The sequence below is a fragment of the Scomber scombrus genome, chromosome 6, assembly GCF_963691925.1.
Source record: "Scomber scombrus chromosome 6, fScoSco1.1, whole genome shotgun sequence".
In the NCBI taxonomy this organism is placed as follows: domain Eukaryota; kingdom Metazoa; phylum Chordata; class Actinopteri; order Scombriformes; family Scombridae; genus Scomber; species Scomber scombrus.
The window spans coordinates 28,767,942-28,840,030 of NC_084975.1; the positions used below are offsets into that span (position 1 = coordinate 28,767,942).

Genomic DNA, 72,089 nt, shown 5'->3' on the forward strand with positions numbered 1-72,089 from the left:
CCTCTGCTGTATCCAGTTGTGATGGTGGAAGTCTGAAACCCTCCCATCCCCCTCTGTTTTCCTGCTCATCTCTTTCCTCTTAACTTGTATCTTATTTTCCCTTTTTTTTGCCCTCTATTCACCTTCTACCTCTTCTTCCACTCCTCCTCCTTTCTATCTTTTCTTTCCTTCATTTTATCATATCGATGACAACTAGATTACCGACCGCCAAGCAATCTCCTCCACTTCCTGTAATAACAGAAATATTCTGATAGCTGTAAATCATCTCTTGGTCTGAAAGTATGTACATGTGTGTATATAGTGTGTATTATGCGTGTACAATCATCTGTGTGGCTCAAACGAAGGAAAGGTGCATTTGACTACTGTTTTAGGTTGTCTGCTGTCATTGGGCTTCTTTAAATTTCAAATTGCTGATAGGAAATGAAATCACCTTTCCTAAAACAGTCCCTCAATTAATATTGGGCCACATCATCTTCAACATTTGATACAACTGAGCACCACAGCTGTAGTCTAGTTCTTTTACAAAGTCTGGTGCATTGTAAAAAGATACATAACATGAATGTATCAAATATGAAGTACAGCCAAACTATAGCACACTGCATCTAGATGATCTACGTTAAGAAAAAGTAAAGATGTTGGTTTATTTCAGATTATATAACTAATACTCTAGAAATGGAGTTGGTTTGATGTTCAGTGTTGGAGTTATGCGGTGCTTCAAACTGGGTTTAAGGAGCTTGTTTGTTATGGATTCAAAATGTTTGTGTTTGTGTGTGTGTGTGTGTGTGTGTGTGTGTGTGTGTGTGTGTGTGTGTGTGTGTGTGTGTGTGTGTGTGTGTGTGTGTGTGTGTGTGTGTGTGTGTGTGTGTGCGTGTGTGTACGTGTTTGTTACCTCTTGAGGACTGTTAACATCAACCTTGTCTGGACCAGTTGTCGTCATGGGGACCATCCTAATGAGGCAAAGCATTGTGAGGTCACCCGTTAAGGTTAGGGGTTATGTGTGAATTGAAGTTAGGTTAAGGTTAGGGTTAGGCTGTCCACAATGAATGGAAGTCAATACAATATCCTAACAAAGATAGCTACGCAAACTTACACGCTAAACACACACATACGTACTTTCAGCCCAAGATTAGGATGTCCCACTGTACTTCACGTACAGCTATCAGAATATTTCTGCTATTACAGGAAGTGGAGGAGATTGCTTGGCGGTCATTAATCTAGTTGTCATCGATATGACACAATGAAAGAAAGAAAAAGGAGAAAGGAAGAAAGATATTATAAGATAAAAGATGAGAGGAAAGAGATGAGCAGGAAAACAGGAGGATGGAGGCAGAGGGGGATGGGACTGTTTCAGACTTCCACCATTACAACTGGATACAGCAGAGGCACAGTGGCGTGTGTGTGTGTGTGTGTGTGTGTGTGTGTATGAGTGTGTGTATTTCCATTTCAGCGTTCCCATGACAAACACACATTGACATGAGCATTGTTAACATATCTTGTATTTCATTATTGCACAAGGTCTAATTGATGTATTTTTTATATCCCTTGAAATGCTGCCTGGCCTTGCCGTGAGTGTGCAGCACATTTGTGCGGCGTACGTAATAGAGACACCTCGCCGTCATTAAGCACAGGGACATGAACATAATTAAAACACATCATTGACCCATAGTGTGAATCATTTCTACTAGAATGTGTTTGACCAAATAATAGTTGTTTATGACTCTCTGGGTATTTCTCTATGACCTCAACTCCGTAGTTTACATTGAATGTGCTGTTGTGTTTCATTATTATTACATTTGAAAGTTACATACAATCTGTCATCACATAATACATTATGGATCTGTAATGACTGTGCTATGAGGGTTTTACCCACACAGTTCCTTTAGAAGGTACTCACTGCTCAGAGGTTTTAGACATTGCGCAAATTGCACAGAAGATTATTTTATCATGATCATTATGCCCGTAATGAACTCATAAGCTCCTTTTAATGTCTAATGGCTCGTAGTTAAAAGAGAAAGGCACAAGCATTTACCAAAATACAGGATGACGTATTGTGCTCGTCTGTAAGATCCCCGAAGATGTGACAGGAAGAAACTCAACTGCTTCTTAAAATTAACCTGCGATTTGAAGGTGTGTATAGGTGTGTCAGTGTTTTATTCATCTCCGTGACAACGCTTCACCCAACTGTGCCCCTGACCCTTCCTTTATTTTGGACAGTGGCTCCTCTCAGAAGATTCCTTTGTGGCCTTTTCAAATCCCTGACCACAAATCCTCCACTCCCTCAATAATGTAGATGGGAATATGGCTACAAAGCCACACCACCCGAAACAGGGCTTACCCTGGTTTTACAGCCTTCCTGTACTAAAGCATTTTTCTTATGCCTCATCTAATACGTCTCCCCAATGGCAAGGAGAGCCACACATAATAAACAGTCCTCTGAGTATTGCGCCGGCACACTACAGTAGGTCAAATGTTAAACTGGTGCTGACCGTCTCTGCTGGGAATACACTGGCCTCAATCTACCAGCATTTCCCCCAATCCCTGGTTTACCATAACTGTCCGAACATGTGCACGCACATTAATAAACCTCATTCAACATTCAAAGCCAACACTTCCGTGTTCGCTCTTTTAAGGGCAGAAAAATTCATTTTTGTTTATGTGTTGTCATATGCTGCTGTCATAGGCTGCACACCTCTATCAGCAAAGATTCACTTTTCGTCCTCACAAGACAATTTTATGCATTGCTTGCTGTTGCTGAACATGGATCACGTGGGAATTCAGCTGCTGCTAGTTTGCTCTAGTAAGTAACTGTCCTCATCAGAAAACTGTTGTTTGTTATAACACTTGACTGACTATCAAAATGACTCTTTTGATATTGGATACTGGACTTCTGCTTGGCCAGACAGTCATTTTTACACTTGGATGTAACTTGTAATTACAGATTAGATTACATATTACTAGTTACGCTATTAAAATGTAATAATCAATGTAACTATTTCAATTACTTAATCAAAGTAATGTAACTTATTACATTTGATTACTTTTTGATTACTTTTCTAATTGTCTAACCAATGTTTTTCTATTGAATTAAGTAACGCCGTCACCTAACCCTAACCCTAACTAGTTACTACCCAACACTGCCTCTTGTGGTCACATGAATAATGACTCTCTTAACTTAACCAATACCTAAACCAGAAAACACGTATATGAATAGTTATTGTGAAAGCCACCAGTCGTGTTGCTTTGTGTTATGCACTCATGTCCACGCCAAGATCTGCACCAACCACTTGTCTCATAGTGTCTCGTTGTGTTATTACAGATTATGCTGAACCGCTTCTTCAAAGTAATGAGATCATGCATCCATACTGTCATATTTCCACTCCGGTGGCGTCAACTCCAATCAAAAGTTCAGCAACGTTTGAAAGTCTCCGTTCAGCGAGACAGAGGTAACTGCAAGACTGCCGCAAAGAGAAACTGAGAGCCGTATCCAAACAAATGAGATAATCATTCTCTAATCTAACACTGACCTCTCTTTGCACTCGGTGTTTTCTGTACAATCTGCTTCTCTCCCAATTTACATATTTTCTGATAAGTTGATGCTCCTGGGTAGAGGAAGTTATTCAACCTCATAGGTTCACATAACTCTTTTATCATCAGTTGGATAATAATAATAATAATGTCAAAAATGCATCACCACCTCTCTTACAGGTGCAACTGTTTTTTAATGAATAATGGATCAAAGGGGATTAGATTTGTATGTCTTACAAAACAGACTTTAAACAGGTTTTAATAAGTCATATATCATATATCATATTTATGTTTGAACACATGAAATAATTTTGACTTAAAAAGTTCCAACATTTTTTCCTTTGAGGGCTTTAAGACTCTATTCTTTATTTTGAATGTCCAGAAATACAAATAGTAACCTCTCAAGGGGGTTGGTATCCCAGTCAGGCACACCATGAAGATTCAATTGGCTGGACCAATAATTGAAGAAATAAATCTCTTCCAGTGACTCACATTTGTTTTTACCTGCAGTGGACCTCCGTGAAATGGGCAACATTACACATTAAAACAGTAATGGAGGAAATGGAGTAGATGTGGTCCTTCTCCACTTGTGTGTCTGTTGTTTCTGAGTCTGGTCTGCTCTATTTATCTCTGTCTGCCTGTGGATCCCTCTGTGCCTGCTTTTCTACTCTGCTGTCTCCTAAACTGGAGGCTAATGAATTAACATCTACCCAAACCGCACTGCCGAAGGAGTTCTTAAGTACTTCATCACCGGAGTAGTTCCTTAGTCTCTAAAGTTTAACTTTAGTGACTTTATTAGTTTTTTTACTTAAAGGTATGGTTTTTCTCAGCTCTGCATGGTAGCATTGGACAGTAGTTGGTCTAAAGTTGGTTGCGTCTGTTGTTTTTTTACCTTTGCCAGTCTGTCATTCATTCCATCTTAAAATGATCAGCATAGAACTCCAGTACACAACGGCTTTAATAGACTACATTACTCAAGTACAATTTTGAAATACTTGTACTTTAATTTTTCTGTATCTTTAGTCAAAATAGTATTAGTATTTTTTATCTATGATCTATTTTTTATTTATATCCTCAATTTTTGACCCAGGATGTCCCTCCAAAGCATGCCCCTCCCTCTCGCCTCTATATTTCTTAATTATCATAATTTTCCGTATTTTACTTTTTCAGTTAACAATTAAATGTTACATACATTTTATTTCCCGATATGAAGGTATAAATGCCACCTCCACACGGCCAAGAATGCAGTTCTGGTGGAGAAACGCTGAGACCTTTTTAGGGCCTGGGTATCAAATCTCAATCAATTCTGAGTACTTGCGGAAATGCGTCTGTAACAAGGATCATTGAAAGTCGGAAAATATTGTACGTTGGTATCGAGTGGCTCTTCAGATTCTATCAGGAAAATTTCTCTAATTTTAGACTTTATTTTATTTATGCAAAGCTTTGAACACTGATGCATTCAGTAGTTAGATTTACTGTATTTTGTTAACTGAAAACAAACATATAGCAAATAACATATCATACAGAAACCGATATCAATACCCAGCCCTTTATTAATCAATGTTTGATGATCATAAAATCAATGTTAAATAAAATGATTGCTTGTAGTGACGAAGCCAGAGATAATTATCATTGTGCGGTTCCACCTCAGCTCTCTGAGGCGTTCTGGCATCTTTTAGCTCATTATTTTGGTTCAACACCAGCAGCATTCACAGTTTTGGTTTCTAACCGCTCTCAGCAGCATCATTTTCAGACACGGTGTCCAGCTGCCCATAGTAGGCTACTTGCCCATGCACCAAACAGCTGACAAAGTGACTCTTTAGCGAAAGCTGTGAAGCATTTAGCTGCTAGATATATTTAGAGTCAGTTTTCCACAGATGTTCGTAGAGAGGAAAACAGAGCTGTTAGGCTTATATTTATCAGGTGGACAGAAACACAGTCTCTAAATATGTCTGCTGGATGTGTTGATGGGCAACCTTTCAATTTTCTGAGGTGATATCGTGTCAGTGTTGTGTTTACAACTCATTTCCTCTAAAAAATATAGAAAATGACCAGCCTTACACACTGAAAATGGCATATAAAATCACATCATACAGAAGATATGAAGTCAGTATGTGCTGGTCTCCATGTATTAGAACATAAGACTCCTCTCAGGCTTCTTTGTCTTTCAGCATTGACTTTCTTACCATGTATCTGTGGTGCTGCTGGTAGTTTGATGACAATATTTACAAGCACAACCTAGCAGATGTGATGCAGTTGGTAGCCCCTTTAATTAGCACCAACCTTCATTCATTATTTCATTATTTCATTATTCATTACATTACGCGGTGGGCAGAGTTAGGCTCTGACCTTAGGGTGAACTTACAACTTTTTAAGGACACCGGGGGACATTGGGCTCAATCTGTTAGAAAACGAGGGGGAAACATCCCAACCCCGCCCCTCGGAGATTTTGAGAACCTTCCAGAACAACTGCAATTAACAGGTTTTGTCGCAGCATGAGCAGCGACTTATGGGCCATCAGCTGGACTATAAAAGTTATTACCGCAGGTGTTTCAGACCTGCACGGTTCAACAGGGACCAAATGAAAATTCTACTGTCTCTGTGGCACCTGCTATGCCCGATGCAGCACCTTCTGACAAGAATAGAAAAATCACTGTAATGTTTTCGTAATATTCCCCGGTAAACTAAAAGCCTGCCTGAGGTGGTCAATAATATTATACTACTGTATTTTATGATATTTTTATCTCCTGCAGTGTCAGTGTAGTAATCATATAATATTCCTTCAGGGAATGATGTGCCTGCAGTAATCAATAGTAAGCTTACTATGACCTGATTGTACTGACGGCATGCAGTAGTGGTCTCTCTGTCTTCTGTCTCTTTTGCTTTGTTTCTACCCACTGACTCTCCAAGGGAGTCCCCAGCTAGAGTGGGAGGGGAGGCGGTGAGGTGGAAGGGGGGCCGGGGGGCCGGGGGTAGGGGCAAAGAAATAGCAATATCCCCCTGCAAGCATCATATCTGACACAGGATGTCATTTTCCAGTTTTTCCTTTTGTCCCATTGCACTGGAGTGCCTGTAAACACGCATGCACGCACGCACGCACACACACACACACACACACACACACACACACACACACACACACACACACACACACAAAGTTGTCAACTCACTGTAAACTCACACTAGCTTACTCATCCTCTGCAGCCTTTTCCAACACACACAGAAACAAATGGCGCACACACACTTTAAAAATCTCTCTCTCTCTCTCTCTCTCTCTCTCTCTCTCTCTCTCTCTCTCTCTCTCTCGCTCTCTCTCTCTCTCTCTCTCTCACACACACACACACACACACACGCAGATGAAGGGGGAAGCATCATGGGGATATTAATGGAGCCGGAGACACAGACGGAGTCAATTGAGCTTTTAATAGAGCAGCTCCTCTTCCTCTGTATGGATAAATAATACAGAAGTCAGCAAATCTAGATTTAATAGATGATATTGACCTTTGGGGGTGGGAGAGGGGAGGAAGAGAGTGAGCGACGGGCCAACAAAAGCAGAAAATGCAGAGAGAGAGGGAGAGAGATGGCGAGAGAGAGAGAGAGAGAGAGAGAGAGGGAGGGAGACAGCGAGGACCGGAGGGGTAAAAAGTGAGAGCTGAGAGAGGGGTTGCGTGTGCATTGCGACGCAGAGGAATACACACAAGTGTCAATAGAAGCTGAGCGCTCAGACAAAGCATCTTAATCAGAGTGCGACAAAGCGGTGATCAATCACGACGATGACGATGTAGCAGTGAGATGAAGAGCTGCAAAGGCCCTGACCTCAGCCGTACCGCAGATGGAGCAGAGAGGCTGCGCCGGGGCCCTCGGACACTCTCTCTCTTCTTTTCTCTTTGCTTTTATCCTCTCTGTTTATCTTCTCTCCTCCTCCTCTCTTCGCGGCGTCCTCCCTTTCTCTTTCCATCACTCTGTATATCCCTCTTTCCATTTTCATTACTCTCCGCCGTTTCATCATCCATCCCTCCCTTCCTCCCTTCCTTCCTTTCTCACTATATTTCTGTCTGGTAACCACCATCTGTCATCCGTTGTCTTCCTCCGTCACCCCCCACACCCCCCCCCCACATCCCCTTCTCCCACTCATTTTCACTCCCTCAATCCAATTCAAAGAGCTTTATTGGCATGGTAAGATAAATTTCAGTGTCCCTCTGTCTCTCTTTCCGGAACATTTGTCTTCCTCTTACTAATTCCCCACTTTTAATGCTGCCGCACAAAACTCCACGCCGTGTCCTGCACAGGATGTACAAGTCATGGTCAGTCCAAATTGACTCCAATACACATTAATATTGAAGTCAATGCCATGTATTCCTTATTGCCTTGTCTATGCTCCTGAACAAGCAGGGTGAAAATGAATGCCACTAATACAAGGTTGTTTTACAAGTGCAGTGGAGGTTTGAGTTTTGGGATGTAAAGTAACAGCAAGACTAATAAAATGACTAAAATGTTGCCTTAAAGTTTGAGATGGCTTTGGAAGTGACTTTTATGTGTATAGTGACACCATGTGGAAATACCCTGTAACAGACTGAAAGTATTGAGACTATGAGTTACCTATACTCAGTGTTGGGGAGTAACTTGTTACATGTAATGGTGTCATTTAATTACAAAATAAAAATAACTGTAATCTGTTACAGTTACTGTGAATAAATGTGTCATTAAATTACAGTTACTAATGAAAATGTTGATGATTACAAAGGAGGTTACATCTGAAGACAGATTTTCCTCAGGAGGGTTTTTTCCTAATTTTTTAAATATTTAACATGTTACTGAATACATATATTGCTGTTTTTAATTCTTTGAACATAATATATTTTTATTTATTTTGTATATAAATCATGACGTGGGCTTATCTGGAGCACACGTGGGCATAAATGGTGTCACAGTACCAATTAAGCCCATGAAAACATTGGTTAGAAAATTAGAGAAGCAATGAAAAAGTAATCAAATGTAATAAGTTATATGACTTTGATGAAGTAATTTAAATAGTTACATTACATATTACATTTTCAATAGAGTAACTACTGTAGTAATATGTAGCCTACTCGATTTCCAAAGTAACCTTCACAACCCTGACCATACTGCACTGAAATTCTCTCTCTCTCTCTTTTTAATCTATCCTCCTCTGCAAATAAATATCTTTAGATCCACAGTATAGATTTTGACCACTTGAAATATATTCAAACATGTGCATAACGCAGATAATTTCATCCACTGTGAAACACATGTCTAAACATACAGTATGGAGTAATCCTCTGATGTTTTTAGTCTGGGTGTGTGATGGAGTGTTTCGGTGGGGAATTGAATCTGGCTTTACTGCACATATGAATTACAGACTTCTACTGATACGTCTGCATGTCTGCACTGAATTAAGGGGCTTAGTTGATCCTGAAAAGAAACCCAAGGGCCAGCAGGGGTCCATAAGAAGTGCTCCAGTGGGACCCCATCACATAAAAGAAAAATAAATTGAGTAATTCATTCCATATCATCCACATTTTGCTCAGATGGCCACAGAAAGCTTGCAGATCTGAGCTGTAACATCACATATTCTGTCAGATGTTGTTTCTGGAGGCATGGTCTTATCAAATGCGGGTCAGATAAGAGTCAGCCTCTCTGAAACTACTCCAAAGTGAGCTTGTAAGTGAACTGGAAATTTGCCTCCCAGACTTTTTCTAGTACTTTTCCGAGAGAGAAGTCAGCACTTTGGCAGGGGGGACTTCTCTCTGTATCCAGGAAGTGACGGTGTGGACTTAACGGGGTCGAAACAAGCCGAGGGAGGTCGTCCCGTCTCTACAAAAGAAGTTGGGAGGAAGAGGAGCTCCGTAAGTCCCGCAGCAGACAGCGAAATTTCACCGGAAGTTATTGGATTTCGATTTCAAAATAAAACCGCACAACGTGGGTAGTTTAAAACCTGTTTGTGACATGTAGGCTACACAGAAATCCTGCATTACAAGTAATATACCTTGCAACATGTATAACATAAACATACAGTGCATTTCTAGTGACTCCAGTGCTATGTGAGTGCTGCCCTGGAGTTCTAGGACACTGGAACAGTTTCCTATTGTTCCAGCTGGTAATTGAGCCTTGCTGCTTTAACAGACTCAGTGTAGATCAAATGCATGTATGGAAACTGATAGGAGTTTTAATAAGTGGTGAGAATTAACTAAGTACATTACTCAAGTATTGGACTTAAGTACAACTTAAAATACTTGTACTTTATTGAGTATTTCCCTTTTATACTACTTTAACTCCACTACATTTACACTTCCACCCTTTTGTCTTCTGACGTCTTACAAAAAACAGTGTGTAGTCAGGCTCACATTTCAGATGTCTATGAGTTGTTAACAGCTCCACCAAATAGTGATTTTTCCCCTCTAAACTTCTCACATGGTTTCATTTCAATAAATGTTCAAATGATCCAATATTTCAGCAAAAATCTAAGATTAGAGAAAAAGGGTTTTTTTCTTTCCTCTCCCATTAATCATATTACAACCTCTCAAATTTATCTGCTGACCCTTTGGAGGGGCCCCACCCCTAGGTTGGGAACCACTGGACTAAACTAGCTAACTGTACATAAAGTAGTGTAAATTAGCTCCACCTCCAGCAGCTCCAACAGTAACATGCTGCTCTAACACTGATGCTTCACTATTAATAATCTAATGATGTCATATATAATAATATATCAGTCAGAGGACCAAACCACTACTTTTACTGTAATAGTAAGACTTGTCAGAGAGGACTGTGTGTCTTCGGCCCCCATTATCTGTAAATAGCAGGAAAATATGTCAAATTCAGTTAGAAATCTGACATTTCCACATCATCTTTTTCAGTGACACATCTCAAAGTCCCCTCATCACTTTGCTGATAGTCTGCAGATATACAGGAAATGTGTATGCATTATTAAAAAAACTGAAAACAATAGAAAAGAAAACAGCTTCCATAGGCTTATGTGTACATAGTTCCTGTATGTTTTTTCAGGTCTGCTACTGATTTCTCCAAACACAAATGTTTTGTCGCAGCTTGAAAACGCTTCAGACATTTTCAACACGCCTTTTATTTTGACAGAGCGAAGCGGAACAGCCGTGTTGCGTTTAGGGTACCTTCATCTCTTGTGTGTGTGACTGTGGGAAGGTGGTCCTGGTCGAAAAAAACACCGTCCAGGAAAGCAACCGACGGGGTAAACTTTGCATTTTTTTTTGTTTAGTCCCTTCACACTTTACAGCATCTACAAAACCAAACCATGAAACTCCGGAATTGACTCAAAACGTTACTGTGGAAAGAAGAGATGGAATTGACTTGTTTCTCCTCGGGAATAAAGTTGGAAAGTACGAGGTGAAAATGGAGAGCCCAGCTGAGTGAGAGTGGGGTGAGGAGGCTGGATTTGGCCAAGTTGGGAGTCCTGCCCTGCTGCTAGCAGGCTAGTTAGCATGCTGAGACACTTCGCTATCTCGGATAAGTAATGAGGTGAGACCGAAAGTCACTTTTACACTTGTAATGCCGGTTTGTGTTAAAGTATGTAGAGACTTTCCTAATGTTAAACAGTGTTGCCGAAAAAACAGAGAAATGTGTTTTTGGCTAAGGAAAAAAACAGATATGAGCAGGGCCTGGCCCCCTTCTTTAAAAAAAAAAAACCTAAACTTTTACATCAAGTGTCATATAGATTTTACTTAAGTATGTTGATGCTTTCATCATGTACAAAACCATTTCCCTTATATTTCTCTACCCATGGTTGACAAAGTAAAATAAGTTGATTTCTTTAAACTTTTTACATAAATCAGACTTCCAACATTTGACACTCAGATAAGAGAGACCATCTATCACAATGCTTCATTTTTTATTTTTTTATTTTACAATGTCAAAGCAATGCCTTGTATTCTTGGCAAAGTTAAAACATGTCTGGATGGCTATAATATAGAGTTGCAACAATTAATCGATGATTTGCTGAGCTATTAAATATTTGTCAACTATTTTGATAATTGATTAATCGTTTTGAGTCCAAATTCTCTGATTCCAGTTTTTTTATTTCTGGTTTCTTTAGTCTTTTATGACAGTAAAGTGAATATTTTTAGGTTGTGGACAAAACAAGACATTCAAATACATTATATTGGGCTTTGGGAAACAGTGATCAATCTTTCTTCACAAATTGAATAGACAACAATTAAACTATTCATCAATAAGGCAAATATTTTGGATTAAGATTTCACAAGATTTCACAATACAGCCTCATCACACAGCTTCAAAACCAGATGTGAAGTGTAACTTGACAGTTAAAACTAGTTATATCACTACATTAGTCAATTTCAGTGATTTTGGCTAAATGTTAAAAAAAAGCTGCTCCTGTCATGTCAGCATTCAGCACACACTCAGACATATTGTTCATGTGTTTGGGGAGTCTAACCGTAATCACTCACGGTTCATATTTCATTGTGTGTTCTGCATTTCAGAGCTTCCCTCCGCTGTTCTCCAGCATGTGATTCTCCAGGGGAGCTGTCTCATCTCATCTGTGGCAAGACCGCTGCTGACATTGCAGCTTTTTCCCAATGGATCAAACCATGGTTGATGAAGTTGTTTTTTGTGGAAGCTCCGCATGACGGATAACTTTGTGTTTCTCCTAAAGGCAACCCCACTTAAACTTGGTTTAGGGAGGCTGGATGCTCCGGGCACCCTTCTCCACCCCCCATCAGCCATTTTTGTGCCCTGAGCATCCATACTGACTCTACTCATGTGATTTTCTCTCCTGGTAGGTTTTTGAAAGGCCTTTAGGTACCCAAAGCCTGCAGACAGGGCATCGTAATAAAAAGACAACCGCTCGCCAAAATGCATTCGTGAACTCATCGACTTTCCAAACTGGACTTAAGTGGATGTATCGGGTGCATTCATGAACTGTGAGTGCTGATGCCAGCTTATTGGGACTGGAGTGGGTGTAATCAGCTTTATTCATGAACCCCCTGTCTGAGTCTGGTTACACCCTGGTTGTTGGATGCCCTGAGTGTGTTGAATCAGCTGTTGCGGTGATGAGGCAGGGCTCCTGGTGGCCTGTGTGGCTGGCTGGGCAGAGGCCCAAAGTGATGTGATGGGGTGCAGGAACAGTAAGGTCCTCCCTGAGCCTCCAGGGGATGTTCATTTGAACCTGGTCAAAAAGGTCAGTAAAGGACAATATTTGAACTACTATTAATAGTAACTAGGGTTTGGCAATATATCAATATTATCGATATCATGATATGAAACTAGGTATAGTCTTAAATTTTGAATATGGCATTAATGTAAGTAAGTTAAATTCCTGGCTTTAAAGGCTGTATTAGAGTAAAATGATATGTTATGAACTTTTCTAACTTTATCAGACTTTTTTAGCTGTTCAATTATTTGCCTTTACTCACTTAATCACTATTTCCACATTTTCTGATGATTATTTATCGTTGTGTAAATATTTTGTTAAAGCACCAATAGCCATCCTGCAATATTGTCACAGTATCGATATCGAGAAAAAACATTGCAATATTTGATATTGTTCGTATCACCTAGCCATAATAGTTAAAATATTGTTACTGATACTGTTATTAGGAACAGCATTAGTACTGTCACTGCTTCACTACATACATTATTACCAGTATTTTTAATGATTAGATTCATTTAGGGAAGCAACTAACGATCAATAAACAAATCAATACATTTTTCTATTTATCAGCAATTGTTCTGTCTCTAAAATGTCAGAAAATAGTGATGCCATCAAAGTGCTCGTTTTGTCAGACTGACAGTCTAAAAGCCAAAGGATATTATATCTAAAAATACATAAACAGTGGAAAAACTGAAATCAGAGTTTGGCATATTTAAAAAAAAATGTGTTGTTGAAAAGGAGACAGTCTTGGTGGAATTTGGTGTTACTTCCATTATTCGTCCATTTCCAAACCATCAGCCAGAATGAAAAATGTTAAAATTGAAACTCAAAAGATGACCTGGTCAAGACAACAGTCATCTTCAAAAGCATTGGAAATGTAGTAATTAATCTAAAATGATAGTATAAGAGTGGATGTCTTAACAATGTTATATATTTCAGTCAGTTTGATTGTCTTGTTGCATTTGGGATCAGCTGTGTTCATTTGTTTTTTAGGTTGATCCTCCCCAACCTCCTCAGACAGATATCTATAAGCACTTCATACGAGGGGATGGCACTGGAAGCAAGATGGGTGGTGCTGGTGGAGGGGGAGTTGACAAGGCAGACTCTACCTCTCCGTACCAGGCCCAGGCGCAAGCTGCCACCCCCACTGTTTCCACTCAGCCACCCAAGGACCCTTCCGAACTGTCGGACCCTCAGCGGAAGAAGGTGGCGAAATACCGAGCCAAGTTTGACCCGCGTGTCACAGCCAAGTACGACATCAAAGCTCTGATAGGTCGTGGGAGTTTTAGCCGGGTCGTCCGAGTGGAGCACAAGAGCACGCGGCAGCCGTACGCCATCAAAATGATCGAGACCCGGTACCGGGAGGGGAGGGAGGTGTGCGAGTCGGAGCTGTGCGTTCTACGACGCGTTCGTCACACCAATATAATCCAGCTGATGGAGGTCTTCGAGACGGCGGAACGTGTCTACATGGTGATGGAGCTGGCCACTGGAGGAGAGCTCTTTGACCGGATCATCGCTCGTGGCTCCTTCACCGAGCGGGACGCCACAAGGGTCCTCCAGATGGTGTTGGATGGCGTCAAGTATCTCCACACTTTGGGGATCACTCATCGAGACCTGAAGCCAGAGAACCTGCTCTACTACCACCCTGGAGCCGACTCCAAGATCATCATCACTGACTTTGGTTTGGCCAGTAGCAGGAAGAAGGGAGATGAGTGTCTGATGAAGACCACCTGTGGTACGCCGGAGTACATCGCCCCTGAGATCCTGGTCAGGAAACCCTATACAAACGCAGTAGACATGTGGGCGCTGGGGGTGATATCGTACATCCTGCTGAGTGGAACCATGCCCTTCGAGGACGACAACCGCATGAGGCTCTACCGGCAGATCCTCAAGGGGAAGTACAGCTTCTCTGGAGAGGTGAGGAGTTAGTTAGATGTTCTCACACACACTTACCCCCCACCAGACTTCACCCATATTGGAAATAAACCCCTCACACTGCAGGAGGCTCTGTCAGAAGTTTTCTAAGAAGTTCAGCTTTTCTTGTGAGGTAACACAGCGCTGACATGCGAGTCTTAACACAGACACACTTCTTTCATAACTCCTCAAGTCTTGGTTTGGGTCCATTTCTATAACATGTACCCAGCCCTCACCTCACCATGCTGGCTTGCATTTATTTATCCTCTCTAAGTCAATATTCCCCCCTTCTTAGTGTGTGTATGTGTGTGAGCACAATCATTTATGCTCTATCTGTGTATCTAGTTGCAAGAATGCTGAGTAGTCTGTTCCTTTGTTTCATAGCGTGGGTTGTTTATGTTGCCAGTGAGCTTTACAAAGGGGCCCTTGGTTAATGTTTGCCCCACATGCAGCCACTCATAGCTGAGTAGTTTTGTAATATTTAATGCAGAGCAGCTGAATGATCTCAGTGTTCTGGGATGCATCCAGATGTAATGTTCTTAAGTGTCTGACAGTTAATATAAGGTAAAATTGGACACATTTAATAATTAAAATCACATCACAGGGAGCTAGCATTTTAGCTGAGGCCTGTAAATAGTGAAGCAAAGCTGCTGAATAAATACTAGGTATGTCTAGAAAGCCGTCTCTACGATTGGTAAAGAGAGCTTTTCACTTGAATGTACTATGATGCATTTCTGAAATCATGCAGTGTGTATGCAGTAGAGTTTGTGGGGTTATTTGTCACATAAATTACTGTTTAGTTTTCATGAGTCTTGCCAGAGCAGCCTTTATTCCTAGTCAACACAAATACAGGCAATGACTTAAATGTAGTTATTTCTTTGAGGATTATTCTGACATCTGTTTGAAAACCAAGAGAGAGAAGGTAAAGTGATGGCTCGATGTAGAGGGGACATGCTTGTTATGATTTTCTGTCATTTATATAGTATTATAATGCTAAATATCTATGTTAAACATGGCCAAAGTTCCCAACCTGAGGTGGATGGAGGTAAAAAGTCAGGGCTTCTACCTGATTTGAATGCTGTGTTTATAATGAACACGAGAGAGATGCAGCTTCCTGAAGCTGGCCAATCAGAACAGAGACTAATCAGGAGGAGGATTTTAAAGAGACAGGAGCAAAAACAGCCTATTTCAGACAAAAGCTGAACTGAGGGGTTGCAAAAAGGACTGGTGAAAGATAAATAGTTTATGTGGCTGTTAATCATGCAAAGATATTCCAGTAGAGCTGGAAATGTGCATGATCCATATCTTAGTGTTAAGCACACAAAATCTAAGTTCAAGCAATAGCCAACTCACTGTGACGTCTCAATTCCTCTTAAAGGTATCTCGTGAAATTTTATTATAAGTTCTCACCAAAATACATTGTGTGTTTGCCTTCAAAAACAACAACAAAAAAAACCTTGCTCCACAGCGTTACTAATGGTCAAAAACAACACAGGGTACCTTTAACTGCTCAGCACTGTACAAGAAAATAAAAACCTTGTGAAATATAGTTGTGCTTAAACAATTGGTCAGTTCATCGATAACTTGATTGAAAGAAAATTAATCAACAATCACGAATAAAGAACTATAATAATACATGTAAACTAGTAATTATGACTGAATTATGAATTTTGTTTTATGTCACACAATTATCAGTCTGATCAAGAACTCTTACTATGTCAGGATGCATGGCTGAGAGGCCCGTGACCCTTTTTGGAGTCCTGACCGTTGATTAAAGAACATCCTGCTCTCTGGTAAATGAACAGAGAAGCTGAGGTGAAGATCCTCCCTCAGGGACACGTGTCTTTACAGCTGTGATAAATAATGTTCATGTTTACAGCTGCAGTCCAAGATCTAATCACAGCCTGAGCGTTGTCGTAGGTGGAGCAGAAATGTATGTGTGAGGCTTATATATATGTGTCATGTATCTTTAGCCAGCACTGGTGATTTACCTGCTGTGTGAAGACAGGGGGGATAGTTGTCTACTGGGAGACTGAAAACACAGCTGGTTGCCAAGCAGGACATCAAGTGCAGTGTGTGTGTGTGTGTGTGTGTGTGTGTGTGTGTGTGTGTGTGTGTGTGTGTGTGTGTGTGTGTGTGTGTGTGTGTGTGTGTGTGTGTGTGTGTGTGTGTGTGTGTGTGTGTGTGTGTGTGTGTGTGTGTGTGTGTGAGGAAAGGCACGCAGCGTTGAGATTCCCAATTCCTGTCTAAGTAGGGGGTAGAGTTTGACTCACAGTGTATTTCTCAGAAAAGTCGACAGCATCTGCCAAGAACATTTGTTTTAAGCAAACATTTTATTTTATGTACTTTTTTTTTACTATTTTTTTTTAGAGATATGAAATTGTGTTCAAGCAAAACATATTCAAACTTCTCATAAGTGAAGTGACAGACAGAATCCAGCAGAGGTACATAACATTCACGGCCCCATCGATTAGTCTGATAATCCTTAAAAGACCAAAAGCCTTCATTACCAGTGAACCAACTACATAACATGGTCAAATGGTCAAATGCTGACTGGTCTTTTATGAGACATTCTCAGTTTTAATGTCACTCTGCTGCCATCTTGTGTCCATTGTTTAGAACTGCACCGATAACAAACTATACTTTTCTATAGAAGCTGAACTTACTGAAATCCATAGGATCCATATGAATTTTCCTATATTCCGAAAAATGCATTCATTATTTTCATGTTTTCATCAGACAGATACATTCATGGTCTCACAGCTAACAGTTCATTTTTACTGTAAGCCTTTTATTATTTTCTTCCCACCTCCTTAACTTCAAACTATGTGTGTGGGCTCTTTTTATATTCCTCATGTTCTGTCAGGTAAGATCAATGGTTTCCAAGTTTTCTCAAGGCCATTCCCCTGTTGGGAGGCTGCAGGGGAAAAAACAAAAATCTGATTCATAACAGGCATTTTGACATTTCAGAGGAAAAGCACAGGTGGAACTAATAACATTAACGACAGCTCTGTTCCAGCAAATGTTACAAAGCAGTGCAGTGATTAGTAATTTAATAAGTTGCACCTGTGTCTGACGCACCAAAATGTCTGCTGTGAAAAAAGGTTTGAGACTCCAATGTAATGTTTCACTCCACTCTGCCCTTTTCTCAGCAGATATTTTAACTTATAATATTTTTGATATTTAAATCTGTGCTCTTCCTCAAAACATCTTAAAAGGCATATTGAGGAAAAAAAATACTTACATCTGTCTCCCTTCTCTAGCCGTGGCCCAGCGTCTCCAACCTGGCCAAAGACTTTGTGGAGCGGATTCTAACAGTGGATCCCAGTGAGCGGCTGACGGCCGGCCAGTCCCTGAAGCACCCTTGGATCGTCAGTATGGCCGCCTCTTCCTCCATGAAGAACCTACAACGCTGTATATCTCAGAACCTCCTTAAGAGGGCGTCCTCTCGCTGCCACAGTACAAAGTCTGCCCAGTCGACGCGCTCCAGCCGCTCGACCAAATCCAACAAAGCCCGGCGGGTGCGGGAGAAGGAGCTGCGCGAGCTGAACCGTCGCTATCAGCAGCAATACAATGGCTGAAATGGGGGCGAACAGCGACTGCAGCATACCTTATACTTTAGGGGAAACAGCACTACAATGACTTAGCTTTTGCAGTGACTACCACCATTTGAAGTCGCTGCCAGTGTTAGAAGCCTGTAAGGGCTTCACCCGAAAAAAAAGGAATTAAGAGGACCATAACTTATGGCTACCAAAAGTAGAATTAAGTTTGAGAAATGAACTGCTGCCATATGAGACTATAAAACAAGTCCATGAGGACAGTGTAATCTATGAATTCCAGTGTGTCTTCTGATGTGCACAGAAACGGACACACCAGTCAATTGTTGTACTGCAACGGTTCCATCATCTCTCCATCCATTCCTTCACATTTTCTTTGGCAGGATGGGGCCTTTCACTCCTTTCCTTTTTGTTCTTTCGATCCCTGTGTCTCTACATATTTATTTATTATTGTTGACATGATTATTAGTCTCCATTCAAATGGTCACTGGATAATGACCTTCCACGAGGATCTGTTGAACAGAGTTCTGGGTACTGAAGTTTCTAAGAACAAAGGGATACTTAAGAGGAGGGGGAAAACAAGTTCCTCTCACTCATTCCTGATTGAAAATTGCTGTGAATTTATTATTGTACTAATTGTACAGATCGTAACATGTGGGCGATGGAAACACACTGCAACATAACCACACCCTTGAAGGCCAAAATGAAGGCATGTTGTTTATTAGTCAAGTCTAAGCTTATCATATCTTGCCATTATTGCTCTGTTAATATCATTGTTCTAAGCTGTCAAAAGATTGTGAAGCTGTTTTGTGTCAGTGTTTAATCTTAAAATTTATTGTACTAGACAATAAGCCACACAGCCCTGCTCCCAATGATTTTCAGATAGATTCACTTATGAAGTAGCAGCTGTGAGCCCTTCCTGTTGCATAGCAGTATTATTAAGTTTTCATAAGGTTATGTGGCTTCGTAGGGTGTTGTATGGTCTCTTTTGTTGGTCACAGTGAGAATGGTACATGTTGTTAGAGCAGCAATGATGGCAAACATGTGTTACATAGAGAGAGCTACTGGCTGCACCACTCTTAATAAGTTCATACTTACACCTGGGCCACGCTGCCTACCTCTACCATAGCCTCTACTGCTAGCCCTGCCAGCCCTATCTTTCATAGAGTTTTACTTTGATAAATGCCATCAATGATAGAATGTCTTTATAAATTTAATATGTGAGGTGAAAACAGCTTTCTTTATGACAGCATGGTGGAATCTGGTTTTTCAAACTGGGACTCCTGCCTGTTATTTTACCTGCTTCCAGATGGAAATGTGCACATTTGGAGAACTTGATGCTCTTCTTTTGGTTGATAGCAGGGGTTTAACTTGGAGAATACAATAAGTCCTGTGTAAGGAGTGTATGTGGCTGACACAGAAGTGGCCCCAACCAGACCTCTCCATGCCCATCAGAAAGAAAGCTGCTTTCAACCTAACATGTAATTATTCAGCCAACGCTGCTTAACCTTATGTCAACATGAAAACATTAAATTAACAATGAAGCTATATGAAACATTCTATTATTAATGGCCAAGGCGTGCAAGCAGTTCAGTGACAGACACGCACAGCTGAGGTAGTGTGTGTCCTAGGTGTTAGTTGTACCAGGAGTTCTTAGCGAATATTTCAGCATCACTACATTTAAAATGGTTGCACCACACAAAGTAGCTCTTGGAGAGAGATAAGTAGAGGTTGAGATAAGTTGTTACTAAATATAAAACTACACCCTAACCAGGTGAAACTGTTCAGCACGTAACCCAACTAACTGACAAAAACGTTAGCTTGCTCAAATATGAACCGTTTAAAGTGAAGACAAAAAGAGATAATATGGAATATGTTTGACATATCTGACGTGACCCTTGAAAAAATGTTGTTTAATAATAACTGGGAAATTTTAGATTTGCAAAGATAATATTGGAGTAAATTACCAAATAACGTTAGCTAGGTTAGCATAATCAGATCTTTCCTGCTCATTCTACACTACATGAATACAACTAACACATATTCTCCATAGATATAAATTACACTAAATGCTACTTTGCTGTTAATTTGAAAAAGTTTGTAATTAAAAAAAAAGAAGTTACGTTAGCACTTATGATATTACAGTGACTTTCCGAGCAACTGATACATTACTAAAATCGGCTACCCAAAGACAAGTCTTAAGTTTAAATGGTGCAACCTGACTTTGTAAACCTGTTTGAACCTATATGCTAGTTACTATGATCTTAGAAAGGACTTCAGTCACTCCTGATGGATTTATGAATAGCTGGTGCAACCCAATGCATCATGCCGCCTTTCCTAGCTAGCTCTGTTCCACTAATATCTGTAACCCAGCAGCTTTTCCATTGCTTGTGTTAGCATACCACCATAACATATCCCATCAGTCTTATCCATTGGCTCACTGCCAAAATAACTTAAACAATAATAATAAGAAAAAAGAAATTGGTCAAATGACACGTTTTACCTGCCAGTTTAAGGGAAAGTAGGTAGAGTTGAGCTATGACAAAGATGAGAAAGGTACAATCACATTTTTCTTTTTTTTCTTTTTTCTTTTCTTCTTCTTTCCCCCAGGTCATGTGTGCCAAACTAATCTTCTTTGTTAATCACAGTCATGTCATGAAAGACTGACCCATTTTAGAGTAGAAGTTAGTGGAACAGAAGCTGTTTAAGAAGAAAGGTTGGATGCTGGTATTTAGTAGCTCCTAGGCAGGTTGCATTTGAACAACCCGACTGAAGACTAAAATGAAGGAAACTACAAAAAGATAAAGGAATATATAGAACCGAATTAAATGACCATTAGTCTATATGATTTTAAAATATTAGACTACAAAACGTAGCACATGCATCTATGCAGTCACTTGTGTGAGGCTTTTTTAGTTTGAAAAGGTTATTTGATCCCTTAAAAAGCACTTAAATTAAAAAAATTCCTTAGTTAAAGGAAAACTCGAGATTATCAAATCCACATTGTCATAATCAACAAACAGTTTGGACCTCTCTCTTGATCTGCACTCTCTTAATTCTGCCTTTTTCAGTCTGAATCATATTCAGTCCAATAACCATCATGTGAAGATAGTCAGCACCCTTACATCATAAGGTATTGTGACTACTGATCAACTCTGGAGCTGGATGATACGTTGATAATAACAATATTCTGAAATGGAATATTATGTTATGGATTTAGTTTTTTTGTAATGTTGTGGTACAATTTAAAAGGCTGCATTACAGTAAGTTTCTGAACTTCTTAAACAGTTCAAGCAGAGTGAAATGATTGAGTACAAATGACTTGTGTTGCCCAACATAAGCACAACTCAAAGATTCAGGAAAAGTGAGGAGTTGTTTTCCTTTTTTGTTTTTTCCTGTAGTCTGACAAAGCACTTCATGTATAAAGTTGAATTGAATTTTGTTAAGTTTTATAATTACAGTCTTCCTGTTAATTGGACCTGTTCACTGCGTCTTTTTTTAAAAATGTTTTTTGGCCCTTCAGAACACTCCCAGAGTAAATCAGTTGCTACAGCGGGGTCTTTTCCTCTTTTAAATGAGCATTTTTCCTGTGATCTACCCCAGACTTCTAAAGTATGCTGTTGTTGTGAACTTTTTAACACATACTGGAAACCTAACCGAGCCATGTCAGCTGACCTCAGTTTTTCCTTTTTCTTTTTCTTTTTTGTCCTCTGCTTGTTCCAGGATGCTCTGTCATCTTTCTGATGCTACTCTTTCCACTTCCTTGATGAAAGTCAGATTTTGGTATATTTTGAAATTTCTCTGTACCTTCGTTCCACTGCTGTTATCTGTCTGGATGACTCACCTCTTGGTGGGAGTAAATGTTTTATGTATAAAAGACCATAAATGAGGCTAACATTGGAACTGGTATTGGTACACTCAAATCTACACTCTGTTTACTTCTTGGTTCCCTATTAAGTATTGTGTACTGCCTGTCATTGGACAGATACTCCACCCACAATGTGTCTTTTTATTATCAAAAGCACCATGTAGGCCTGAAAAGGTTCATTTTTTCGAAATGTTGCCGCCTGTTGAGCCTGCAGTGTTTGATTTGATGGTGAAAAGATAGATATTGTGTGAAGTATCATTTAAAGGTGTCACACTTTCTGCACCATACAGTTGAATGAGTTGGGCGTAGTACTTGTAGCGTGTTGATTGATGTCTTCTAAAGTATATCATCTTTGTGAAACATAAAACTATAACCTCTTTAAATCTCAGATTGAGGAATCACAGTCTCAAATGAATCATTTGGACTCAAAAGAATTGCAGTGTTCAAATTAGTCGGCAGCATCGTTGAGTGTCTATTGCGTATCATGTTCGATGAGTAATCAAATCAGTTCCTTAGCAGTTTTGCAGAATGTCAGCACATTTGTAAAAGTGTTTTCTTTCATGTTTTTATATATCTGTGTGATTTTTATATCAATGCTGTCGCCCTAAATGAAGTAGCCAACTCAACACTGTTACCTGAAAACAGTTGTTCATCTTTTGTAATTGTGTGTCAAAATGAATGATAACACTTTGATTCTTCTACCATTAACTTTTTTTTATTTTTTCTAAACAGTGAGTTGTATGTGCCAATAAAACACTCGAACGTGACTTTCTGTTTCATTGCATTTGGAGGTTTCACACTACTGTCTTAGAGAAGTAACAGTTTTACTGTGACCCGTCCAACAGAATCATGTGTTCATGTGTGCATTAGTCCACATCAAGACATCATTTAGCTGTTCAACCATGTTTGCTTGAGCACAAGTTTACTGGTTTAGTATTTTTTCTTGTTCAAAATAAATAATAATGTTGCTCTGTCAGTTGGATGAGGTGTGCCTGTCAAAATTGTATTAAAATCTTTTACTTCTTAAGACATGGGCTGGCAGCCAAAGGCAACTAACTTTGGCTGGTAGGTAAATCCACTGAGCTGACTAGCAGTCTATTCAACATTTACATTACTTTAATCACTGATACAAATAAGATAGGGTGGTAATTAAAACAACCAAATTACACCCTGATTACAACTGTATTTTTTAAAGATACTATAAACAACATCAATTTACCTTTATACCATTTACTTTTTACGAGCTGCAGAGTTATTATATTTATATATGAAGGTAAATTAATTAATCCAGAACACACTTTAGTGGTAATAAAGCCATTCAATTGGGTATGTGTGATATAATTATAGTAGGTGAAATAAACATGTTAAATCTTATCATATTATATCATAACCCCAGTTGTGAGGCCATGTATTGTCTTACTGGCAGTAGTACAGCGCCCACTGCTGGCAAACACGCAGAATGACCTGGAAGATTGCGCTGAAGTAGAAGCTAAAGGCCCACTGTGTTGCCAGGTTTGATACAAAGCTTCACACCGTGGTCAAACAGGCAATTAAAAGGCGAGTAAAAGGTAATGGTGACAACATTTAGAGTAGGTGAGTAACGTATTTGGTGTCTACGAAAACAATAGAGGGGGAACAGTTGTCTAATTTAGTCTTTTTGTCTTTTTTTCCTGAAATATATAACTAGGTAAATCGTGCTAGGGGTTTAGGAGGATAGACTAGCTAAACCTGGCAACCCTCCATCATAACCAGCCGTCAGAGGTCTGCGGCTGTATCGCTGTGAGTTTGCTGCTAGCTTTTGTTCGATGGACATTAAACTTAGCTATCAGCTCATCACTACGCGGACGATAAATGACAGAGCCTAGCAAATAACTGCGAAGAGTTAGCCGTGGTTCAGCTCGGTGAGTAAAAAAAAAGAAAAGCCTCTCAAACCTCCAGCAGCGACTGTACAACACTACAAAGCGAGCTAGCTAAACGCTGTACATGTGATAGACTGCTAATAGTTACGTCTGGAAATCTATCCCCAGCTCTTCTTGTTTACAAAAAGCATTCTCAAACGGTGAAGTGTCATTATCTTTTGACATTAACTCGCGCTTTAATGTTTTTCCAAATAACGTCATTAACTCGATAAAATACGCGAGCTCAGAGATATCTAGCTTCCAGCATGTCTGTTGATGCTTGCAATGTTTATACTGATGAAGCCGATATTTCTGTGTGGTTAAAATGCTTTATGCTGTTAGCTGACGTGTTTATAGTTTTTTTTTTTTTTTTTAAAGCAGTTATTTTAATACGGGTTGTGTCATCTTGGAAAGCAGCGACCTCTTATTTAATCTCCTGTTCCTTCACGTATTGAAATCCTGGTAGCGTGTTATAACTTACACCCTTTAATGGAAACCACACACTGTAAAACGTGAGCGAGTGTTTACTTTGTGTTGGGTTTGCTCAAGGAGTGAACTATCTAACTCACTAACTCACATATGAATATTTTTAGAAAGAATAAAAATGAAGTCAGTTGGTGTTGGGTACCTGGATGTTGAGCTGTTGCACCTCTGTGTGTTTTGTCAGCCACTGTATACAGATGTGCACATGTACAAAACAGCTGCAGTTCACTTGTGGTAGTTTATTATATCTGCATTTTTACCCCCCCAAAATTGTAAAACTATTGAGTTTGGATTGCTCTTAACAAAATTGGAAAATGATGTAATCCTTGAGTAAAGTCATTTTCTCTCTTTGTCTGTACACTGATAATAACACTGTGGTGGATCTCCCCCTCCATCTCTTTCTTCCCTTTGATTGAGCCGGGGGTCGTTTTCTAGCTACTAATCTATACTTGCCTTGAGGTTTTGATGCCATTTTTGTGGTTTGGTGTTATGTTTATTCAAGTGGTCCCACACTGACTTTTACAGCCGTGCCCTTAACCAGTAGGACTATTTTTACAGCCTTGCTTCTAAACCAGTAGTCGTTAGTTGCTTGTATTGTTGTCTCACACAAGCAGGCAATCCTGCCCTAGGCCGGAACTAGTGATTGAGCCCCCTCTCTCTTTCCCTCTCTCCTGTCAGACTAGAGCAGCCAGGGGCTTTTAATTACAACATCTACACCCCTATCACTCACTTGTGTGTGGGCCCATATCTGCAGTTTTTTTTTTATCTACTGTATCATTACAGCTTAGCAGGAGTTGGCATGTGACCACACACAAGCACACAGAATGGATTAAGGATAGGGATTTTGTGTAATGATTATGTGTTTGATCGTGTTCCAGTACAGTGTGCATCCACAGGAACTTTTTTTTAAATATGTATATATATATATATAATTCCAGTAATATCCTACTGGGTTTGTAAACAGATCACCATGTTCTTAAAAGAGCCACATTAACATTAATTAAGTTCCCTCCTCTGCATTTGGGCACTTTCCAGCTTCATGCATTCTGTGAGCAATAACTGAACATGCTGCATAAAAACCTCAGAGATCCAGAGAGCTGTACAACCTCATATTTTCCTGCGGTTTTACCACCAAAACTTCAAGTCACACAGTAAACATCCGACATGTGAATCATACGTTTGAAAGGTCTGCGAGGATGTGTGTCTGTGTGAGTGTGTATATAGTAGAGTCTGCTTGTGCCATCGACATCAGCACTAGAAGGTTTCATTTCTACTCGAGTGATTTGATAGGTAAAGGCAGGTTTAGACAACATCGCAGTGTTGGAACAGAATCTGGACTTGTTTACACACTGCTGAGCCATGTAAATTTAGTTAGTTTGTTTGGGTTTTTTTTGCTCCTGTGTTCATAGTAATCAAACCAACTTGTATGGGCCAGGTAGCACACACGCACTCACACACGCTGTAATTTTAGGGGTGTTTAGTTTCTTTTCATCCTTCTGATTGCGTTTGATTTTTAATGACAGCCTGACAATAGTGTCACAAGCACCGGGATGAAATATACACACACACGCGCTCAGCTCTGGAACATGTTGCACACGTGCTCCGAGCAGCCAATAAAGCTTAACAGTCAGAGAGCAGCTGGTCCACAGCACACTTAACAGTCATCGAGTGGGTTGTGTTGAAGGCTAATTGATGAAAGCAGTTCCCCCATAAACTGGGAATAGGTGGCTAATAAAGTGTAACAAATAGATGAATTCTATAAATAAACAAAACATTTTCATTAAACTAGAAAAAAACCCAAACAAAACTGGGCTTAATTTGAAAAAAGAGCATCGTCTGTGTCCATCTGTTGTATTGTAGGAGGCAGTTAAATGCTCTGCAGGAAGGGAAGGGACGTCTTATGTAATGTAACCGGGGCTGGACCCTCAGTCAGTGCCGAGCTGCTTCTCATGAACTCTTGTGTTGAGTTTGTGTGTGTGTGTGTGTGTGTGTGTGTGTGTGTGTGTGTGTTTGTGGTTTTTTGTGTCGTAGGTGTCTGTGTGTAGCTGTGAGTCTGTTGTGTATTTTATTACCGGAGGGAAACGATCTTGTACCTGCCCAGAATTTCCCTTTTTGATGTAGCCCAGGAGGATACAGGTCTGTTTTTGTGTGTGTGTGTTAGTGTGTGTGTGTGTGTGTGTGTGTGTGTGTGTGTGTGTGTGTGTGTGTGTGTGTGTGTGTGTTGGGGAGGAGTCGTATATCACACAGAGTTTTGGGTCAGTTGAGGCAGCCTGGCTGATACTCTTTGTGTCAGTGTTGGGGTTTACTTTTAATCTGTTTGTGGTTTTTTAGGCTTCAATGTAGCTTAAAGCCTTTTTTGTTTAATTAAGATTTTTACACACATCTTTTTGCCAAAGTAGAGCTTTTCCTTCACTGTCATCTGACATCATGAACAACATTTATTAATGGTTTAAAAGCAGCTTATAGGAAGTTAGCCACAGTAAATCCTGAGCTGCTTCTCTGGCTCTCTTATGTACAGCTCATAAGTCGGCGTTCCAGGTAAGATCAACTTTTTTTATCTCTGTGTACTCGCTCTATCTAGCACACTCTTTTCACGGCTGGTTAATGAAGGAAGGAGGAAGGAGTGGCCAATACCTCATCAGTCTGTACAACACCTCCCTTCCTTCCCCTAGGCATGGCAGAGGAAATACTCCTTTTTCTCTAAACATGGCATGATGGCATAAATGGAAACAAAGGCTACGTCATTTTGTCTTGGTGTTGTTGAGCGTTTGGAGGGGGGCGAAAAAAGTTACTGATGTGAGCAGATGTTATATTTTTAATGCAGCATGTCTCAAAAACATATGCAGGCAATGTTTATGAAATGCATACAGACAGATAGACCCGAGGTCAAGGAACAACTGATTAGATGTTGGTGATATGCAGAACGCTTGGCAGAGCGCTGATATTGGCCTAGTATATTTTGGCAGATTTGTGCCAAAATAATTTCCTGCAATAAATGTTTATAGGCTCTTTTTTATCTATGTGACCTTAATTGTTCTCTGTTCGATAGTTTCGGTATGTAACACTTTTGCCGTAATTAAGTAGTGCGATTTAAATGACAGTAAGACTTGTTCTCACTATCAGGGTTCCCACGTGTCCTGGAAAACCTGGAAAATGATTGACCAATTTTCCAGTCATGAAAAGAGTTGGAACCCTGACTATGTTGTTTTGCTTCTTTTTTTTCTCTGCAGAGATAAAAACAGAAAGGACCGCAGAGGAAAAGTCTAGATCGACAGCTACTTTCCCTCCATCGCTGCCCGCGCCATCCTCCCATCCGTCCGCCGCTCCAACTGACCGCTTCCTCCAGTTCTCAACATGGCGGCTATGTTCCTCTGGCAGCGTCACTGACCCTCCACCCTGGACTACCACCATGGAGAGGAAACGCAGAAAGAAATTAATCTAGCTGCTCAGGCCTTTTGCAGTATGGACTCATTTTTAGAGCTCTGGACATGAAACGCTGATTCACTGACACCGATTCAGCTCGTTTTTTCACCCGAAAACAGCGAAACCCTGCCACTCCTAGTTTCAAAGGGCCCGCGGTGAAACTGATAGTCCTGAACGGTTTCATTACTCAAAATGCTCCTGCTTCCTTTGTGGGTGTCCATGCTTTTAAGGCTGCTCGCAGGCTTTCTGCCTGTGGTGGGGATGGAGCCGGTGGGAGGAGGCAAATCTGACTCTGATCACACCCCCAATTCAGAGGCCTTCCACTCTTCGTCTGGCTCCAACTGCTCCGAGCTCACCGTCAAACTGGAGTTCTCCACCAAGGTGGTGGAACATGGTAAGAAATCAGTGGGAGGTACAGTATGTCTAGTGGTGTTTTTGTAAGCTGTGGAAACCCCCCCCCCAACTCTTGTAGTTCAAATTGAGCCTGATGGTTTATTCTCTACATAACTCGAAGTCAACGTTTTCTGCTTCTTCTCAGTATCTTCATCAGTTGTCATGGAGATACAGTAGCTCAGCTGTCACTTGTCAACAGCTGTAAATAAGTCAGTAAGTGGTCTGCGGTGACTGTCTTATTCCAGATCACGAAATTTGAACTGATATTGCTGAAGGTAATAAATACACACCTTCATCTATTTTCAGAGGATGATGGAGCCCTGTCCTCGTTACCCCCTCTACCTCCCTCCTCCCACCTGTCAGCATAGTGGCAGTATGAGCACAGCCAGGGGAGACATGAGCTTTTGCTAAAGAGGCGAGTTTGTCGTTTATTGCAGACCTGTCACAGCTGTTGCTCAGAACTGATCCCTGATTGAGTTTGTGAGCTTCCCGTCTCTTCTGTAAAAAAGCACAAGAAGACGAATCACAGACGGGGGGCAAAGGGAGGACCGTGAGGAATTAGGTCTTTATTGTTATCTGACTTCATACAGGACTAGAAGGATTTATTGCTCGTATGAACGTATACAGTAAGAGCCTTTAAGACACACCTTAGTGTCATCAAATTATAATAACAGCAGTGTAGTTATTGTGCTGAACTGAGGATTATAGCACACCCTACCTGGCTAGTTTGCACAACTTGTAATTCAAGCTCCGTCCTTATTATTGTGACACTGAATAGATAAATATTACAACATGTGTTTATGTAGTTCAATAAAATGTTGATCACTAGATTACATAGAAACACTATGTAATCTAGTGAGCAACATTTTATTAAGCATATCTCTCCTCTCTCTCTCTCTCTCTCTCTCTCTCTCTCTCTCTCTCTCTCTCTCTCTCTCTCTCTCTCTCTCTCTCTCTCTCTCTCTCTCTCTCTCTCTCTCTCTCTCTCTCTCTCTCTCTCTCTCTCTCTCTCCAGAGTACATCGTCACATTCACGGGATATTTCTCGGCCAAAGCTCGCAGCCTGTACATCAGCAGCGCCCTGCGGAACGCCGGCGGGGACGGAGCGCCGGAGTGGCACATCGTTCCCAGGAAAAAACCCGGCATCCGACTACCCCAGCGACTTCGAGCTGGTCCGCATCCACCAAGCTCTGCGCGGCAGCCTGCTGACCTTAGAGGACCACCCATACATCAAGAGGGTGACGCCGCAACGCAAAGTGTTCCGCACGCTCAAATACACTCCCTGTAAGTCTGAAGACGATGCTTTCTTAGGGTGGCACGCCTACCTAAGAGAGGCAAAAAAAGTCCCGCTGAAGAAATCTAACACTCTGCAAAGATACAGAAAGTTGTTTGTGTGCTTACAGTTCACAGAATGTCTCTTTGTTTGGATCAGAGGATGAATTCCCCCCCCCCCCTCTCTCTCTCTCTCTCTCTCCACTGTGTCTGTGGTTTAGAGGAGGATTGTGTATCTTGATGTGAATTGCGGGCCATGTTGGGCTGTTGATGTCTAACTCTGTGTATGTGTGTGTGATGTGGGGGAGGGTGGGGTGGGAATGAGGACAGAGTACCGTCTGTGTTTGCTCACCGTGGGAGGGACTAGGTGAGTCAGTGTTGTGGGGCTTGCCTGGACAGAGGGGGTGGGGCACACCCTGCGCATGGCACTGGATGAAAGGCTTCAGTGTGCCCCCCATCCTGCATCCACATGCAATATCAGTATGGAGGCCATGTGTTGTTCATGTGCAACCTTTTTAAATCCGGTGTTTCTTGAAGAGGAGCATTTGAATGTGTTAACAGTCTAGAAAACTCCATCTAAAGTCACATATCGAGATAAAATGAAATGTATCTCCTTCTTAGAAATATCCAAATGTTAGTATTTTAATAGTACATGCTACGATGTAGAAGCGTTTTTTTAATATGCAGACGCTACTCTTAAGTCATGTTAAGCCCTGCACAGAATCAAACTGCACATGCTTTATCATTCTGGAGACGCTGATGGAAATAATGCAGAGCAAGCCTCACCAAAAGGGTTACTTTATCAGCTCGAGCTCATTTATTCGAAATGCATGAGAGAGCACGAGTGCGCGTCTGTAATGAGCACCAGCTTTACGTTACGTGCACCGAATTGATTTAATAGCAGCTGTTTCTTAATGATTTTAAGGGCTGTAAGTGAGAAGACTCGCGAGCGTTGTAATTGGCGAGAGGGAGAGATTTCGGATTGAAATAAAGCCCCCAAACAGGCACTGCAAAGGTGTCCAAAGTTTGGAAAGTTGCTGCCATGTCTGTCCTTACTTAACCTCCCCAGGGAAAGTAGATCAGTGTAGATAAACAATGAGGCCACGTTCACCAGATCGGCATCCACGGTGTAATTCATTAGAAAAGGATAGATAAAAGAGATGACCCCTACCCTCGTATTTCACTCCTACTTTTTAAAGGCATAAAATGTCCTGCACGGCTCTGCTTTCGTTTGCTAATGACCTCGTTAAAATTTGTTCCGTCCAAGTGACTCAAATAGTGATTCAGATGAGGCGGGTGTGATCAGCCTCACATCACAGCTGAAGGGAGGAGAGAGGAACACAGACAGAGGAAAGCAAGAGGGAGAAAACGGTTTGATATGAGGGGTCAGAACATGATAAGCATGATTAGGTTAAATTAGGAAGATTGTGCCGTCTGCAGGACCACTGTCACAAAGTGGCGCGGTAGATAAATGAACCCATAATGAATGTAATTGTTATGCAGCCTTTGATTGAGCAACACTGTGAGTTAAATATTAATGAAAGCGAGACAACCTTAAAGTCTGACACTTATATTATCTTCCTCCGCAGCGCCTGAACCCGCCGCGCCCTGCAACGCCACCCGTGGGACACAAAAATGGCAGTCGTGGCAATCGTCCCGGCCTTTCCGACGAACCAGCCTGTCACTGGGCTCAGGTTTCTGGCACGCCACCGGTCGCCACTCCAGCCGGCGCCTGCTACGGGCCATCCCGCGCCACGTAGCACAGATCCTGCAGGCAGACGTACTCTGGCAGATGGGACACACCGGTAAGATTTCAGACCTTTTAACATGGTGGCAAGGATGGTGAAGACCTGCAGAAACATCCATTATAAAATTTCACTTCATTTATGTTTTTTTTTCCTCCACAAAAAAGTCTAATTATCTCAGTAAAACCCCTAAAATGACATCTACTCCTTCTCCCTCATTAATATCCAGAATCTATAAATATGCAGATCCTACTTCAATGAAAAGTTCATTCTCAGTATGTGTGTGCACTCTAGAGGATTCAAGGATTTCAAGACCACAATTGGCTACAAAGTAGTCGTGATGTCACTTTCCACTTTCAGCATGTTAATTGTGAAAACAGCCTCCAACTCTGCACGTACATCATTCCTCAAACATCCTACTAATGAAACAAAAAAAAAAGCAGAATGCATTTTTGAGTGGATTTGGACTTTAAGGATTGCCTCCAATAAAAGAATGCGTCTTTTCCACTTTTTGCCAGAGCTTTTAACGACACCACATTCTCTTTTTTTGCGTGTGCAGGTTCTGGGGTGAAGGTGGCGGTGTTTGACACAGGCCTGAGTGAGAAGCACCCGCATTTTAAGAATGTGAAAGAAAGGACCAACTGGACTAATGAAAAGACACTGGATGATGGTGAGGAAGGACAAAAAAAACATGCTGATGATTTTTATGTTAATGATGATTAGGGTTACAAAGGGGCGGACAATTTCCGGTAAATTTCCAAGTTTCCAAGTTGGAAACTTTCAATGGGAATTATGGGAATTTATGGGAATTAACTGGAAATTTGGGCTAAACAACAAAAACATGAATGTTGAGTAAAAGAAACATACCACCCACCCCCGAAAGATGAGTCCCATTCAAAATGTAAAATGAAAGGAACCCCCTTCCCTCCCAAAAAAGTCCCAAGTTATGGAGGAATGCACAGTGCATGTAGGAGTAAGTAATGTGCTATGTGCATGTGATTGAGGAACAGGGGAAATATTCAACTGTATTTGCATTAAATCTGGTTGTTGTTAAACAAGATTTTGCTAAATTTTCAAACAAAATTTAAGTTCCCTGTTAAAGGCTAACGTGCATTTTGTGAATTTCCAGTTTATTTCCATTCATTCCCATTCATTCCAATGGAACGTTTCCAATTTTGATCATCCCCAGAATTTTGCAACCCTAATGATGATGATGAAGACACCGGGGCTAATTATGTTGATGATTATGATGATTATCATTGTATTGTTGCCGAGGGTTTCATCAATCTCTTGTATTGTTTTCAGGCCTGGGTCATGGTACGTTTGTAGCAGGAGTGATAGCCAGTATGAGGGAGTGCCAGGGTTTCGCCCCCGATTCAGAGCTGCACATCTTCAGAGTGTTCACCAACAACCAGGTACGCACACGTTCTTCATATATAACTTCAGTCCAACCGGTTGTTTTAATGAGATAGTTTGTAATAAATCCAAATCAGTCTGAAACTGGAGCTAATGTTGTTCTATGTGTCTCCCAGGTGTCCTACACATCATGGTTTCTGGACGCTTTCAACTACGCCATCCTGAAAAAGATAGACGTTCTCAACCTGAGCATCGGGGGGCCTGACTTCATGGACCACCCCTTCGTTGATAAGGTGAGACACGCTCGCTAATCCAGGAATAAAAGAGGGTTGATATTATCATAAGCAGCCCGACACAGGAATGCTGCAAGCCACATGGTAGCATTTGGTTTAAAGCTGACCGACTTTGAACCAGGTCCGTGAGAAACGTGAGCAGATGTTTTGATGTTTGTCTAGGCGCAAAAAAATCTCTCTCTCTCTCTCTCTCTCTCTCTCTCTCTCTCTCTCTCTCTCTCTCTCTCTCTCTCTCCACATCTCTTTAAGTATAAACCTTTTTTCACAATTTGTTAGTGAGGCAGAAAATAAAGCAGGTCAGCTGTCAGTGCAGAGGGGTCACACCAAGTACGCAGACATGACGTGAGCGGCACAGATGGGAAACAATATAGTCATCTGCTACATTAAACACTTAGTGTAGAAAGATCCTATTAACAGGGTTTATTGGCATTCATGTCCATGGATCAGCATGTTTTTTAAGGTTAAAGTGTAGAGTGAGGAAAGGAGCAATTTAGTAACCACTTGAGGCCAATATAACAGTATATAACACTATGAAACAGCTGGTAATACAGCACCTGTAAAGAAAAAAGTAGTTTTTTTATATTATTATAGAATTGTGTTTCTTCACATGTTAGTTAATTTTCCTCCCGTGTGTTTGATTGACAGGTGTGGGAGCTCACTGCCAACAGGGTGATCATGGTGTCTGCTATCGGCAACGATGGACCTCTGTATGGGTATGCTAATCACTTTTCAAAAAATGGCTTTCGAGGGACTTTAAAAACTTTAAAAAGCATACTATGAAGCTGCTGTTAACTCTGTAACAGCTGAGTATATATGAGCAATAAAACAAACCCATACTCTTGAGTCTTACTTGCTGTAATAAGACCAGTAGCTTGTGTTTGCTAATGTTAGTTAATACTAACAAACCTGACAAGTACTGCTGTATAACACATTAACTGAGTCAGACTGCCAACTTTACAAGCTGCTCCACTTGTACTAATGTCAACAATAGATTTTTGCAGTGGTCTGGTTGCACAAGAATTCCTCTGCTCGTGTTAATTTTTGTTGAATTTCTCAAGAACGCTCACTTCCTCTACACTGCCTTGAACACTTTGATCCAAATGACCCCTCATGTCAGCTGGCTTTTATGACCTGCTAACATCTGCTGAAACGTCCTCCTTTTATAATAGATCATAAAAAAAAAAGACAAAACAGGAGATGACTTGTGGTAGAGTGCAGTGAAATAAGAAAGTCTCTCTCTCTCTCTCAGCACGCTGAACAACCCAGCAGACCAGATGGATGTGATTGGGGTAGGAGGGATCGACTTTGAGGACAACATCGCCAGGTTTTCATCTAGAGGCATGACCACCTGGGTGAGTTTCTCCAGGAGCGCGCACGCACACACACACACACACACACACACACACACACACACACACACATATGTCATTTATCAGTTTTATCTGCAGAGACCTACACTCTGCATTTGGAGCTAGTCAACCATAGTGTAGTCTCCTGATCCTTCATCCATATCCCATCAGCCAGCCAGACACACACACACACACACACCACTTTTTCTTCTTTTTTTTTAATCAGTCGTCACCCATAGCAGACTTCTACCCTGGGATCTGATTAAGACTTCCCTCTCTGATCCAGTCAGTCTGTCTCCCTCCTCCACACTGCTGTTATCCAGCCATAAAGAGACCAGACACACACTGTCCAGCCTGACTGCATCAAACACATCTAAAAAAGTAGCCGTTTTAAAAGTTGCTTTCTTAACTTTCGTTCAGCTTCTCCTCTCTATTTTTTTCTCTCCCTTTTTTTTCTTGTAATTCGTCTTGCCCCTCTTTTTTTTTTTCAACCCCTGACATCTTGGGAGTCGCCCATAATTTTCAACAGTAGTGGAGCTTTGGAAGTGTCATAGAGTGGCTGTAAATCTCCTCCCTGACTAAGAGTGTGACTTTACGGTGTAGGCGTAATGACATGAAGTGAAATGTAGTTATTAAGCGAATGAATAAAAGCTGTTTTAGTCCTCGCTGCTAACAAAACAACATCTGTGTGTGTGTGTAAACATGTATGAGGCAACAAAGAGAATCTCTAAAGAGACAAACAGTAAAGGTTAAAGCTGTGTTAAGGCTGTTTTAAAGAGGTTTTAAAGCGGCTTGAACACACCATCACCATCAATTATAGCCAATAATCTGTGTGTCATCTTTTCTGTCTGCGCAGGAGCTGCCAGGGGGGTACGGCAGGGTGAAGCCTGACATCGTCACCTACGGTTCCGGTGTTCGGGGGTCCGGGATGAAGGAGGGATGTCGCTCTCTCTCCGGCACCAGCGTGGCCTCCCCTGTGGTGGCTGGAGCTGTCACACTTCTGGCCAGGTGAGTATCGAAGCAAGAAAAAAGTCAGCACACATTATTAGGATAACCGACCTGTATTGGGAGCACTGCAGCTTTTCTGGGATTACTAGTTAATTTAATAGCACCAACAGCTGTAATGTGAATTTGCCTTTTTTTTTTTTATAGTTTCTTTTTGCGATTTAAAAAAATAATAATTTACGCAGTGTTATCTCTTCTCCCGCAGGGTTATTATAGTTTTTACATTTTCATTTGTTTTTATTTTTATTTAGTTTGTCAGTTAGTTGTTTAATTTCAGTTTAGTTTTAGTTAGTTTATCAAGCAATTAACTAGTTTTAGTTTAGTTTTTATTTAGTTTTAGTTTTCCAGGTATTAGAAGAAGTCAAACTGAATGGGACATTAAAAAGGAGAAAGCGAAACGACAACAAAAAACGAAGCGTGACACTATGTATGTCTGGGAGAGGTTAGAAAAGAGGAAATTAGATAAAAAATAAAGAGGCAGGGAGATGAGAGCATTACACGACAATTCACTTAACACCTCAACAAAATCTGGCCGCAAGGGCTTCACACATTTGACCCACTTAGTCCTTAACTTAATAAAACACAGTTTCCTTGAGACAGAGAGAAAGTAATCCTGCCCATAAGATAAATAGAATTTACTATATCTATTCATTCTTGTGCTTTTTCTTTTTTTTTTTTACAAACATATCAAAATACCAAACATATGTTCATGGGGGTGCCTTGCCTTGACATTTGAATGTTTTAACTCAAGAAATAGGCTTCTCAAATGTAGTGTGATTACAAGCATATGTGCAAGAACATTACTCAAATAAATCAGGAACTATTTGATCAAAGAAAAAGTAAACACAAGATTACAAGTCAGTTTTCAGTACTTCACCATTGTCTCAACATATTTCAGTCCCTACCAAAAAAAACATTTAGTTTCAGTCTCCAGCATTACGAGTAACATCACATTTGGCTCTTGTGAGGAAATGCTCTTCTTCCCAACAATGTCAGAGGTCAGAGATAATGCATCAGAAACTCAAAAAAGCTGCTAGAGATCCAGTATATTCCCATCAAGGACAAGTCAGCAGGATAGAAACCTCCACTGCTCTGGACTAATCATTCCATCGTCCATCTCTACAGTCTTGTGTAGCCAATTCAGAAAAAACATTGTGCCGAGTAATTTTAGACGATGCTAGTTTAGAGCTCATCAGTCTCCAGCGGGGGCCTGAAGTGATGACACTCTACATGAGAGTATCCAAGTGAGGGTGCTGTTACATCTGATCTGTAGAGGACTTTAGTAACAGAGGATACATTATAATACTGAGGGGTTTAAAAAAAAAAAAAAAGCTGGATGTGGTGTAATAATTACCTCTTGTGCTGTAATCATTGACGAGCAGGCAGCGAAATCTGTCCCAGAGGACGGAGGTGTGTCACTGATGAATGCCGAGTATTATTCTCAGTATCCCCTCTGTTAGCGTGGTGAAAGCCCTCTTGTTGCATAGAAAACACATGGCTCATGTTGCTGGGCTGAACATCATAGCATCCTTTCAGACAGCAGGCACCCTTCCCCTCTCCCTGGAGAATGACACATAAACATACATACCAGCCCATCTCTCTTGTTTTCTGTGCTGTGGAATCTTACACCACCACACAGACACACACACATTAACCCAGCTCGTCGTCCTTTGTCCTCCAGCACCGTCCTGAACCGCGAGTTGGTGAACCCCGCCTCCATGAAGCAGGCTCTGATCGCCTCGGCCCGCAGGCTGCCGGGGGTCAACATGTTCGAGCAGGGCCACGGAAAGCTAGACCTGATCAGAGCCTACCAGATCCTCAACAGCTACAGACCTCAGGCCAGGTGAGACCGTAAAACGTGAACATGCACCACGTGCACCAACATGTCAGGTTGAAAAAAGAAAGAAGGGCCAGACGAATTACAAGAAAAATAAGGGAGAGAAAAAAAAATAGAGAGGAGAAGCTGAACGAAAGTTAAGAAAGCAACTTTTAAAACGGCTACTTTCTTGGATGTTTTTGATGCAGTCAGGCTGGAGAGTGTGTGTGAGTGTCTGTTCTCGGGGAAACAAATTCACGGAATGCACAAACACACACACGTCCATGTGTGGACATTAAGACAGACAAAGGCCGTTGTTCACTCTGCTCCACAGCTACACCGATCTGTCCATTCATGTGGGTTTTCTGCACATGGAAGCGTATACACAGGCAATTGCGTAACACTAAAGTAGACCGAGCCTGTGCTGCTCATGGGGGAAAAAAATGGGAGGAACTCAAGCTGGCAGGAATACACTTAAGGAATACTCCACCAAAATATCTATGACGCAATCACAATGTGGCTGTATGCTGACGTTGGCGGGCGTAATGTGCACTGATGCACAAAAGTTACAATGATGACTAAAAACATCACAGGCATCAAAATGGATCAGCAGAGAAAAAGCGGGTTATATTGGTTTAAGACATTTATATGGACATTTAAAAGAAATAATAATTTTAAACATTTCTCAGCTCTAGCTTTTCACTATTGAAGATTTTCAGAAAAGGCACATGACAGGCTTCAGGATATATATATCTATATATCTATATATATATAGATATATAGATATATATATATAGTACATATTGTAACTTCTAAGCCAGCAGACCTCAACGACAGTTCATTCTTGACAGTGAAAACAAAAATAATCTCAACTCAAGGTCCATTTACAATTTTCATTTGCATCAAGTTAAAAAAAAAGACTCACTAAAGGTGCACATGTGTGATATTTTCCAGAAAAGTCTCATATAAATAATAATAATAAGTTAAATTTATATAGCACCTTTCACACAAATAAAAAGATGATTCAAAAAATGTATCAAAACAAAACTAAGCAGAGGAGAAGGAAGAGAAATGTTCATGGACATAAAAGTTAAATAATCAACTTAAACTCAACACTGAAAGGCTTCATGTTAACCCGTCCTCGTCTTCTACCAGTCTTTCCCCCAGTTACATCGACCTGACCGAGTGTCCATACATGTGGCCTTACTGCTCCCAGCCTATCTACTACGGAGGAATGCCTACCATCGTCAACGTGACCATCCTCAACGGCATGGGGGTCACCGGCAGGATTGTCGACAAGGTGACAAACAGAGAGCAAATGTTTCATTTTTTTAGATGTTACTCCATAAATCACAAAGAGTTATGTTCTCAAGTGTTGTTAGAGGACGAGTAAAAGGACAAGTCTCCTCCTTTACTGACCTGGTTTTGCATTATGATGAAAAGGTCTCTCTCTCTCCCCCCGTTCAGCCCATCTGGCAGCCCTACCTCCCGCAGAACGGAGACCACATCGACGTGGCCGTCTCTTACTCGCCGGTGCTGTGGCCGTGGGCCGGTTACCTCGCCATCTCCATCTCCGTGGCCAAGAAAGCGGCGTCGTGGGAAGGGATCGCTCAAGGTCACGTGATGGTCACCGTGGCGTCGCCCGCAGAGAACGACGTGAGTCAGCGAAGCCACATCTGGACTCCGTGTGACATTTTCCCCACATCACACACTCGAAGTTTCTTCTCAGAATGTCGAACTTTTTGAAGATTTTATAAGGCAGCGTCTAGCACATGTAATGAATGAATCCTCTTTTCCCAACCCTCTTACAGTCTGAGGTCGGCAGGGAGCTGACCTCCACAGTCAAACTGCCCATCAAGGTGAAGATCGTGCCAACTCCTCCGCGCAGTAAGAGGGTGCTATGGGACCAATACCACAACCTGCGCTACCCGCCGGGCTACTTCCCCCGAGACAACCTCCGCATGAAGAACGATCCACTAGACTGGTACGCGCCTGTCTCCTTTGAACAGCATCTCGTTTCTGTGCTTTGTTTGAATTCCCTGAACTCAAGTGAAGTTTTGACCTAAATGAATCTCAGCAAAGTGTTTTTTGTGCTTGTTCACATGTTTCCAGGAATGGGGACCACATCCACACTAACTTCAGGGACATGTACCAGCACCTGAGGAGTATGGGATATTTTGTTGAAGTGCTCGGAGCTCCCATCACCTGCTTTGATGCCAGCCAGTACGGTAAGAACACAGAGTGAAGATTTAAAAGGACTTCTGCAGCTCCAGGCAGGTTAATAAAACCAGTTAAAAAACTAATGGGTTTGTTTGCCTTTCGCCTTCCCTGTAGGCACACTGCTGATGGTGGACAGCGAGGAGGAGTATTTCCCCGAAGAGATCACCAAGCTGAGGAGAGACATCGACAACGGCCTGTCGCTTATTGTCTTCAGCGACTGGTACAACACGTCGGTCATGAGGAAGGTCAAGTTCTACGATGAGAACACCAGGTACTTTCTGCTCACTGCTGCTGAACTTTGATATCATAGCTAATGTTGTGCAGAGTTATCATATTCAAAGTCAAGCTGTAGCTCTAGTCGTGTTCTGACACAAACAGCATCTATTAACACATATAAATATCTACTGTTATCAGTCGAGGCTGCAACTCATCTCATGCGTAATGATGATTTGGTAGAAAGAAGAAGGAAAAAGTTACTCTGGTTACTACATTTCACTTTTTTATGAGGAAGTATCAAAGTACATGGAGGAGGACTGAAGCTCAACACGCCTTTGTTTGAACTCCTTTTCACCGTGATTGATTGATTTAGGGAAAATCCTCTCACTCCTGAGGATTACAATGGTTACCAAATGATTAGTGACATTTAGGCACCCATTCACAAAAAACACAGCCTCTCTAGGATATGGAACAGAAAGCATAATATGAGATAGTTACTTAAATAGAACAAAAACAGAAACATCATACCATCAGCCATCAGACTGTACAACACCACAGCTCCCAGTACCTCCCACTGCCACTAAGAAAGACTGATGCTGTCCTTTATATTTAAATCCCAGGAACAATGCAAACTTGTTTATAATATCAGGAATTTATGCATATTGTGCACTTATATAATTGCAGATTATTGACATTATTTACACAGAGATTGTTTGTTGTATATTTTTTTTTATTTTTTTTTATTTTTTTTATATCGTTTTGTAACTTTCACCCTTACACGGCTACTGTTGTGTCCATTTTGAATACCTCCCTAGGGGGATCAATAAAGATACCTTATCGTACACATACACTTATACACTCATATACACACACACACAAACATATATATAATATGGGCAGGTGCACCAAAATGGATTTGAACCAAATAAGTGTGAAAGCAGCATCACATTTTAACCTCACCTCACACAGCTGTTTTACCCCTTACCCTGATATATAGGATTATAAGTCTTTGGCTCAATATGATTATATATGTTTGCATTTCTAAGATAATGCAGTCAGTTAGATACTGGGATGTATGAGCACAACATACAAGTAAAAAAAAAAATCACTAAAGGAAAGTATTGGTGACATCAATCTGAAGCCGGTATAAATCAGATTGAACCAACGCCAGAATAACACACAAAAAGAGTCTTATCTGCTGAAAAAGTGCTGACTAACCGAAGGTGAAGCAAACAAAGAAGAAAAAAAAGCTCAAAAAAAAGTATCACCTCTCCCCTCAGGTTTCAGTAATAGTTACAAAACATGAATATTGTATTGACAAAGATACTTCTTCATTTTGACGCTGACTCATGAGGTGGCAAGACCAAAAAAAAAAAAGTCCTTGTAATACGTGTATTTGTAGGCATGGATTCTGCACATCATTCCAAAGCATTTCTAAGTGTAAAACTGTTCTCGCTCTGCTCTTTAAAAAAAGAAATAAATGCAAACTCAGCAATTCCACAACAGTTCGATAAATAATGCAGAGTGGGTTTTGATTAATTCTGTGTGTCAGAATTAGTCGTAGCAACTTGAAAAGATAGTCCTCTCCCTCTCCAGTTCTATTTATTTATCTGAGAAACCTCCCGTGTGTTTATTTAAGATCTACACACTTGTCCTCTATTGTGACACAGCTGAATGATTAAACAGCTTTTACCTCTGCGATGCTTTTGACCAGGAAGCTTTAATCGCGTTATAATGATAGCAAGATAAACGGCTCGGCGCGCTCAACAGCCCGCTGTATCACAGTGTCTGTCTCCAGCGTTAGAAGACTCTATTTATGCCTCCTCACTCTGTAATAGATGCAATATATCACCACTTCTCAAGACTCAGAGTTCCTCACGCGGATCTAACCATTACTCACGACTCCCCACCGCTCCGTTCACATCCCACCCAAGCTGTCGCACCACATCCACGGGATTAACGGCCTTAAATACAGTTAAATATAGTCTCTGCGGCTTCAAAATATTATGCTGAGTAATTCAGTTTTAATTGAGCGGCGATGGTTCATTTGAGACTCGTTCATTCACAGCTGCCTTTTCTGGACAAATTAACCCACATACAGAATACTGAATTAAGAACCCAGTTTTTTCTCTTTATAAATGTCCCGCTACTGTAAGTTTTTCCCTTGTTGTTATCACAAAGCTACATTTTTTCTCCTTGTAAAACCTTCTGGCAACCTGGAGTTATCTTGTGTCAGGCAGTGTTGGATTTTATTTAGATTTACTACTGTGAAAACGACTCGATTTGTTACTTTTCTTACACAGTCCTCTGCTTGCAGGGAGGTTACAGTAACACTGAAATCGCCCGTGTAGCTTTCTGGTGATAGTGTATGATTTTTTATTTTTTATGTCAATATTTCAGTTGATTTTCTTTAATGTGACCTGCAGGCAGTGGTGGATGCCGGACACAGGGGGCGCTAACGTACCGGCTCTGAACGACCTGATCTCAGTGTGGGGGATGGCTTTCAGTGACGGGCTGTACGAGGGAGACTTCACTTTGGCTGATCATGAGAGTAAGATACACACACACACACACACACACACACATCCTAACAAACCCTGTTCAGTGTCTGATAGCATTATTCCTTTGTTTATCTTTGTTTTTTTAGAAAATAAAAATGGTTCTCTCTCTCTTTGCCTCTCTTTCTCTCTCTCTCTATTAGTGTACTACGCCTCAGGCTGCAGCATTGCTCGTTTCCCAGAAGACGGAATAGTGATTGCCAAGAACCTAAAGGACCAAGGTACCAAGCACCTCTCTTTAAAGTATTGAACCCTCAGGGTAGCACAGTGCTGGCCTGCAGCCACGCAGCCTGACAGGCAACTTTTTAATCTTTATTAAAGTCTTTATTTCTCTTCTTTTTTCTTTTCCACAGGTCTAGAAGTGTTAAAGCAGGAGACAGCGGTAGTTGAAGGAGTTCCCATCCTCGGACTCTACCAAACGCCGTCTGACGGGGGTGGACGCATAGCTCTGTATGGTGATTCTAACTGTATAGATGACAGCCACAGACAGAAAGGTAACTTCACTACAGCGTGTGCTGATGTGTGCATGTTTCTACACACAACAAAGGGCTCAGCTAACTCTTCTACATTTTTTGTCGTGTTTGACGTCGATCTCGCAGACTGTTTCTGGCTGCTAGACGCTCTCCTTCAGTATACTTCCTACAGTATGACCCCTCCCAGCCTCAGCCACTCCCACAGTAGAGTGGCACCTCCCACAGGCACAGAGCGCCCACTGCCACAGAGACTGGAAGGTAAAAGTGGAAAATGACTCTCGACACATTAATGCGCATCCTGTTTTCTGTCCTTATATCATGTCATTAAATGCTTAAATAGAAAAAAAGGAAACTCCACCTTCAAATAATCCCCCTTTTTCCATTTTTCTTCTTTCTTTCTTTCTTCCTTCCAGGCAACCATCTTTATCGCTACTCAAAGGTTCTGGAGGCTCACCTAGGAGACCCAAAGCCCCGTCCCCTACCAGCCTGCCCCCATCTCTCTTGGGCAAAGCCACAGCCCGTCAATGAGACAGCACCCAGGTAGGTTTAATGAAACTGTAGAGTTTAGATAGAACATGTGTAATCTGTACAGCATTCTCATTATATATTTATCAATGATGGTAAACTGTCCCTTTGCACTACAATTCCCAGAGGGCGCTTGTTTATCAAGTATTGTGTGCTTCATGCTCATGTTTATTCCAAATTCTTCTTTTTTTCAATCAATCTAAAGACTCTCGGGTGTATTTTCCCCTCTGCATTCTCTGCCATTGTCAACCTTCTCATTATTTCTCCCACAGTGTGAGCACAGAGTATTGTCCTCAGTAAGTGACAAACACTCAATATGAATAGCTTTAAGCTTTTAACGTGGAATAAGTGTCTTAATGCAAGCAGACAGCTTTTTTTCAGCCTGTCAACAGAGTGAATCCATGTAAGACGGAGGGAAGAGAATTTTGTGACAGACTCGACATCTGCACACACACACACACACACAAATTACACTGCACATGATCCGTCTCACCTTTCGTATTTCCTTGTTTCTCTCAGTAACCTGTGGAAGCACCAGAAGCTTCTCTCTGTGGATCTGGATAAAGTAGCTCTGCCTAATGTGAGGGCGTACCGTCCCCAGGTCAGACCTCTGTCTCCTGGGGAGAGTGGGGCCTGGGACATCCCTGGAGGTAATGAAGGTTTCCAAATTACTACTTTTAAACAGTCTGAATCCTCAGTGTTTACATCTAGCGTTTTACAACTGCAATTTTTATGTTTGTATTGAAACCTTTGATCTAAACAACAGCTTTTGAAGTGGGAATAGTATAATGGTATTAATATTAGCCTATTGTTCATTGCCTTCAAATACATATTGTTTTCACTAAAAGAAGACTTGAATGAATAAAAGAATGTCACTCACCAGTTTCTTGTTAAATTGCCTGTCATATGATTATTTATGTGGCTCCGTAATGTATAAATAATAAGTTAAAACATGTTAAAAACAACAAACCACACCTCAATCAATATAGCAAATAAGTCTGAACAGATAATTAGATTGAGATATTGTTATAATGTCAGAATGTTTTCAGTATAAGAGCACACATAACAGGATATTTCTATGAAAGAATTGACTAGACTACTATAGAATAAAGGTGGTTTCTTAGGATCTGCCATATGACCTGTGCCCCTTCCCCCCCTCCTGCAGGGATAATGCCCGGTCGCTACAACCAAGAAGTGGGCCAGACCATCCCCATGTTCGCCTTCCTGGGAGCAATGGTCGTCCTCTCCTTTTTCGTGGTCCAGCTCACCAAGGCCAAGAGCAAACCCAAGCGCAGGAAACCCCGCATCAAAAAACCCACGTACCTCCAGCAGCAGCAGCAGCAACAGCAGCAGCAGCAGCAAACAACAAGTGGGAAAAACCCCACAGTTTGACTTGGACTGCACTTTGGAACTGTTGCTTGAAACCAGGGGGTTTCCTCCAAAACTGAGTCGTTGTTAAAAGGACAACTGTGTGTTGAATGGCAACATTTGGAGGCGTGAAATAACAGAATCTAATGTACTGTGGCAGACGTCTGGCTGTTGGACCTTCTTAAACTCAACCCTACTGGTCATGAACGCAACATGACTCCAGCTGTCTGTGGACTTGTGTGACAGTTTTTGTGCCTCTTGTCTGTTCAAGACTGTCCGTGGGTGTTTGTGGACTAATGAACAGTATTGAACAGTGTTACAAACGTGATGTAAAACAGTGTTTCTTAAAAAAAAGAAGCCTGATCCAGACAGCCATGTTGTCAACATTTCGCTCTCTTCTCTGCAAGAGTTTCTATGACCAAACTTTTTTTTCTTCATGAAATCTGTCTGACTTTTATATTTATTGAATTTGTTCGTACCCTGACACATAAAATGCACCACACATACATACTGTACACACTTTGAGAATAAAGCAGTTGATACACATCCCACACTCAAAGACACACACGCAACCATGCAGACGTTTCAACATGAGAACCACTGGATGATCCAGGTGTCTGTCCCCAGACTCTTTCATAGACTCTTCTGTCATCATCCACTGTTTTTTGTAAGTCCTGTCCATATTTGTTTAAATCACTGTCTCTTCTTTGTTTTTATATTTTCTAAAATGAATGAACTCTGGCGAGGCATTCTGTTGGCATCCTCCTCATCGTCAACAAAGTAGCAGTGACAGACTTGTTCAAGTATATCTCATCAATTAAAAAAAGCATTATCAAAGTGATCAGCTTGGTTATTTGTTCTTGATTATTTTTGTTTGTAATACAAGATATCAAACTGCTGTTTTGAAGAGAATGAACCACGCTGCTTGTGGTGAGTCCTTCACTCAGGTCACATTTTCCATGATTTGAGTTTACTATGGCGAGATTAAAGATGATTTGCATAGTGATTTCATGTGGAGCTGAATTTTGATACACAAACAGTGGAAGCTATAATATAAGCTCTGTCACATGATCCTCCTCCGGCACCACTTCTTTCAAGATGAATTTAGCGGTTTCCACTTTCTCATGTGGACAAATCTTGCCACGGTGTCATGCTTCACACGACCACCAGATGGTGCCAAATTACGAATTTTCAAACACAAACAAGATGGATCTAATATCTTGTGCACACAAGATTAATTGAGTATTATATGTCGGGACTTTGAGGGCTATGGAGACCTTGATGATTGATTGCCACAATGCCCTCTTTGTTACTCGACCTGTTGTAGTTGCGTCCTGCCCTGTCAAACGAAATATATCATTATAATTTTTTCTATCCAACACTTTGAATTACAATGAGCAATACACCACCGTAGGGGCTTTTAATTGAGTTTTAGATGTTTCCATTTGTTAATTAAAAGCAGCTAAAGCATCAGGGGTGCTTTCAGTTATTTATTACAGCAACTGAAATGGACTTTTCTTCTTCTTTCTTCTGACTTTTCCCTTGTGGATGAAGTAGAAAACCATGTGTTATTCCAAAAATCTTAGAAAGTAAAGTCATTATATTTGAGTTTGAACACATCTCCCATCATCGAAAGCTAGAAAAGCCACTGATGTGAGCAGCTGTATCATCAAGAAACAATCATCATTTATAAGATTTTTAGATTTTTGTAGGGAATTAGAATTATTCATGCAGTTAGAATGAGAAAACTTGTATTGTCTGGTTGGCAGAAGTTTACAGTATTGTGCTTTCAGATTTCATCTTTATTTTTCTTGCAATATCTTGCAAAGTTGCTCATCATTGCACTGTTGACATCACAAAAATGTTATTGTCCACATGATCACTCACTGCCAAACCATTTAGCGACATTCACCAAAAGCCTGAAAAGGAAAGTGGAGGTTAAACTTGTGATATGAGCTCATTCATATTCATTCTGCAGGTTACTAAAATGTATTTTGTCTTTAACCTTGGCAGACTGAGAAGGAATTGAGAAAGAATAATTGCATTCCTTTCTGTTGAGTAATTATAGATTGAATGTACTAATTCCATTTCACTCATGGGTTTAGTATTGGTTATGGGCTGAATTCAGTGATGCAGGTTGATTTCATCAGAGGTGATGTGCGTCGGTGTGCTAGGAGGTCTGAGCTTTGGCTCCTTATCCGAGCCTAATAGGCCAGATCAGCCTGTGAATCTGTCACCCGTCCTCTTGGATGACGGCCCCACTGGAGAACTAATCTCCCTCGGAACCTTGGGAAACTGGGAAATGACCCCGGAGCCAGCTAGCTGTGCTAACAAGATTTGGGAAAGCTGGTGGTGAGTGGAGGTCACATGCCCTCTTTCCCTCCACGGTTCCCAGATGCCAGGACTTCCTGTTGGGCCAATCAGGTTGCCTGTTCTCATCCTGGACAGGCAGTTGAAAGAGACACCGTGGCGGCTCTGAGTTGAACCCTCACCCCCAACTCAGATTCACCCGTTCCTCCTTCATCATACGCCCTACCAGCCTGTACCTCTCCCCATCCATGTCTGTGTCAGCATGAGAGGCTGGGTAACATCTACACTCCTGCTTCCCCTCTTGACAAAATCAAAAAAGACTTCAACTTTAACACTCGTGACTACTCTTGGACTTTATCCTTTTGACTTGATATCCTGCTCATACCCTAAGATAGAAAATGATGTAACAAAAAGTGTGCAGTGTATCAGTACTTCATACTCTACAAACATACTCTTCAATCAATCTGGAAGCAGCCAATACTGTTGTATGAGCTAACAATTAGCACCAAACACAAAGCATGGGGAATTTCATTAGTTTTGCAGGTATTTGGTTATAACTCAAAGAGTTGATGATGATAATGGTGCTAGATGAAAAGCCAGAGGTTTTATGACAATTTATCCAATAATTGTGGAATAATTTCACTCAAAACCAAAAGTGCCAACATCATGGTGGCACAAAGTGAAAAGTCGGCTGGATTTGTACTCCATGGATATCTTATATTATCCCACGTTTCATGGGAATCCATTTAATAGTTGAGATATTTTAGTCTGGACCAGTGGAGTGGAGTCATGCCCAATAAAAAGCATTCATTATCTCTAATTTAGTATTCTAACTGTTATTAGCACAACTTTTAGGGCTTAGAGTTGACTTATTGATTTGCTGCAATAGTGACTATGTCCCACCTACTCATTGCCATCTGTCAGGCCTGCGACACCAAGCAGTGAAAGGGTTCCCATACATACAGTATACCCCTCTAACTCATTATCTCCACTCATATTTAAAGAGAATTTGTTGGTCAATTTGCTTTTCCTCAGTTCCTTTAAAAATTATAAATTGAGGGGTTATGCATGCAAATCAGCATATTACATTAAAGCTTCAGTCCATGTCCTACCTTTTTGTCTGGACTGCAACAGGCCAGCCCTATAAATGTGAAAGTCTGTCCCTGACTGACTGACTGACTGACTGACTGAGTGATGAAGTTATGCCGCCACTTCCTGTATCTGTTTGAAATTAAACGCCCTCTAACCACAAATTTGCACACTGACCATAAGCAGTCCAGACATAGGTTTTGTTCTGGCTTTATTGTAGAAAAGCAGCTTTCACTTACAGGGTACAGACTGTTACTTTGTGACTGTACTGCAGGAAATGAAATTATGTAGCTTTTTTTCCTTCTTCTTTTTTTTGTGGCCTTTATGCCCTTATTGGATGGTGGGCAGTGAAGAAGCAGATGGAAAACAAAGGGGGGAGATGGGTATTACATGCAACAAAGGTCCCTGGCTGTAATTGAACAAAGGGTGTTAAGGTTATGTGACATGCTCAGTTATCATTCAGCCACTGGGGTGCTCCTTGTGCAGCTTTTTTATTTTCATCCAGGAAATTAAAAGTCAGAAACTCAATTTCACAAGTGACATGAAATGACATTGCTTCTTTATTTGTTGAAGTCAAACTAAATGTTTTTGGCTGTTGCAGCAGCACATCAATCCTGTGCACAAACTTTACATATAAGTAGTCAAATAACTATTAAAACTATTAACTGTAAAAACTATTTACAATTACCTTATCTTCTTTACTTCTCCTTCCAGGCTATACTAGCTGTACAGTGATGAGTCAAGGACAAAAACATTCTATGTGTAGCTATCAAAAGACAGAGATGGAGAAACATTTAAAAGAACAGGAAAGATGAGAGGCAGAGAGCAAAGCGGTGTGTAAAAAGAAAAAAAAAAGTTATGCAAGCAGCAGTTCCGTTTCCACCGTCTCCCATTAACCCTTAACAGTATGTTGTTGTAACTCTCCAAATATCCACTAATGCAGTAATGGAGAAGCCTCTGTTATTACTCTCCATTAATAGACCCCTCTCACATTCTTCCCTCATTCGTGTGTCAGTCTTGGTTGAAATGAGCAAAAATGAAACACCTGATCTACTCCACATCAATCTTCAGCATTTTGAACCTTTGAGTATTTAACATTTCTTCGCAGCAGAAAGCATAATCAGACTGGTTTCACACAATTGTGAAGGCACCAGGACTCAATCAGATATTTTACGCTTGTGTAAAAACAATTTTGTCCAGGTGGGACTCTCAAGTTCTCTTCTGAGAACGTTTTACAGTTTATACCTTTCCAAATCCTCCTCGTCCTCATCTTCCTTTAATTCTAGTCTCTTGCTTTGACTTTGCCTCTCAGATTCTGGCTCTTACACATCCATGTCTTTAAGTAAAGGTCAGACTTTTTGGCTGTGACTATCTTACACATCCTCATGTCAGATGTTCCTTTAGTCAGCTTTATCCTCAATGCCTGAAACTTTCCCATTGCTGTTCCCCACATTTTCTTCTCCCTCACTTATTGACATCACCAGATTTGACAGTGAGCCAGGCAGGCAACCCACCCACCCACTCATACACACACACAGACAGACAGACACACAAAGTTTCTCTCTTTGCTTTGTGAGTTTATATACAGGATAATGAAAGAGAAATACACCATCCAAAAATATCTTGGGGATATTTAGCAGCCAGGATCAGACATCCATTAAATCATTATCATAACATAAAAAAATACATGCTAAACAAGTAAAATAGTAAAGACATTTTATTCTGAGCTAATTTGGTTTGTAAAAGAAATGAGTAAGCATACAATGTGGATAGACTTTGCAGATTTTCACCTGTATTTAGCTAATTTTTGTACAAACTAAAACTACAATAATATGAAAGATAATGCATCATACACAAATCTTCACAAATGGGCTTTAAGTATATAAAATGTTCACTCTTCAACCTTAAAGTAAGTACAATTTACAATGTGAGATGCCCGATATTTAAATAATGTTCTTGCAGAGACTCCTGCTTGCAAAAATGAGCAGTTCTGTGCACATTTTAGTGAAAAACTAAGCTCACAGAAGTGGTGGCCCATTACCTAAAGTGTAAACACCTGCCTAGGTTGCCAAAAAGAACTCTGCTGATCTTGCAAACCTGTTTCTAATCACTTCATCAGACTAAGACCGCATTGGTCAACTCCAGGATTTAAATAAACCCACTGTTTTTGCAGCAGTCATGAAGCAGAAACTATTAGCCTCTGATTTTATTGTTTGGCCACTAGCAACACAAAGTATAGAGGCTGTTGGGCTGCCTTTTTCAAAAATGGCTTCTTGTGTGAGGCAAGATAACTTTTCTTTATTTTGGCATATATAACTACACTAACCTGATTTGTTTGTTGACATGTTACCATCTCTTTTCAGGGTGCTCTTGCTCTCACTATTAGCCTTTGGACATCATGCCAAGGGTAAGCTTTAATGCTAGACAAACTGCATTTCAACTTAACCTTTCAGCGATTACACTGACCATTAACATGTTTTCTCCTTCTAGCACTCAGCTACCGCAGTCAAGGCTTTGATGGCAATAAACCTGCTCTAGGTGTTTCCAGTTTTGAGAGATCTTCACAACCTGGAGCTTCTCTGGGTAGTTATGTACCCAGTTACAATAGTGGTGGAGATTATGGTGGTTCATATGGTAGACAAGTAAATGGTTACAGTCAAGAGGGAAGTGTTTCTAGTTACAACCCCGGCCCACAGATTGTTCAAAAACCCAGACAGACCCCACAGCAGCAATATTCTAAAACTAACCCAAATACAAATGGTGGCCCCAAAACCAAAGCGGGCATGTGGGATTTTGCTTCACCACAGAATGGAAACGGGTTTGAGACTGCAATTGTTTCAAGTTATGGAATTGAGATGCGTTCTGATAAGCTGGATGAGCCCCAGCAGCTTATAGAAGAACCCCAGCTGTGGCCCACACGGCTCCCAAGTTACCTGGTCAAGCCCCAGCAGCCCGGCTATGGTGTGACCCAAAGCAAAGCTGGCATGTGGGATGTTGTTTCTGCGAAGCCCCAACCCCGGCCAATGCAACACCCGGGCAAGCTCCAGCCCACGCAGCGCCCGAGCTACAGGGTCAAGCCCCAGCAGCCTGGCTACGGTGTGACCCAAAGCAAAGCTGGCATGCGGGATGCTTTTGCCAAACCCCAACCCCGGCCCATGCAACACCCGGGCAAGCTCCAGCCAACGCAGCGCCCGAGCTATAGGGTCAAGCCCCGGCAGCCAGGCTATGGTGTGACCCAAAGCAAAGCTGGCATGTGGGATGCTTTTGCCAAGCCCCAACCCCGGCCCATGCAACACCCTGGCAAGGTCCAGCCCATGCAGCGCCCGAGCTACAGGGTCAAGCCCCAGCAGCCAGGCTACGGTGTGACCCAAAGCAAAGCTGGCATGTGGGATGCTTTTGCCAAGCCCCAACCCCGGCCCATGCAACACCCGGGCAAGCTCCAGCCAACGCAGCGCCCGAGCTATAGGGTCAAGCCCCAGCAGCCAGGCTATGGTGTGACCCAAAGCAAAGCTGGCATGTGGGATGCTTTTGCCAAGCCCCAGCCCCGGTCCATGCAACACCCGGGCAAGCTCCAGCCCACGCAGCACCCGAGCTATAGGGTCAAGCCCCAGCAGCCAGGCTATGGTGTGACCCAAAGCAAAGCTGGCATGTGGGATGCTTTTGCCAAGCCCCAACCCCGGCCCATGCAACACCCGGGCAAGCTCCAGCCAACGCAGCGCCCGAGCTATAGGGTCAAGCCCCAGCAGCCAGGCTATGGTGTGACCCAAAGCAAAGCTGGCATGTGGGATGCTTTTGCCAAGCCCCAACCCCGGCCCATGCAACACCCGGGCAAGGTCCAGCCCACGCAGCGCCCGAGCTACAGGGTCAAGCCCCAGCAGCCAGGCTCTGGTGTGACCCAAAGCAAGGATGTCATGTGGGATTTTGCTCTCTCCCAGGACAGTGTTGCTCTCGACTCAACTGACGCAAATACCCAAACGAAGGTCAATCTCAAAAGTTCTAGACCAGTTCCAAGGGCCCCAGTGGCCCCGGTGTATCAGTCCCAATGGCGGCAGCAGGTGCCTGTGTACAACGGACGTCAACCTTGGGAGGGGTCTTAAACTACCTGTAAGCAGGTAACTAAAACTTGTTCTGTGTGTTACGGTAAATTATTGTAGCATAATCATGTTTGAATTTCAAGGTGTTTTTGTTTTTTTTCCCCTCTGGTTTGAGGATAAAAATGATGTCATGTAGAAATATGATTTGCAACTTGCTATACTATGTTTCTGTTTTAGGTTCCTGCTGTCCATGGAAATGCACTTCAGGCACTGCAACAGTAATATGATTAAACAATGTATGGAAATTAATTCCTTTGTCTCGTGTCCTTGAGTCCTTTTTTGGGGGGGGTTTCTTGACTAAACTGAGTTTTCATAATATACTGGAACTACAGGTATTGAACACTGAATCGGAAGTTGTCTTGCCAAACTGATTTGTTGCCCAAATGAGTATTTCTTCACAGAAAAGCTAATTTGCATGTACTTGTATTTACTTAAGTCGTCTTGTTTTTGAACCCACATACTATTTTTTTTTTATTATTTATTTTTGGCCAGAGTACAGGTATCTGCACATTTCTTGGCTTGGAAAAAAGCCATTAAGAGTGAGCAAGTATTAGTTGGGAATTGGCCCCTTGAGGAAATGCTTAACTCTGGGGTAGTTGGGCTCAACAAAGGCACTACCTGGCCCAACCAACTGAAAAAGCACCATGTCATAAGACCTACCCTGGTGCTGTCAAAACAGATTTTCTGAACAACTTTTTCTTTTAAGGCTAGGTTTGAAATTCCATGTCTGAAGCTCAGTTTTTATACAAGAAAGTTATTTGGCCTGTTCTAGTTCAAAGTCAATCTTTGTGGATTTATGAGGTCAAGATGGTTGAAAAATGTGTTAATTGACAAGAGGAACCTGTTCAATCTAATTTGAACTAAAAGAAACAAACCTAAATACAACAAAATCAATAGATTAAAAAATCATGACAATATGAATATAATAGGATTAAATACAAAAATAAAAGATTCAAAATTAAGAATGTTAATCTGTTCAGTGTTAGTGATAATAGAGGAAGACAATCACATTTAACATATGTTTTATTTTAAAAATGCATTGTTCATCGTTTTCTGTGAATGGCTGTAGTAGGGGAGGTCTTTTTGCCTGCAGCAGCTCAGACATTGGTCAATTGCTGCCTTGGTAACAATCCAATGTTGTTAGCCACTCAAAACCTCTGACTCATAAGTGGAACCACTTTGGATATTCCACCTAGTAAAGTTCAGCTTCTGTAGTCTGAGTCTAGAGACTTAAAAAAAATAAAATGTAATTTTAATGTTTGAATAAAAACACCAGGCAAGTTTATTTATATAGCACAGTTCATATACTTAATAATGAATTGTTACTCCATTTCAAAGTGCTTAACGTGTATCTTTAAAAGATTGAATCTATATATCTACTCTACATTTAAGGCTACTTTTCTTTCTGTTTTCCTGTTATCAAAAAAATATTGACTTGGGCTGTTATACTTGCACAGTAAGACTTACTAGGGCTAATTATTGGTTAATAAATTGTAAATTCTGCCATGTGTAAGTGTGTTTATGTATTTATAGGTATGTGTATGTTTGGGTATATGCACCTATTCCCTGTTTGAATACTGACATGATATATCCTGACCTTAAAGTATTAAATAACTTAGTTTACTTTACTTAATCTACTTACCTGATTGATGGACTAGAAGGGTATTAGTTTGTTTTGTTGTATTGTTTGTTGTCCTTTTTTTCCCCTTCCTTTGTTGTCATTTTTTCCTCATGCTATTAAAACTCCAGCATCATTTTGTAATATAATTTCTTAAAATGCAAATTAAGTTTCATCATGGGCTAAAGGTGATCACTCAAAACAACTTTATTGATTTGCAAACCTTTTTATTGATAAATAAAAATATGTGATTATTAATATATTTCGTATTTCATTGTGATACTCCCCCTGTACTGTGGCACCTTTATTTTTTAATAACATTTTCATTCAAAAATAGCACAACCAAATCTCCTATCGTTAGGGTGAAATCTGTGTGAAGGGTTCAGTTTATTTTCCGAGCAGCCCCTGAAGGCAGCGACAACCCTCCACCAGACCCAGCCCACCCCCCCTCCCCCCCGGCTCACCTTGCTCAGTGTGCAGCCAAACCCTCCGCGTAGAGCACCATGCCCGCCCGGGGAGTAATTGTGGGCTGACCGACAGCTCGCTTGGGGTTTTTGTATATGCAGCCTGTGTGTGTGTATGTGTGTGTGTCAGTCAGTGAGTGAGTCCCGCCGCTTGAAGCATGGAGGAGTTGGCCCGAGAGAGCATCAGCCTGTTGGCTTCAGCCTCAGCCAAGCCCCCGCTAGATGTGGCCGAGCCTCGGCTTGGCTCCATGGGGGCCATTTTCATCATGCTGAAATCCGCCCTGGGCGCCGGCCTTCTCAACTTTCCTTGGGCCTTCGAAAGAGCCGGGGGCATCCACAGCGCAGTCACCGTGGAGCTGGTGGGAATTTTTTTATTTTTACATACAAAAAATGATTATAAGATTGTTTTATGCACTGCTAGTTTTCGGCAAAGATCTCAAAAGTTGATGCTGCCAAACAACTTTTTAAATGCTATATTTTTCCAGAACTTGAGGTAGCTTTTGATATGTACTTTTTTCAATAAACGTGGGTATAAAAAGTGACTTCAACTTTCCATATAGTTTGCAGTAGGGGAACGGCATCTTATCTGTTGACTCCCGCAGGCCCCTGAGATCAATTAAGGAGATTGTGATCTGTTCCACCTGACAGAGGAGGCCATGGTAGATTTGACCCTAGCACCTTTTTAGATTCACTTAATCCTTATCAGTGTGACTTTTCTTGGGTTGCTCCAGTCTATCGTCCAGTTCATCACTCGCACCGCTGCAATACTGAAATGTTTTTGGATTTTTTTATTTAAGAATAAAGAATTTGTCGTAATATTGCCGAATCCACCTTTCCGCCAAGTACTCCAAGGGATGGACGACCTAAATAGTTATATTTTACCTATTTTTTGTATAACTCTGCAGATGAAATCTCAATGCAAAAGTTAGATAAGAAGAATATAAATCATGTGTTGTTTTCTCTCTTTTTGGATAAATCACCTCCCAGTAGAGATGGAGAGGATCCAGTAGATGTGATTCCCTAAAATATTCAGGAAATTGCATGTTGCTTTTCTGCTGCTCTTTGCTCATCATTTGTCTTCCTGCAGACTTTGGATGAAGTAAGATGTGAATTAGTTTTAATGTACAATGTTTGTCCTCAGTGTTGTGTCACGTTAACATCAACAGGTAGGACAGTTAGTTTGTTCCCTACTTTAAGGCTGCTCGATTTGAAACCTGCAATATCTATTTAAATCACATGGGATTTTAGAAATAAGTAAGTCATTTGTTTGTTGCGACCATGTACACCATTTGATGTACTGTACCAGAGTTAGATTATAGCTCATTTTAATCTGCAGTTCCTCCAGTAGGTCAATATTTAAACATTTAATAGCACAATAACATAAAAATACAAAGCTACACACAATAGCACATCACATACAATGTAGAGTCTGTGGTTATAGAGCTGAGAAGCTTTTAGCAGACTTTTAAATTTGGTTTAAAATGTGCTCATGTCATCAGTTAGGGCTGCTTTGCACAGAGAATGCTGACTGCCCAAATGTAGTGTGACGACAGTCTCTATTAGAGGATATTCTGGGCAAAATGCTTAATTGTAAAAAAAATAAATAAAAAAAATCACTAGATCAACAAGTAATAAAAAAACACTAATGTAAAGTGTTTTGAGATTACTTTTGTTGTGATTTGGTGCTATATATATATATAAATAAAGATTGATTGATAATTAAATAAATAAGGATACACAATCATAAGACTCGCACACAAATCTTATCCGAAAAAGTCTTCTACTCTATATCTATAAAACGAAAAACTGGGATGATGCTTTGTACTGTCCCATACATTAAGTTTAATGCGCTTTTTAAAACCTTTTTGTATTCATTATCAGCATTAAAATAGGTGCTGGGACATCTGTGCTGTTGCCAGTGAATATTTAGCTTGTTGCACATCATTAAAACCCCTGAGAACAGCTCTGACACAATTTCCTATAATGTTGAAAGCGTAATTGGTGCTAAATGAAATTTGAATTTGTTTTTTGCTTAATAAGGCCAAGCCCCCCCATGATACTAAGATGATCCTAAATATCTTACTGGACACTTGACAGCAACGTTTGAGCTTAATTGGATCATAGAATTTGTAGTTTGTGTCTGGTCTTCTATGCTTTTCTAAAGTCCCTCCCAGATGTTTTTCTCCTCCGATCTTCAATAGGTCTCATTTGTGTAATCACTGCCAGTTTATGTCCACATTGACCACCTTCCCTGTGTTTAGCTTGTATAGATAGTTTTCTTGTTGTTGTAACATTTTTATCTTCCACACCTTTTCATTAGAGTTCAGTAACCCTGTTCTCTGTGTCAGCTTGTTAACTCAGAAGACACTGACATTAATCCGGATACATAGCAGGGATAGAGAGGTAACCTTCTGGACTGTGAAGGTAATCACTTGGCAAAGTTTTGACTGGAAAGCTCAGGTCAATCACGCATAGCCGTCCTCATCTCTCTGATGTTTACAGCCTATGGCAGCTGTTGGTAATAAAAGGCTAATGCTGGGACATACAGGCCCAAACAAGGTTGATTAATAGGGATTTAGAAATGTGTTCTAATGACATGTCAATTCATGACTAGTTATTCCCTCCTATACATGCCAGGCAACTTCTGTACAGCGTCCAGCCACGATTATACAAAATACATCGAGTATATTTCCTTTTACGATGTCTCCGTAAGTATCCATAATTTGAAAGAGTTGTTATACTCGACATTGCTTTCCTTTTCCTTCATTATCATCTGGTTCATTCACAACACAATTTTCATTAAATAGGCCTGTCACTTTATTTTATGTCAAGACATGTCCATCCATGCATTCAATAATTGTATCAATGCCACTTAATTAAAACTGGATGCCAGAAATTTGAACAGAAAGATGTGACAATGGAAACGTTTAATTATTTCTGTTAACGAAAAAAACAATAGAAACCTTGATGTTTTCACGGTTTGCACATTTGCAACTGAGTTAGTGAACATTCATTTAAGCCACTACCTGTATGTGTAAGATTTGAATATTTGTGGCTTTGGCACCATCCAGTGGTCAGGGTTGGTATTGTTTGATTGTGTTTCCCCATACTATTGTGGTGTGATTCCTCATTTTAAGTTGCACTACTACAACGTTCCTTTTTTTTCATTGAACTAACCAAGACTAAATGTTGAATCTTTAAACTCAAGCAGAACATGTAGAGGGTGTGCATTATTATTATACAAAGCCAGTTTTTGGTACATGACTCTTTTCTCTGACCATGTCAATCATTTAGTCGATGGCTCTATGAGTTTGTCCAGACTGAATTATCTCAACAACTACTGGACGAATTGCCTTGAAAATTTGTAGTTATCATGTCTAAGACTTTGGTCACCAAATGCCTGTAGTGCTTGTTAAAGGCACTACAGGCTTGCACAGCTGTTTCCATGTGTAGCCTAACAGAGCTGTGAGTGTTGTTATTTTTTCTAACTGAGATGAACAGTTTTAATGTGTCTAACAATTGACTCTGGGATAGTCCAATTTTTCTGTAACAACAAAAACTGAAGTCATCAGGATATATTGGAAAGATATATTATTGCTGATGCTGTAATTACTATATGAATGTTCTCCACAGTGCTCATGACAAATAGGTCTGTTGGTAGTTTGGTCTTGGCTAGGGTCAATTTTAGATAAAGAACTCTTATTTTAGTTTGCTTGAGAGATGTTCAGATGCTTTTTAAGAATAAATGCACAGTGTGTGGAAAAACACACAAATGTCTAAGCTGTGAAGTCAGAGTGTGTGTATGTAGATGTAAGATTGTACCTTTTTCAAATGTGTTGTCTGACTCTTGTCTTTTTTTCCCCTCTTCCACTCAGATCTCCCTTGTGTTCCTGGTCAGTGGTCTGATCATCCTGGGCTACTCCTCGTCCATCAGTGGCCAGTGTACCTACCAAGCGGTGGTGAAGGAGGTGTGCGGACCGGCCATTGGTCAGCTGTGTGAGATCTGCTTTGTCTTCAACCTTTTCATGATCTCTGTGGCTTTTCTAGTCATAGTGGATGACCAGCTGGAGAAGCGTGAGTTGGAGAGTCTTTCTTGTTTCTTTCTGCTTATTTTCCACATTCAGTGTAACATGATGTTTCAGACAGTGGTGAAACGGCAATGTTTATGCGTTCTTGTTTGCCTGTTGTGTGTCTGCCAGTGTGCGGCTCCTTGTACGAGGTTGTAACTGGTTTGCCAGAGTCGGAGATGCCACACCACTTCTACACAGACCAGCGCTTTGGCCTTGTGCTGCTCTGTGTCATCCTCATCCTGCCTCTATCCATCCCCAAAGAGATCAGCATTCAAAAATACATCAGGTCAGTGCACATTCTGTTGTCCACACACACACACATAGTTTGGCACCAGGATGTAATAGTACAATATGCTTATGTACACACCATAGAAAATAATGGATGTAGTCTCTGTAATGTCACTCATTCCTTTTTATAGCCTTGAGTTTACATTTGGACAGTCGCCATCTTTTTTGTAGCCAGAATTGGGTAGCTCAGGTCATTTACAGCCTATGGTATAATGCGAATACTTTTGCTAATTTTTATAGTGAAAAACAGTCCTAAAAGCATTAAAACAAAATGCGTTTACTGGAAAAAAAATAAACATAAGATTCTTTTGAGGGTCAATGCCAAACAAGATTTTTTTAAAGCGACCAAAATGTTACAATTAACTAAAAACTAACAGAAAATACACTTAATTGATCTATATATAATCTGTGGATCTGGGGTTACACCGTGGTTACGTTACCTGACCAATGTTGTCGTCGCCTTGGTAGCGACTTGCTTCTGACAGCACCCACCTGTCATTCAAAGCTGCTATGTGATTATGCATAACTTTAAACTTTAATAACATTTAAACAGGCGAGTTACATAACAATTCCCTCCCCGTATTGTTATTGGGAAAATTGGGTAGAGACCAAAACTTTGAACCAGGTTTTTGCTGTAAAATTGGGCATTCTAACATGACATTTATGGGGATTAACTCACTTTTGGAGCCACCCTCTAGTGGCCTTTTAAAGAACTGCAGTTTTTGGTACTTTTTGCATTAATTCTGCGTTCATACTGCTTTTACCATTTTGAAGCCTTAGTACTTTTTCTTTTAAATATACATTTCACAGATTTTATAGCTTCAATGTTGGTTTCATTTTCTTTTTAAAATACGCAGATTTGCTTTTAAAATGAGTTTTTAGTTCTCTAATAGTTTGGTCCAGGACAAGATTATTTGACAACTATTCCCTAGATATTTCCATAAAATGTTAACTTAATTTTCACATTTTCCAGTGCATATCCTGCAGGCCAAATTTCTACTTGAACACAAGAAATATAAAAATCTAATGTGCAGATTGCTACAAAATTAAAGGAGAACATTCATGCCCCTCAGGTGACAAATGTTTTAAATTTTGGACGATCCACAAACTTTCCTCTGGTGCCACCCGCAGACGAAAATGTCTAATTACGGTACCAGCTGATGTATTATTCATGCTTCCCCACTACTGGTTGGGCTTTGCATATGACAAAACTGTTGGTATGTTGCTCATTACTCTTTTACCATTACTATAGAAACTAGGTAACGATAAGCATTTTTTGCAAACACACATCGCAAAATGACAAACGACAAATGATATCCCTTATGTGATCTCCAAGAAGTGTACACTGTAATTATTTTTAATGTCAGTGTCCCATCAGCTACAATATACAGATAGTCCCCTTACATGTCTCAATATACATTAACACATAAGGCATCAACTAATGACAAGTTATGCCCTTCAAGTACTGTGCAACAATTTTGTGCCAAAAACCACAGGTGATAGCAGAATGAAACACTCTTTCAAAACCACTTGCGACGAGTCCACCTGTGAGAAAAAACACAAGAAAAACTATTACCAACAATGTATTTTTTCCAAAAACATCATCCGTCAACATATCAAAATGCAACTTTACACAATACAAACCAAACTAACCTGGTGCTGGGCCATCCTTTTTGGCGAGGTGCTGGACTGTTTAGGTTCCCCGAGCTGGGACACCTTTAAAGACAAATAGCACAGTATGTATTACACAACTGTCTACAGAAAACAGTTTCATCAATTCATCAACACCAATGTAAAGATTGAAAGAACACAATTTGTTACCTTTTTGCTGCCTCCAACAAGCGCGTACCCATGAGGCTCTAGTGGATGTAATGCCTTGACTTCCCCAGTCACAACAACTTTTGGAACGACATGTGTAAAAGGAAACCATCATATTCATTACATTGCTCATATATATGTTGAAAGTAGACAATGACAACACCATTATGACATTGATGTTACCTTGTAGATATAAAATAGTAAGCTATTTTATTGTAGTTATACTATTTCTGAAACTGTCTACAACAAAATAGCTTGATCAACACGTAACAGATGTTTCGTTACATATTTGTAATGACACAACGAGAGTGCACACAAAAATTTTGTATGGAAAAAATGAGCAGCCACATACATGCAGAACTGTCGTCAGCAGGTGGTTGAGGTTCAATCACACGAGAACGGCGCTCCGCCAACCTCCGCTTAGTAGCCTGGGAACGCTTGTAAGACTTTGTACGAGGCATCTGAAAATGTATTACTTATAAATACATGCTCAAAGCTCTTTCTAAACCAACTGCAACATCAACATTTAAACAGTACAAACATAATAACATATTACCATATATTTCCAACAATATATACTTTAAGCCTCTGCAACATTGATGCCATAACTGTGCCTTCAACTCACTACCTAATATCCTTAAAGCTATAATAACACACTATACCCATTACATATAACATCACATTGTGTGCGGTTTCATTCTTAATCTGTCTTGATAAATGCAATTCCAAGTGTTAAACCTGGAACACATGAATGATGTACTATTGTAACATTAAAAATAACTGCTGGTGTTTAAAAAAAAAAAAAGAAAAAAGATTGTGGACCTAAAACTATGTTAGTATCCACTTGTACTTTACCATAATACATTTGCTGTTGTATAAATATGAAACTACACAACAAGAAACACACAGCAACATAATTCATATAGACTGATAAATCCCTTCATTTTATAGTCCTAATAACTTGGTTCTTGGCACACAAATGTCCCTTCCACATTATTCTTATATATTTAACTTACAATACTCAGTATTTCTTCCATCATTAGGTACAGTGTAAAACAATGGGTAATCTGATTCCAAAGAAGAAAACATAATGCTTACCTTGCAAGATCGGTGGATGGATTTTATTTCAATGAAGAAACTATGCAATTAAAACCAGCAAAGCACAAAAGTACCATGTATAGTAATGTCTTCTGGGACATTGCTATCTTTATACCTTGCTCGTGTATGGGTGGAGCCATTTCAAAACAACCAATCAGACCACACCCCACCTCTAAAGCTATCACCATACTAAATGCTCTGTTATTGTCTTCCGCATTCCATCAGAATTACCCATCAGCCATTCATCCTGAATGCTCATTAGCACACCTGTACAGCACAGTCCTGCCTATTAAACACAAAAGGAAGGCCCTGCTCATGTGCCAGTCCTAAAGTTGCGATCAGAACAAAAGCGTCTGACGCCAAAAAATCGCTTTAATCGCGGCGCTTGATCATAAATATACATTTTTGGATCGTCGCTTCATTCGCGCTTGTGACGTCGGGAGAAACTTGCCGCTGATTGGATTTTGCGGTGTAGACTTGCTGCTCAATTCGCGTCAGCTGTTTACATCAACAATTGCAGCCACCTCACATCTGAAATCTGTTTTTTTTTGTTTGTTTTTTGGAAAAGTTCACATTGCTTAATATCGCAGGGGAAACTACACACACTGTCTATGAAGGTTTTTTTTACTTTCACTAACAATAAATCCAGTCCATATATGTGATTCACTGGATTTCATCTTTCATCATCAAATATCTCTCTCAAAGGCAACCAACCAATGACTTCCACAACCATACACATAAGTGTCAATAGCAATGGAAAGTTTTCCAAGATACTGTTATCACAAATCATTAATAGTTATCCTAGAGGGGGTCTGGGGGGGTTAGAAAACCAGTCAGTATCTGGTCACATCAGATACTGAACGCAAAACTGCACATTTCAGAGTGGCCAGCCTAAGGCACACCTGTGAGGTGGGATGGATTATCTCGTGCTCACTAACACAGATTCAGACAGATTTGTGAACAATATTTGAGAGACATAGGTCTTTTGTGTCTATAGACAATGTTTTAGATCTTTGAGTTCAGCTCATGAAAAATGGGAGCAAAAACAAAAGTGTTGCATTTATATTTTTGTTCAGTGTATGTACAACTCTGTCCTGATACTTTTTAAATAGTGTTCTCCTTAACTATGCACTTCTTCCTTTGTCTGCCAAATACTAACACACCTCCTATAAACCATCATGCAACAACAAATGTATCTCTATAAACCATGTATCACAAGACTGATTGCTGTATTTCAAGTCAAACACAACTTTACCAACTACTTTTTAAAAACAAGTTCACCCAAGTGTGTCTGCTTAAACAATCATTCAGTATGAAAACTCATTCAGAGCATGTTTTTTTTCTCCAGTACAGCAACCGATACCGTCTGCTGCAGCCTTGCATAATTAGCCATCGTTATACAAAGTACCCAGCAATACATCTCTATAGCCCATCATGTTAATGTCTGATGTAATCACCCATCACCATAGAAACAACAGCATTAACACATCAGATAAATGTACTACACACCTTTTTAAACACAAAAATACATGTGGAACCAAAGAAGCCCTGGCAAACATACTTTTTAAACTTTAATCATGTTTCTACATATTGAGAGACATACATGTTATAGCCATATAATACTTGTATGTTCATGCTCAACTCATCTACAATAACCAAACCACTGCTTCATTCAACCACTTGCAGCACAACACACATGCTTTCATCTTACTCTAGATACACATTGACTTACTATTCAATATAAGATCAGTGACCCAAACTCATTTTCCTTTATACTCATACACACACACACACACACACACACACACACACACACACACACACACACACACACACACACACACACACACACACACACACACACACACACACACACACACACACACACACACACACACACACAAATCATGACATACCTGAATACAAACACGCCTGTGAATGGGTAATATGACTGGTTGACAGGACCTTACTGGGGGAAATGAACCCAGTGGTCAGTTTCCAGTAATCCCCATGTCCATTGCACTTAAATGTCCCAGCCTTTAACCGATTTCTCTCTGAACCAAGCATTTTATCTCTGTCCTCTCACAGCGTTCTGGGCACTCTGGCAGCGACCTACCTGACCATAGCCATCATCATCAAATACCACACCAGGCCTGCCGTTCTGGTTCACATCACCCCTCTCTACAGCAGTGGGTACGTGTGTGGGGTTGGGGGGGGCTTCAAACAATCTATTTGGTCCACTGGTCACAGTGGTGAATAAAGTAAAAATTGGTGAAGCAAGGTATATAATTTGCCTTCACACATCAGTGGTGTGGAAATAAAAAAGAATGAGAAAAATGGAAACAAAGTTTTACGTGTCTTCATCTTTTTTTGAAAGCACAAATGTTGTCTTCTATGCCGTCTTTCTGGGTCATAAATATACTCAATCACCACGGCAATGTCATGGGGTCGCTTCCTGAAAATATGGCTGTCGTGAGTCTCATCCATGAAACTGCTTTGAATCCAGGCCACCAGCACAGACGAATTAGATCCAAATCATTCTGCTCTTTGAACCTCTGTCACAATAGAGACGCTCAGTCTGCCTCACTGACTTACCTCTGCTGTTCTCATCAACTGTATGTGCCTGTGATCGACAGATGAACTCTACGGTGAAGTGTCTCTAAATGCCACAGCATTATGAATGGTGCCCTAATAACTATTTTCTCTTCTTTTCCCTTCTTCTCCCTTCTTCTTGTGGCATTTATGAACTCCACAAAATGACTCTTGTGTCTCCCTCCCGTCTGTGTGCAGGATCAGCTCGTGGGCCTCTATGTTCAGTGTCATCCCAACCATTTGCTTTGGTTTCCAAGTAAGTGCAACCCTTTTGAAATGTATTCATACGCGAGACCTTTAGGGACTTGGTTAACATGTGTTTGCAACATCATGATGTGGTAAGGCTGGAGGCAGCTGTGTGTGGGAGGGTTTGTGTATGTATGCATGCTTAAAGAGGGGAAATCTGTTTAGTGCTTGCTGCCAAATTGCAAATGTGAGTAGGTTTTAAAAAAAAGTGATTATCTAACAAGTTTTGAGGTACAAAGTCTTCATTACCATTTGACCTTCAGGGGTTGGCTCATCCAAATTACCAAACGTTTTCTCAGTCACCTAAAGTGATATCCAGCCATGCAGATATTTTTTGCCCTCGTTTTAAATTGTCCAGATTTTTTCTTCCATGCCAGTGCAATAGAGGTGAATGGAATTTCACTTGTGTCCACTAGGGCCCGACCGATACTGGACTTCTGGGGCAGATGCCGATATGTTAGTAAAGTAAAAAAATGTTTATTGATATATCGGCTGATAATCTTGCATATACACATTATGTATATAAAACGTAAATTTTTTTTGCAACGTGGTTATCAAAGGATATTTTACAGTTGAACTATGAACACAGTGCACTGGGCATTTAATAATGTGAAATTCCTGTAAATGATAAAACTCATATAACAAAAAAAACATATGTGCGTATGTATTAAACTATTGAACTAAGAAAAAGGATCAAATATACATAAAAACGCTACCTATACAATGTTAAAAAAATATTGGTGTATATCGGACAACACATGCTGACACCGATATATCTGTGATAAGGCTGACCAACATATGCGTCTGGCTCTCCACTATCTTTAATCATGGTGCCAGTAATAGCATTCAGTTGTTCCAGGCTGCTCTTTAAAGGAATATTTTGATATTTGGGGAACAGCACTTATTTGCCGCCTTGCTAACAGCTGCATGAAAAGATCAGTATCACTCAGTATCGCTCAGACCACATTGTTTGTGTAGTGTGTACAGACTGCCTACTCAACTGACATGCTCTGCGTCAGTATGTACTCTTTCACACCCCAACAGTTTCCTATTTAAGTGCGCAACAAGAAGCCGCCACAAAAACAGGCTAAATGGATTCTCGAGTGGAGAACACACGAAACATGCTGTCTGATTTGCTTTTGGTTAAAAACAACAATGCATTTGGTCTTTGCAAATGGAAATGACGCATGTGTTTATCTGACGTACTCAGAGCTGTCTAATTGTGATTGGAACACTGATCACACATGTTGATGCTGGGTGTAAACGGGGCCAAAGACTGAAAGTGGAGGTATAAACGGCTAGTCTGTCTTTGTCTATTAGTAACAAAATCCCCAAACCAACACCTCTAAAGTTCACAAATGAACACATTTATTCTTGTCTGTTAAATCCTTACAAAAATTTGTTTTGACAGTTTAAAAAAAAATCTCTCTAATAAAGAAAGGACTATCTTTCTGTATGTATGTCCTTCACATATCTCTTGATATTTAATAATTTAGTAATTTGGTGCAACTTGGACCCGCAATACATTTAATATTAAACATTGAATAATCCAGCGATCAGCAAGCCGCTCTGTTCTGTGCAGGGTTAGCAGCAGTGATGTGACTACACAGAAGGCATCAGGTATATGGTTGAACGTAGGTCAACTGGGTTTAACACTTGCTGTATTATTTATAACATCTGTGTATAATAGAATGTAAGTTTCTTTCAGTCACACCTCACATCAGCTGTATTACTTCTCCTATACATTGAAGTAGCAGCTGGAGCCCAAGCAAACAGGCATATTTTGAACTGGCACTGCACAAGTAGATTATACCAGGGAGATATAAAGTGTTCATTAGTGACTTTTATAGGTGCTGGTAGACTGTCATTTTTTACCTTGGAAGAGAGCCAAGCTAGACAGGCAAACTTTGTTCCCCTTTTTCCAGTCTTGAACAAATTTGAACCACTTTGCATAACCCACACCTCACTGTGAAGTGTTTCCTTCGGAGCTACTTTTGCTGAAGGTGAATGATCTTTTGACAATGAGGTGGATTATCGAGAAATGTTTCTGGCTAGAAAAATGTATGAAGGTTTCTTTTTTTAATGTAATTTTTCCAATGCTTTGAGTGCCAGAAATGACATTTTGTTCACTGCTATAGTTTTGGCCTGGAGGCAAATCTTGAGACACATATCTGAAAGCCTGAGCATTTATCACTAAAGGAATATAAGTTTATTTACCCCACATTATTGATCTAGTTCAGAATTTAAGCATATTTGTATGTTGTGAACAATGGAAGGCATGGAGGTGATTTTTTTTCAATAGTCTGCAGACTTTGCTCTTGAGAGTGTGTTAAGTGTAATGTAAAGGTCAGCTATCTGGCGCAGCTTGGGGCCGCCGCGCTCCACGAGAGCTCGGCAGAGTGAGCTTTTCATATTTAATAGAGGGGTAGACTACAGGAAAAAGATCATTCTGTCAATCCAAAGCAGGACAGACTGATGTGTAACTTCCCATGTTGCCAAGGTAACCCTGAAGGATGCTGGCGGGATCTAATAAAAGGAGGGGGGGGAAAGGATTGATGCATGTGCCGTCACACGAACACACACAGAGACACACTCCCTCAGGGTGAGTGATTGCATTGCAAAGGGCTGAAAGGAGAGCTGATGAGATCCTGAGACAAGTGGATGAGGGGGAAGGCAGGATAGAGGGGAAACGAGATTTAAGCCGGGGCGATGGCAGCTGGGATCAAGTGGGGACAAGAGTCTGTATCCTGACCTCCGAGATGGTTTAACTGGCCCATAGCCATTCATTCAATTCCCAATCTCATGGAAGTTCATCACAGCAGCTGAAAGATCAGAGACCTTTGGATCCTCACCTTGCACTGTGAGCTCAAAAACGGATGAGAAAAATCCAATAGTGGCTGTAAAAAAGAGGCACACAATCTGTCAGACCATCAACTAGCCCCTGGTTTGATGTCCTACTTTATCTGTCAGTGGATCTGTAGTGTGTCTTCACCCGGAGTTAATTCCCACCAAACACTACAATAATTAACACCACCTTCAATTAAAGAGGAGGAACTAGTGGAAGAAGTGTGCAGCTGTAATTTAAAATTGTACTGATTGCACATTGTTGTATTTTTTCTCTTTTAAAATCGCTTTATGGTTTACTTTCTTTCTGTGTGTGTGTGTGTGTGTGTGTGTGTGTGTGTGTGTTCCAGTGCCACGAGGCGTCCATCGCCATCTACAGCAGCATGGAGAACCAGCGGCTCTCTCACTGGGTCTTCATCTCCGTGGTCTCCATGATCTTCTGCCTCGTCATCTACTCCCTCACAGGTCAGACACGTCTCTACTCCCTCTTTCCCACTCCCACGATTTTAACACACGCACATCCGTCTCCACACATCTCCCAGCACAAAATCAACACTAAATGAAAACCTCAGGGGCCCGCATCACAAAGCGATATTTTCCCGGTAACTCGCAGACGGCTCATTTTGAACAACGGTAACCTCGGTTGCGCGGCCCCGGATCAAAACGCGCCGACAGCCAGAGTAATGGCCAATCAGCTCATTGGAAAAATGGGAGTTATTTCTGCAGGAACTTGACAAAGAGACGAGCGATCGAGAGCGGATTACTTTGATTTCTATGATAATGATGTCAGAGATGGGAGGAAAGTTTTTCACACAACTGTGCTTTCAAACCCAGAGCTCTAAGAAACAGGGATTATAGTTTACCACACTAACAGACTAATGAATGGCAATTACAACCGCACATTGAGCTGCATGTCCTTTTTTAAACCTAAGAGGATTAATGACAGCGTACATGGTTTTTAGGTTGTCTTCTGTTACTGCAGCTCTGTGAGCGGGAAATATTTTTAGCCTCAGTGAGATGACTGTCTCATTTTTATGAATCCACACTGCTGGTTTCTCGTGCCAGACAGATACCTTGTCAGGCAATGATTAACTATCTGTACTTTTCCTCTAGATTTTGGCAGCAGAAATGTCTAAGTGTTAACAGTTTTTGTTTTCAATAGTTTATTCATGTGATGTAAAAAAAAAAGCACAAAAATGTCAAATATGGAAAATAATCGCATCTAGTTATGGATAAGACTACTTTGCATGCTGAATACGCCATATTTTAAGATTCACATATAGCTTCGTAGTTCCACAACACAGCCTGCATAACGAAGCAAGTTACTAGAACAGGAGCAGCAGCTTCACTCCTTCATCTCTGTTTATACAGGATGTGTTCATGCAAAGTTTTGAGTGCAGGTCACCAGTGTTTTGGCTGCTCTGGAATTCAGTTTCCTCATAAAAAGGCTTATATTCTATTAAAAAGTCTATATTCTGAAATATTCACTCTGTCAATTTTAGCAAAAACTTAAATGTGTGCTTATCCAGGTCCATGTTTTATCAATGTAATTCATTATATCCTTAGGAAGCATGGAAAACAATGTGATGATGATAGATCATTCTATAAAAAAGTCAGCACACTGTAGCTCCCAATGCTGGTAGAATTTAATAGGATATCACAGAATGTATAGTCACCTGTATCACCTGACAGTCACATGATGTGTCAATTCCACATCCCACGTCACTTACGATATCCCATTAAATTATACCTGCATAGGGAGCATTGAATTATTGGGTCCAGCACCTGCTTATTTATTCTGGATGTTCATATCTACTACACAACTTTTTCAGTTAATAATTCTAGAGCACATCGTCCCCGCTGGTTGTCCATTATTTTCATCCTTGCATGATGATGAAACAGATATTGAATTCATTTAATGTGTTATTAAAATGGTCTCATAAAGTCTTACATTTAACTCTGCAGTCTCTTTAGAAACCGTGCTTACTTTGAATATTTGTATATTATGTCTAGTGTTCCTACCGTTTGTCATTCAATTCAAGTTGTGTGATTTATATTTTGTACATTTCACGTCACTGAATAGCAAGTGAATAGAATTGCTTCCACAATTAACTGAAATGCCCTGCAGGTATCGCCATTTCATCTCATCTGAATATATTAAAAACACTCCATATTAAATACTGTAGAGCGCTCAAAGGTGGACTGAGCCCCCGTCGTCAGCTCCAGAGATATGATGGACCACTTGAGCCACATTACGCTGAAGTGAGGAGCAGCAGCCCTCTGGGTTGAATTTCCTTCATACATCAACGGTTGTGCTGAGTTAGCTCTCTTGGCTTTAGTTTGTGACTGAAAATGTCAGTTTTGCCATTCTGCTCATATAGATATGTCGCTGAATGTAAGAAACGCCATCTTTTGATTGTCTGTTGCAGGGGTTTATGGGTACATGACATTTGGAAAGGACGTGAAGGCCGACATTTTGATGTCGTACACGGGCGACGACATGCTGATGCTCATCGCTAGGCTGCTGTTTGGAATCTCCATCATCACCATCTATCCCATCATCCTGCTGCTGGGCAGGTCAGCGGCCATTCTGACTCAAGTTGCTGTAGTTTACAATGCAGATTTATATCCTATCAGTTGAATCTCATAAAGACTCAATAATGTTGTTGACTGTTTGCTTTTTGACTTTTTCCTAGAAAACCAGGACCTGATCTTATTGATCTTTACTTTTTGAAATCGGCAACTTATTTTATAGCAGAGCCTCTTCCATAACTTTTAGCCTTATGGTTCAAAATAAGGGAATTCCAACAATATGAAAAACTGCTGATTGTTTTAGGCTGCATAAAGACGGTCCTTAGTCCTTTACTGAACAAACATTAACACCCCTGTTTCTGCACTTCAGATCAGTGATCCAGGACCCTCTGCTGGTCTGGCGGCGGCAGCACAACGGCGAGGTGACCGTGGAGTTTGAAAGCCGCAGCCGGTACATACTGACCGGCCTGTGGATAACGATAACACTTCTCATCGCCATGTTCGTACCAGACATCAGCAAGGTCATCAGTGTCATCGGAGGGATCAGTGCCTTCTTCATCTTCATCTTCCCAGGTAATGCTCTTATTATTGACTCATCTTCTCTCAAATGTGCCGCGCATCTCCTTAAAATCCGGCTCTGTATTTGAACAGGACTCTGTTTGATGTTTGCCATGCAGTCTGAGCCAGTGCCCTGCAAGACCAGGTGAGAGAAAACTTAATTTATATGTTAATGTGAGGTAAACATACATCTGAAGGGTGATGATCCAATGAGAAACTCAGAGACAAAGATTGAGTGTCATTGGTAAAATGAATTGAACTGCCTGAGTTGGGTGTCAGACAGTACATTCACCCTCCAACATACATCTAAAGTAAAAAGCAGTTCTTTGCTCTGCTAGCGGTCAGCCTGAGGATGGTGTTGTCTGACAGTCAGGTTGACTGGTCACTTCATCTATTTTTGACATGATCAGTTCAGATTTTTATGAAATGTATTCTGAAGATGAACCTTGATGACTTTCCTGACCTCTGACCTTTTGTTGTAGTGCCACCTCAGGCCAAAATCTACTTTGGGCCTGAGTGCAAAGAAAAGGAATATAAGGAATAGTTTCAGGATGACCTGAATGATTGACAGTCATCAACCCACATGTATATATTGTGTGTATATTCTTACATAAACATATTTACCATTGGTCAGCAATTAGGTACAACGATGCAGCAGTCTTTTAAAGGATTTTTTATTGGGGGGGGCCGTTAATCAATGCAGTGGAAACACAGGTTTATATGTTTATTTCTTTTAATTTATTTAAGAATAAAACACATTTACAACACTGTTAAAGATTGTATCTAAAAGGGAAAAATGGCATCAACACAGCATTCTTCTACTTCTTCATACTTATACTTCCACTGGCAAAAGTTGCTGAATTCATGTAGTAAACTTTAATTTCTGGAAGGTTTGTTGGACTTAAGGTAGTATGACAGTTTAAATGCCTCAGCAGGTGTGTGTTTATTTTGTTATTTTTAGATTTGTGAAAAATGATAGTTTCAACGTTAACTATGAAAGTCATAGTTTTCATCAGAGGGCCAAATAGTTCTGCTGCAGGGCCAAATTCAGCCACTACTTGCCTACCTCTGCCACATACTGTACATTACTGCAGACTGCCGTTGCCCAAAATTGGCTCCATGTCAAATTATCTACTTGCACACAAGTAGTTGTACATTTCTACTTGCACAGAAACCCTTTTGACCTGATCTCAAACACTCCCTCAGGACAAACCATTCATTTTCAGCTACGGCTTCTTTCCACTTTTGTATTTTAGGAATATAATGAACAATGCAACGTATAGTGCTGTGAAGATAGAGCAGAGATTTAGACGTTTAGTTTAGTTTAGTTTTGGCATGCTTTATGTTTGCCATGTCAGCACTGATCTGATCTTGACAACTGCAGGAAGAATGATGCATCTTTCCACTGTTAAGGTGTCATTATGCTTCTAATGAGCTGCTAGTGAGATGCTCCAACTCGTAACTATCAGAAAACAAACTGACATGAAATGAAACTGATATAACTTAAAGTAGTGAGTGTACAGCTTGTATAGCAGTATAGATTCACTTTCCTCTGAAAATAACTCGACACACAGCCATTAAGTGAGTACACCTCACAGTGAACATGTCCAAATTGTGACTCATTGTGTCACTGTCCCTCCCTGGTGTCATGTGACTCATTAGTGTTACAAGGTTTCAGGTGTGAATGGGGAGCAGGGCTGTTAAATGTGGTGTTTTTCCCTCTCATACTGGTCACTGGATATTCAACATGGTGCCTCGTGGCAAGAACTCTCTGAGTATCTGAAAAATGTACTGTAATTGTTGCTCTTCATAAAGATGGCCTAGGCTATAAGAAGATTTCTAACACCCTGAAACAGAGCTAGAGCACGGTGGCCAAGATCATACAGAGGTTTTCCAGGACAGGTTCCACTCGGAACAGGCCTCGCCAGGGTCGACCAAAGAAGTTGAGTCCACGTGTTCAGCGCCATATCCAGAGGTTGGCTTCAAAAAATAGACGAATGAGTGCTGCAGAGGTTGAAGAGGTGGGGGGTCAGCCTGTCAGTGCTCAGACCA

The 72,089-nt window shown here is 40.7% G+C and overlaps 3 protein-coding genes across 3 annotated transcripts in view; all 3 read left to right on the plus strand.

The window, feature by feature from the left end:
• The first annotated feature begins 10,721 nt into the window (after window positions 1-10,721).
• pskh1 (protein serine kinase H1) lies at window positions 10,722-22,785 on the plus strand. The gene is made up of 4 exons (XM_062421274.1): window positions 10,722-11,034; window positions 12,015-12,712; window positions 13,679-14,602; window positions 17,863-22,785. Exons 2-4 carry the CDS (start codon window positions 12,644-12,646, stop codon window positions 18,178-18,180), a joined length of 1,311 nt encoding a protein of 436 aa, XP_062277258.1. The 5' UTR covers window positions 10,722-11,034; window positions 12,015-12,643; the 3' UTR covers window positions 18,181-22,785.
• Window positions 22,786-23,790: 1,005 nt separating this feature from the next.
• mbtps1 (membrane-bound transcription factor peptidase, site 1) lies at window positions 23,791-45,214 on the plus strand. Its single transcript, XM_062421335.1, is given in 24 exon segments — window positions 23,791-23,925; window positions 27,636-28,222; window positions 29,237-29,352; window positions 29,354-29,504; window positions 31,082-31,297; window positions 31,797-31,907; window positions 32,543-32,652; window positions 32,770-32,886; window positions 33,532-33,599; window positions 34,136-34,238; window positions 35,092-35,243; window positions 36,922-37,083; window positions 38,212-38,356; window positions 38,524-38,712; window positions 38,868-39,040; window positions 39,169-39,284; window positions 39,391-39,547; window positions 41,919-42,043; window positions 42,194-42,271; window positions 42,404-42,544; window positions 42,650-42,781; window positions 42,937-43,063; window positions 43,568-43,698; window positions 44,214-45,214. Coding segments are annotated over 23 exon segments (3,249 nt in total). The 5' UTR covers window positions 23,791-23,925; window positions 27,636-28,020; the 3' UTR covers window positions 44,441-45,214.
• Window positions 45,215-54,149: 8,935 nt separating this feature from the next.
• The window catches only part of slc38a8a (solute carrier family 38 member 8a), a 19,189-nt gene continuing 1,249 nt past the window's right edge, over window positions 54,150-72,089 (plus strand). The window contains exons 1-9 of the mRNA XM_062421347.1: window positions 54,150-54,350; window positions 57,867-58,065; window positions 58,191-58,347; window positions 63,354-63,458; window positions 64,056-64,113; window positions 67,298-67,412; window positions 69,377-69,524; window positions 69,850-70,052; window positions 70,131-70,182. Of these exons, the coding sequence (XP_062277331.1) occupies window positions 54,150-54,350; window positions 57,867-58,065; window positions 58,191-58,347; window positions 63,354-63,458; window positions 64,056-64,113; window positions 67,298-67,412; window positions 69,377-69,524; window positions 69,850-70,052; window positions 70,131-70,182 (1,238 nt within the window). The remainder of the gene's footprint in view (window positions 54,351-57,866; window positions 58,066-58,190; window positions 58,348-63,353; window positions 63,459-64,055; window positions 64,114-67,297; window positions 67,413-69,376; window positions 69,525-69,849; window positions 70,053-70,130; window positions 70,183-72,089) is intronic.

What these genes read in the sequence shown, in the direction of transcription:
- pskh1 (XM_062421274.1), top strand. Translation starts at nt 12,644, where the DNA reads ATGGGGTGCAGGAACAGTAAGGTCCTCCCTGAGCCTCCAGGGGATGTT. An exon ending in ATTTGAACCTGGTCAAAAAG is followed by an intron (nt 12,713 to 13,678) that starts GTCAGTAAAGGA and finishes TTTGTTTTTTAG; the next exon opens with GTTGATCCTCCCCAACCTCC. An exon ending in AGTACAGCTTCTCTGGAGAG is followed by an intron (nt 14,603 to 17,862) that starts GTGAGGAGTTAG and finishes TCCCTTCTCTAG; the next exon opens with CCGTGGCCCAGCGTCTCCAA.